Below are 72089 nucleotides of genomic sequence, written 5' to 3' on the forward strand. Positions count from 1 at the left end.
TGAAGGAATGAGATAAAGGCGCAATGAGGATGCAGAGCGGATGAAAGCAGACATGTTGTGGTTGAAAAGTGACACAGAATGGGTGCTTCACTAAAGGGCCAGCAGGTGGCAGTCACACTCCTCTACTCAGTGAGTTATCAGTCCTGCTTTATTACAGTGCATCATGAAGATGCGAGTGCTATCCTGTGGTTGATGATAGTTTGCAGAGGAAAGCTATTGCATCAACCCAACACCTCAACATTTGATTTAAACCCGATTTATTTAGCTTCATGTCAAATAATAGAGTTTAAAGTGTTATGAATGTGAAACAGTGTTGAATGTTTATTATGTTTCCAACAAATGGAAAGTAATCAGCCTTGTGGTTAGAATCACACACACACACACACACACACACACACACACACACACACACACACACACACACACACACACACACACACACACACACACACACACACACACACACACACACACACACACACACACACACAGACACACAGTTTTTAATTAAGTATAATTCAACTGAAAAACCACTACAATTAAATAAATAATCGTTTTAGTTCGATTATGTTGTTTTCATAATCGTTGCAAGCCAACATCGTATTTGCGATTAAAATACAATTAATTGAGCAGCCCTACTGATACGCTGTTCCCCCATGCAGCTGGTGTGTGTGCAGGACTGATGGTTGCAGCAGCAGGTCCGCTGGTGTAGCGCGTCCACACACACACACACACACACACACACACACACACACACACACACACACACACACACACACACACACACACACACACACACACACCACACACACACGCACGCGCACACACATACATATACACACACACACACACACACACAAGTTTTGCTGAAATCTTTGTGTGTGATGACAAACAATCTCCGTGATGCCACATCAATACATCTCGAGTACTCTACAAGCTCAATTAATTTATGACCAAAAGTTGAACAACCACAATCGTAAACACATAATAATGCTGAGAAAACCCTTTCTCTGTCATGTACATTTTTTCAAAAACTATGGTAAACAGTTTAAAGTTTATTTTCCAAATTAAACAAAGGTGAATCAACAGATAACATGGGTTTAGTGTCTATTATTCGTGCTGTATCACAGTCTTGTTTTGAGATGGGATTGTGGGTGCAGACATCTGAACACAGAGGAGAGGCCCATCTGTTTGAGCAGGAAACAGATTGCATCCTGCAGAGAGCTGCACACCTTCCACATGACTCTGCAGCGCTCCTCACCACAGACATGTTTATGAGAAGCATCGCTCCCCAGCACTGCAGGGGCATTAATGGAATCTGATAATGAGTTATTGTTATTAAGTGTGTGTGTGTGTGTGTGTGTGTGTGTGTGTGTGTGTGTGTGTGTGTGTGTGTGTGTGTGTGTGTGTGTGTGCGTGCGTGCGTGCGTGCGTGCGTGCGTGCGTGCGTGTGTGTGTGTGTGTGTGTGTGTGTGTGTGTGTGTGTGTGTGTGTGTGTGTGTGGATTTGTGTGTCACAGAGGTGAAATACGTTTTTGGATGAGCGATAGCAGCAAGTATTAGCTTTCAAATATACTTCAAGTACCAACAGTACTCAGTATGCAGAATGGATGATTGGATCATGATTAGTGATGCATTAATGTTTTCAAAACTCATATGATGTAAACGGGGCGGCCTTTATTCTTCATACTTTATATATAGCTGGCAAGTTTAATCCATAATCCACATGATCCTTTATTCATAATAATTTCTTATTATAAATCTGCAAAGTAACTATAGCTGCCAGATAAATGTAAAAGTATAATATTATCCTCTGAGAAGAAGCAGAAATCGGTAATAGGTAAGTAATTGTAAGTGCAGTACTTTAGTATTTGTTGTACTACTTTCTTTCTTTGTTTTTTCCACTTGTGCTGCACAGTGCATCTTGTATATATTCTTTATATAATTCCATACTCAAAGAACAGATAACATTTTGCCTGCTACTAGCAACATTTAGGCTATAATACATTAGAGAAACAGGGTGCAATTACTGTATGTTTTTGCAACCAGTTTATTGTCAACTTATTTTTCTTTATATGTAACAGTACAAGAGAGATAAAAAGTGCTTTAATACATTAATCATACATATGTAAAAAATAAGCTATATCCGTGTCATTATACACAAGTTTCTTTTATAGTAGTTATTTCTGTTGACTTTTTAGCCCTTAATGCGAAAAACATGATGGATGCTTACAGGAACGCAAAACATCAGCAGCTGCAGTGGGATTGACTGACAGCGCTACGGTCCAATCAGCGCAGAGCCGATTCTCCTGCAGCCAATCGGATGCGAGTGGATGGAACCTTGGAATCTGAACAGCTTGTGAGGAGGCTGCTGCCGCTAAGCTAGCCTAGCTCCGCTTCTGAGCAATGACATGCTTTGATATAGAAATGCTATTCCAACGGGGCACAGCGTCTCATCTGCTAGGCTAGCTTGTTGGAGTGGAAACGGCTACTTCTGAGGATTCTGGATATCGTTTCTAGATATTGAATATTCCCTCTACAGGAGATAAAGAAGAATCCAGGTAAGACTCGGTGTGAATATCAGCCTGAAGCTATCTTTTCTCATTAGCTACATGCTAGCTCCTGCTATCCTTGAATTCACGTTATAAGTCACGTAGGCTAACAGCTATGTGCTAACCCAGACAAAACCAGTCTGTCGCCCTGCCAACATGGCCAACATACTGCTAACCAGCTGGCTATAGCGGTCAGTTTGTCTGTAACCGAGATTTTTGGGGCATTTCGAAGCGATTTGGTGAATTGTCTTAGCTATTTTAAGGTTGTAACGTCAATCCTAAATTATGAGATAAAAAACCTCAGATGAAACTGCTGCAAAACCTCTGATTCTGGCCACACAGTGCTCCACGTAAAAGCTTTTATTGCTGAGATTGGAAATGGAGAAGACGCCTCTGTGGTAGCCACAGTGCAAATAGCATCTTCTAATTTACTGTATTCACTATCGTTTTCCCTTGTATGTTTAATGTCATGTTGTGTTTAAGTTGTTGTGCAGGGATTGGACACAGCTTGGTCATAACTTATCATTCCTTGTTTAAAAGCTGTGATTTTATTCACATACATGGTCACCTTTTGCTTGCCTAGTCATTTCGCTTTTCTTTGATGCATTGGTGTTTTAGACCAGAGGTTGAAGAAATACTCAGAAGTAGAAGTACAACAGTCTGAATACTCTGTTACAAGTAAAAGTCCTGCATTCAAAACAGTACTCAAGTAAAAGTATTGGCATCAAAATATACTTAAAGTACTCATTATGCAGATTGGTCCATATCAGAATATTAAATTATGTGTTTTGATCATAATTATTGATGCATTAAAGTGCTTATTACAGCGGAGAAAACCATTACTTTCATTATCCATTTCCCTATTTAGCATCCAATCTATTTTGTAATACTTTAGAGTCTGTACAGTTGTCTTCAGATATCCTTTTTTGTTTGGAAAAAACCCAAATAAATTCTGATCACAATGATATAAGGCACCGAATATAAGCTAGACACTTTGGGGAAGCTTGGACTAGACACTGATTGGGTTTTTTATTTTACCATCTGGTTTTGACTAGATAAATGACTCATTATCTAGAGCCAGGGCATCCTCAGCTAAGATGCCGTAATAATGCCCAATTTCCAAGAATTGTATTTGTTGCGTTTCGACTACAGTTATGCTAAACATCAATATTAGGCTTTTGTGGTTTACATTTGAGTGTCAACGGGGTCCAGTTACATAATCACAACCTATCCAGGAAGTGAGAGACACTAAACAAGTAAACTAAGGGGGGCCGCGATTTGAAAATCACTTCACCAGGGTAACAATTTGAAGTCCTATTTAAAGACAGAAACGAACAACCGCGTAGGAAAATGTCTGATGACTTTCTGGTAGCGAGGAAGACCGGGAATACGCAGGAAAATGCACTAAGTGAAACCATTTCTGTTTTGTGGCAACATTTGAGATGATTGCTTTCCTCACATGGTGTCTATCAAAGCCAGACTGAATGTCATGCAGCACCAGCACAATGGGCGATAAGACTGTTGCTTTTGTTTGTGTGGCATGATCCAACACTTATACAACAGAATAATCAGCTGCTTCATATTGCCTGGGTGTTGTACCTCACGGAGGATCATTTGGAGATGTGTGGTTAGTTAGATGTTTATGATTCAAGGGGCGAGCATGTGTGTCTTTCCAAGCGCCGTAGGGGGGTTTCTGCAGCTGCTGATGGTATAGTTTCTGTAATTATTGTCGCACTGACAGACCTCTTCACAGCCTCTCATTAAGGTTTCAGGGAGGTGAGGGGGGGGAGACATTTGGTCTGTGTGTTCTCAGTGGGAGTCAGAGCGCCAAAGATGGTGGAGACCTGCCTCACAGCGTGATTTACCCCAAAGCTGATATTATATTCTCTCGAGGCCAATTTGCAAGATGTGAAAATGGCTATTAGGAGACCTGTGAAGAACATGCCAAGTCATGAGCTCACTTTCAAGATCTTGGACTGAAGCATTAACTATTCATGTTGATATTGCAGTCACGTGGCCCAATTTGCTTCATCTGCGTTCTATATATAGCGCCTGTTAACTCGGATACCCTCTAACAACGTCCTTGTGTGAATGTTATGGCGGTTTCATCTCGTGGATATGGACTGATGAGCTCTTTTTCCTGCCTCTTTCTATGAGCGACCAGTGGCCTCAAGCTGCGAAATCTGTCTCACAGCCGAGGGGAAAACACCAACTGTGCATTTTGGTGATGGCCAAAAATGTAATGTGGCTGAAAATGTCCCCGGTCTAATGACGAACCCAGGGACCTCGTGTGTTAAGTGGCTTTCTGTTGAAGTTGAGTAACGCAGGCAGGGGTTTCTTTTCCTCCGTAATTGCGTCATTCCATACACACACTTTATTTATTTCACTTTATTTCGTCTTTTTCTTTCATAATGTCGTATTTTTCCGATCTGTTTTCCTGTGTCCGTCATGTTTAAACAGTCGGTGAGAAACAATGCTTCCCATGTGTTATCCAGTGTCACCTGCTGAAAAACAAACTCGTCCTTTTGTTTGTAACATTTGAAGAAGGATCTTTGTCAGGTACATCTAGGATCAAACGTTAAAAAGCTCTGCTCAGCAATAAGTGGAAGCAAAGTCTTCTTCTTTCGTGTACCGTCAGAGGTCCAACTCGGTGTCGTGTAGCCATGCCCGCATCTCTGGTCCTAGGTCGAAGAGGCTGGCTTCCGAGGGTGGTCTGTATAAGGGGCAGATGGGGATTATATGGACAGCGGTCTGCTCAGGGTCACGCACTGTCCGCCAAGCCCCACGTCTTCATCGATGTCTTAAAGCGACCGACTCCAGTTCGTAGACGGTTCAGAGTGGTACACTGCCGGCGCGGTAGGTCGTCTCCTCCTATGGCGGCATCTCCTGGGTCCCAGATGTAACGGTGGATTCGGGAGGGCCCGGCTGACTCCCACTCCTGTCCTCAGAGGTGGAGTTGAGCATCTCTTGAGCTGCTTTGTTGTAGGGGTGGCGGGACTTGAGTCTGAGTCTGCTTTCGGTGATTGCGTTAGTTGTGAGGACATCTCCCTCCACTTCTGTAAATCTAGTATATTTGCGGTTGTAATATTTGCTTTTATTTCTCATGTGGAGTGAGGGATTCGACTTCCTCATGTCAGAGAGAAGTGTGCAGTTTCAGTGGTGATTTTCTTCATTAGTCCACTATGTTTCGGGGGTTTTCTATCAGTGGTTTTTTAGAGTTAAGATGAGGATGTGTGCACTCACAACTGCAGACAGAAATTCTTGTGTATTGATGTTGTAAGAAATGAATTTTTTTCCATGATCAAATGAATCTCTTACTACCCTTTTTTTATGTGAATTTGACAAACCACAAATAGCTGTAGCCTACCTGTCTACTTTATTTAAGGACTGTAAAGGCCGCGACACACCAACCTGAGTCCAAAGAACACGTACCGAAAGGCGTCCCGACTTTTACGTCCGCTACGTCGCCTGCGCCACGGGAGGCGTGAAAATGTGCCGTAAAGCAACGACGGTGCGGGACACGCCAACCTGAGTAGGGCGCCGCGAATGCCCGACTGCCTCTGACTCCCAACATCGGGTAGGTGTGTCAGGGCCTTTAATCCACGGTCCCATCATTTACATTGGACGTCTCTTTTCAATAGCTCTTTTATAAGATGTTGTTAGAATGAAATCCTCTTAATAGCTATGATTTGTCGAATTCATTGGTCTGCATATTATAATTATACCCTGTTCTTCGTGAGATGCTAAACTCGATTTCTGTGATGAGCGTGGGGTGGGCCCTGTTCAGCAGAAGCATTTTTAAAGCTTCAATTATCTTAATATAATTTTAAATGCATTAATATTATGCAACCACTTAAAGGTGGGGTAGGTAATTCACTTCAGAAACACTTGTTATATTCCATGGAATGCTCTTAACATCCCGATAGCAATGAATATCTGAAGTGCTTTGACAATAAATCCATAAAAACATCATCAGTGGAAGCCGTAGCGCTGTAAAAAGCACGACCAATCATCTGTGCCGGCCCGGCTAAAGTAACTGGATGGCCTACCTGCCTGTCAGCCTTCCATCTGTGCACAAACTCATCTCGTGCCCTCATTGGTCATGTGCACGTTCGTGTGTGTTGGATGAGGGGCTCTGTAAGGAAGTCTGAAGGAAAGCTGCGTACTTTCTAGCACACTCGAGCTGGTTTCTCCACTCTTACCCACCCTACCTTTAACAGGCTTGTCCAGTGACGAGTCCAATACAGTGTAGTCAAACAAGACGGAGAAACACATCTTCAAGCACTGTTAACAAATAAAGAGAAAGGCAGCATTACTTTGTTACACTACAGTTTTAGCCAAGTATTTCTCCCGTAATTAGGTTGCTTTAAAACAAGTTCACTGCCTTTTTATTTAATAAAGGATATTTTGACTTCTTGTGGAACAGTTCAGACTGCAGGACAGCTGATGCCTCGCAACAAATCAGACTCCTAAAACTGACAACAAACTAATGTCGCAGAAATTTGTCCTAGTTCTAAAATTAGACCTGGGCAACGAATTCAATTGGGCAAAATTGGGCTTGATCCCTGCACTGTCTGCCTCGTTAAAGATGCGATCTATTTGCCCTTATGGAACACGGTTCTGGATTTTAAAAGCAATATTTGATTGATTTTTGAAGCCACTCCACTACGTCTCCACTACGTCTCCACTACGTCTCCACTACGGCGCGGAGCCCCGTTTAAGAGGGCTGTGGCGTCAGCGGCCCGCTTTTGGTTGCGTTTCCACTTGGCCTAGTACCGGCTAGCGGGTCCTAATTCACAGTTCTTCGGGCCCCATAACATCGGGGTTCTAGGGCCAGGAACAACCAGGCTGTGACGTCGCTCTCGACTGCTGATTGGACGCGTTGCATATAAATATATATTTTATAAACAGCATTTTTGTTAACAGAGGATCAACAAAAATGGCAAAGAAAAGCACACCGTGGTCCGCTGAGGAAGTTACGACGTTCCTACACTTTATTGCAGATGACAAGATCCAGCGGGAGCTCGGCGGGACAACTCGCAATATGAAAGTCTTTCAGGAGGTCTCTGCCCTGATGTGCGGACGCGGTTACTCGAGGACTGTCTTGCAGTGTAGGGAAAAACTGAAAAAGATGAAGAGTGAGTATCGCGTAGTGAAAGACAACAACGAGCCGATCGCTCCGCCTACACTGCGTTACTATGGATACTACCCCAGTTCCTGAACTGTAATGGAGACACGCCATAAGTGCGCCAGTCCTAACGAGCGAGCCAGGCCTAACGAGCAAGCCAGTCCTAACGAAGTGAGCCAGTCCTAACGAAGTGAGCCAGTCCTAACGAAGTGAGCCAGTCCTAACGAAGTGAGCCAGTCCTAACGAGGTGAGCCAGTCCTAACGAGGTGAGCCAGTCCTTACGAAGTGAGCCAGTCCTTACGAAGTGAGCCAGTCCTAACGAAGTGAGCCAGTCCTAACGAAGTGAGCCAGTCCTAACGAAGTGAGCCAGTCCTAACGAGGTGAGCCAGTCCTTACGAGGTGAGCCAGTCCTTACGAAGTGAGCCAGTCCTTACGAAGTGAGCCAGTCCTAACGAAGTGAGCCAGTCCTAACGAAGTGAGCCAGTCCTAACGAAGTGAGCCAGTCCTAACGAAGTGAGCCAGTCCTAACGAAGTGAGCCAGTCCTAACGAGCGAGGCTGTGTAGTGGAAACGCGCCATTAGTGTACTTAAAAAAAGAATTGTGATTACAGAGTCTTTTAACTTATTTTTTTTTAAAGTTTTTGCATTATGAAAAATATGATCATCCTGGTAAATATTGGTTTTGTCATTGCTTAGCATCCTCGCCGTTCTTTGGGAGGGGTAAATACATGTTGTCGTTTTCTAACCGTCCAAATGGTGTCTTTAAGTAAAAGGCCAATGTTTTAAAAGATATCCCGGTTTTATAAGGCAAAGTCAATCCAAATGCGTAAGATAAGATATACTTTGTTGATCCCAATTTGGGAAATGTTTGTGTTGCAGCAGCATAAAAAGACATGGCATGGTACATAAGACATACGGCACAGAGGTGAGGATGTCAGTGGAAAAAGTTGTTCCTATCAAACATCTTGATTTGTGCAGACCCCAGTTATTTTCTTTTTGTGGCATCACCATGCAACCTGGAATGCCTCCCGCTCTCTGGATGCTCACACACACAAGTCCCAACACGTGGCCCTCCCAGACGAGTGTCCCAAGTGGCTTGTTTAGTCCTATTGTGACAGCGCCCTCGGGCTCATATTTGCCAGGATGTACGAAGACGAAGAGGAAGCCAGAGTATCCATTTCATCTCTCCGTGACACAGGCTGCCTGGGATTATTATCTTGCGGTTTACAAATGATCTGCTATTTTGACTGCAACAAAAGCTTTGTTACAGTTGTACAGCTATAGTTCTTTGTGTGCCTGTGCCTTTTACTGACTCCTTAATGCGCCAAAGTAAAGCCCAACACCACAGAAAACCAAACAAAAAACAGATTTAGTGTACTGTAGTGCTCGATGTTAGGAATCCTCCTGCTTTGTGAACTTGGATTAGTCATTGGGAAATCCCCTGGAGCTCTCCGTAGTTGGTGAGGTAGTGTAAAGGTTTATTTAGCTGTTGCCTTGATCCCAGATTGCATTGGACCTGGTAGCTATACGCAAACTTGCCCCCCTGAACAACAACCAGCTATAGCAGGGCGTGAGCGGACGTGTAGGCCTGAGGAAATAGATCCTTTCTTACATAGCGGTATTATGTCCTCGTGTGTATTAGCTTACACAGAAGTGTTTCTTGCTGATGCTGATTACATTTATTCAGAGGAAATGCTGGCAGATAATAATTAGATGAGTCTGGCTACTAATCCGTTTATATCTGCAAACACTAATGCCGTGGCCTTTTCTTTCTTAATTTAGCCGCTTCTCCAGCAAATTGTTTTAAAGCGCTTTGGTTGCGGTGTGTGATCAGGGCCAACAGCGCTGATGCAGACCACCGATTGACTTACTTGTGAAGATCATGGGGTTTTTTTCTTCCTTTTTTTTTTTAGCCACAATCACAAGAGCCACCGCTTTTGTGTCCTCCCCGTTTTACATAAGCTGGTCTCGTTATTCCAAAATAAAAGGACATTTCATCCAGTTTTCCACTCTTTTTTCCCCCCCACAAAAACAGCAACCAATGGCGCTTTTCCACTGCAGGGCCTCGCACGGCTTAGCACGGTATAGCTAGGCCTTGCTCACTTTATGCTGCGTTTCCATTACAGTTTAGTAGCTGGGGCAGTAACTATAGTAACGCAGTGTAGGCGGAGCCGTGACGTCTTCTTCAATGCGAACCACAAAACCACCATCAGCCGTTAGCTGTTAGCACTCAGAGCTCACAGCTCCTCATATCTGTTCAGAAACTAGACAGAAGTTAAACAAGTACAAACCACAGACTGCCTGTGTCATGGCGAATACAGTCGCTGGTTTCTTTATGTCTGTAGGCCGTTGTTGTGAGTGTGGACGGTCGGAGCATATACTGCGTTAGCTTAGCTGATCTCCATTCAGAAAACACGCATTTTAAAAGGTGTTTCGCCTGCCGTCTGTCTGCAGACTTGTCAAAGCATTAATTCATGGTTTTACTAACCGGTATCAGTATGTTGTTACTTCGGCATCATTTAGAAACGTGTATTACAATTAAATCACGGGCAAATATGTTCATTTTGTTGTAGTTGTAGCCCCCTGGCCAATCAGCAGTCGAGAGTGTTTACGTCACTAGTTTAGCATATTCAGCCCGGTTGTTGGCCCGGTAAGAACCTCGATTTTGGAGGGCCAGGAAAAAGTAGCCCTGAGCCGGAACTACCCCTAGTGGAAACGCAAAAAAAAACGTGCTGCAAGTTTATTTATATAACACTTTTCTGTACGTGACAATTCAAAGTGCTTTACAAAACAAATTAAAATACTTTTTAGGACTAAATACATTAAAAACACATTATACAATTTTACAACAGACATTACAAAGCAAAGATAATAAAAATAAACACCACAGGTAAACAATACATGTTTAGGCATACTGTAGTTCGAATTTGAGCATCTCAATTAAAAGCAGTGCAAAGAGATATGTTTTTAGTCTCGATCCGCGTTTCTGCGGACGTGCATGCTTTGGGTGGTTTGTTCCAGAGTGTCGGGCATAACAGCTAAATGCTGCCTCTCCATGTTTTGTTTTTACTCTCGGAGCCAATAGCAGACCCGTCCCAGAAGACCTGAGGCACCTCGATGGCTCGTAATTATGTAGGAGGTCAACAATATACTTTGGTCCTAAACCATGTAATCATTTAAAAACTAGCAATACTTTAAAATCAATTCTTTGGCCGACTGGAAGCCGATGTAGAGATTTCAGAACCGGACTGATGTGATCCACTCTTTCATAGCTTGTTATATTGTTTAGTAGCGATATCTCTATTTTAATCAAGTGCATGACTTGCAAGTGTCTCTGAATCAGTGCCTAATCCATCAGAAGTGTGTGGTTGATGAATATATTTAAATAATAAAATGAGACTCCTCTTAAAGAGCTCAGTCTGTCAAAGCTTTTGCTCAAGACTTCTCACTTTGAGGCTCAGTTGCTCGACAACATGTGTCACACAGTTGCATCTGGTTACGCTTCCGACTGTTTTTTTCCGGAGCATTAGCGAGCCGTTTGATGTGAAGTTGGCTTCTAAAAAAGCTTGAAACTTTTGGTGTTGGTTGTTGCTATGAGAGTAAATCTCTGGCAATTCTCAGAGGACATGAGCCCCGGTCTATTTTAGGCCATTCCCAACATGCTGAGGGTGATCCCGAGGGGTGATAACCAACTGCTTTCACACAGTCATGAGCCTCTACGCTTATCCCGGGACACTCGAGATCCCTCTGTCCTTTTAATGGACTTTTAATATGATATAATGGAACAATGCCGCTTCTAACGGGGAACATCCTATTGTCTCCCCGTGTTCAGATGGGTCCTAATTGAGGTGAATTACACGCATCAATGCTCCGCTGAGATAAGTTATCATCTACACTCAGAGGTTAAGCATCAGATTGCATCCCTTTCCCACCATCCGGTCACCCTTGTGTCCGCACTTCCTGTCTCACAGTCTCCCATGACCCTTTGCTGCTGCGCTGCTTTGTTTGGAGAGAATTTAGGACAGCTGGGACGAGAGGCAGTCTCTTGAGTTTGATGTGGAAAAAATGTCAGAGGACGCTGGCGTAGACTAGTCATTTTTTACTTTATTATTTTGCCCCGTTTGTTTGTTTGTTTGTTCACTGTGTAAAGCGGCCTTGGGTCTCTTGACAGGCGCTATATATATTTAATCATTATTTAAATTAAAAAAGAGAATCGAGTGTATTGCGAGCAGGGCCGCCTTAATGCTGAAGCCCAGGGGCCTACGGTGATCAGGGGCCTACGGAGATCAGGGGCCTATCATGAGCCAAGAAAAAAAAAAAAAAAACGTTTTTTATTTCGGATGCTTTATTTTTTTTTTTTAAATAAACAAAGTCTTAGCTTTCACAATATGAAACTTTTATTTCCAAAATCACACGATAAATACATTTTTGAAGCTTGTAAAGGGAAGATGACAGCTCTCCCTCGCCACTCTGCTGTCCCCCTCCCTCCGGCTGACATTATGAATGTAGGCGTAGAGTAATCATAGATAACACGGCAGGGTCCGTTACAGTTTGTTTTCATCTGGTTTCAAATAAACAAAGTCTTGGCTTTCAGAATATTAAACTTGTTTCGGCAAATTCAGAAGATAAATACAACTTTGAAGCTTCGGCATAATTACAAGCGGAGAACGGAATAACTTGACGTCACAGCAGGCACAACAACAGCCGGTGTTTCTCGTGAGGGTTTTCCCCGGGAATCAAACACAATACACACAAACGCAAAAATACACAAACACACACACTCGCGAGCTTCCCCCAGACCAGTGATCCAAACGAAAATATCTTCCCTCCATACTATTTTGATCATTTGCTCCGCTAATCAGATCGATGGATTCCAGAGATGACTCCGAAACAGACAGTGGGCACCACTTAACAGCCAATCAGAATGAGAATATGTTTCACATGTGACTTATTCAAATTGCGAGTGATTGAGTGACAGGTGAAGGTTGTTTAGGAGAAAAAGTTTGAGAGTGGCGCTCGGGAAAGGAAATTGTTGAGGGAAAAGGAGTTTCGAGACAAGCAGCTGTTACAAAACATGCCGAAGCTTACAGGTTATTTTAAACCTGTAGGCCGGGATGAGGAGGAAGGACAGGTGAGTTCTGTACCGAGCGGTGCCGGCCGCGGGGCCGCGGAGCCAAGTAGGCCGTCTGGTTCTGATGGCGATGGAGTAGCGGGAGAGGAAAAACAGACAGGAGGGATGTTGGAGGAGATGGAGAGGACGACGAGGACTTGCTACGTGGAGGGTAGCCAACGGCAACCGGACAGATACACGAGGGAGGCCCGATACGTCGCTCATCTGGAGGAGAGGACCAGGCGCGCGTGGAGCAGAGTGGAGAAGTGCGATCACAGAGCCTGCCGAGGCTATAAATGACTTTGATTTGTTGTTTAAATAGGGGGCCTACAAAGCCATCAGCCCCAGCGCCTGATGGCAGGTTAAGGTGGGCTTGATTGCGAGTTGTACACATACAAGGAATTGTTTTTTGCGTATGATGGTAAGAGAAGGGAAAAATATATCGATTATGACTCTCTTTTTTTTTATTTAGCATCAACAAATGATAAAGACAAGTATTTACACAACATTTAGTTAGATGGATAGGTAGGTAGGTAGATGGATAGAGATTGATTGATTGATACTTTATTGATCTGAATTTGGGAAATGTTTGCATTGCATCAGTATAAAAAACTAGCAATGCACTTAAGAGACATTTAGACACTAGAAATAAACAGACCAAAATATCTCTGAAATAAAATAGCATTAAAATATATATATATACACAAAAGAAAAGAAATTACGTAGTACAATGGAAGTATGACAGTGATGGTGCAAACATAAGAAAATAAGTTGTAAGAGAAGGGAAAAATATAACGATTGTGACTTCTTTTTTAATTTAGCATCAAAATATAATAAAGACAAATATTTACACAACATTTAAATGGCCAAAAGAACTAAAAAACGTAGTACAATGCATATTCACGTCCGATCGGGAAGCCAGACCTGCCCCGTGGCCACAATGTGAAGTGTGGTGTAAGTCGGAGGAAGTGCTGGGTGCCAGAGGGCTGAGTGAGCAGAGAGCACACACAGAACATTCCACAAGGCATGGAGGCTGTGGTTTTAGCAGGCTGTCACAGGGATTAGGTTACTCTGTGTGCCTCTGTGAGCTCATGCTGCTGCTCTGTGCCTCAGCGGTCCTGTCCCGCTGCGAGGAGACCAGGGTCCATAGAGGGTCCCTTAGATCACCGGTGTCCAAACTACAGATGACTTTGCAAAGTGTAAACATGACATTTTTCACAATTTATTTTGTGTACATTTTATACATTTACAAGGCAGGGGGATAACTTAAAGGTGCGCTATTATACTGTTTTTCATCAATATATCACAGGTCTCGGATATATCCAGAGCCTGTCACTGATTGGCTGAAACACCAAATGGATCGTTGCATTACCCATAATCCCCTCTGTTTCAGTCCCAGTGCTGATTCTCTGTCTGTTACTTCAGATGAAAATAAGGAGCCCCTCCCCACGCCCCTCTGAGAGACATTTGGTTACAAAGAACTCAATGGTGCTCTAGGAGGAGATTCAGGTGATAAGGGGGGGGGGTTACCTTGGTTACCTTGGTTACCCTGGTTGCTGATTGGCTAATGGTTACACAAGCCAAAACATCGTTGTGACATCATAAAGTGGCCAAAATCTGAACGACACAGATGTGGAAATGAATGTAAAATAATTTCCACATCTTGACGAGTTTGATCATGAAGTAAAATACTATATCGTGACTTAATGTGCCTGTAATGCACATGTGTAAATAATAAACTGAGGCATACATTTCTTAGAATCGCCATTATTTTTCTTCAGAAATGTCAGGTTGTTTATTAAAAGGATATTTCATTGAATGTGAACATTTTCAGAATACACTTTTTTGCACTAAACAAAGGAAACAATTTAGAGTTGTTGTTATGTATAGTTTATTACGCTATGATTTGACTGGTCCGGCCTACTTGAGATCACATTTGAGCTTAAGTTACTTCGACACCCCTGTGTTAGATTATACAGTATCTATTTTTGGGAAAATGTGTCAGTCTGCTCGATAAACTCGCAGCCATCGCTAGAAACCATTAATACTTCTCCTTTTTCTTTTTTCTTTTCTTCTCATGCTTATCTCCAGTATTGTTTCCTCATATCATGAATTACCACATAAGCCACTGGGTGCGCTCTTTGACAAGATCTCCTGTTTGTTTAACACACACACACACTGTGGCGGCAGCTGTAGTCTGCAGGATGTGGTCTCCTCGTGTCGGTGTGTTTCATAGTAACATCGCAGAGCTGCACGCTGCATCTCTGAAGTGCAGTCTTTGTGGCGTGTGGTTAACGGTGTTTCCAACCGTCCTTTATTCCTTTAAAACAGAACAGATAATGCTGATGGGACACGGTGTTGACCGGTGTTGGCGCTCTTGAGAACACGAGTGGTTGTCTGATAAGTGGTTGTCATGTCACTGACCCACAGCGGCTGCTATGGCAGGAGATAAGATTGGTATTCAGTTGTTAACCGTACTGTATTTGCATGCCACAAGTCAAATATAGCAACGTTTTTGGATCAAAATGTATTTGCCCTTCTTGTGGCCTCTTGATCCGTCATAACAAGACACTTTAAATATTAAGTTGCATTTAGAGTTTCCTCATTAGTGGAAATGCTAATTACTAATTCCATATTTTTCTTAAGATATTTAAAATGGCACTGTCGTATACATTTAATTAATCTATTTGATAATATGTAATCAACTTGTGCCCTCTTGATCCGTCATAACAAGACATTTTAAATATTAAAGGGGACCTATCATGCAAAATGCACTTTTTTATGTCTTCTCTCCATCACCATGTGTCCCGGTGTGTCGGGGAACTCACGCAGCGTCAGGAAATAAAACCCCCTCTCTTTTCCTCCGTACCCAAATCTCTAAAAACGGGGAACAACGGTGCTGATCCAGATGTGCGTCCGATATGACGTAATATCTGAAATGTGGACCCACGGGCCAATCAGAACCGTTGCTATGAGAAACAATGCCCGACTGTTTTGGACGTAACATGGTCGGTGTTTTCATTAGCATCGCTAGCACTCAGAGCTAACCTGTGCTGGAGAGCATGTGTGTGAAGAAGCAGGAAGTAAAGGAACTCACCTTGTGGTATAACCGGCAAGAGAGAAAGACTTTGAGCTCCAGACTGTTTCAGATCCTTGATAATCCATGATATGGCGTTTCATCACGGCAGCATTTAGTTTAGACGGTAGCTGCCGGGTCCCGCGTGAGCTCAGACCCCTCCTCTTTAAAGCTTTATACCAGAATCAGCACTTTAGAAACAGGAAGTGAAATAGAGGGATATGAGGCGTGGCTAGAACGATCTGTTTGGTATTTTGAGCAAAACACTTCATAGACATGTTTAATATATATTTTGATATATCTGAAAATGCTATTGCCTAAGAATAGCATGATAGGTGACCTTTAACATATAATGATGCAATGCCTTCTGTGTCTGCTGGTGGACGAGTGGACGCTCTTATTGTGAAGCAGCTCCAGGAAGTGATATCTTAGATGGCTGTCACCGAGCTCAGCACTTCAGTTCTGCGCATTGTGACGGAGGAATAGAAGTACAGTTAGCTGGGGAAACCCTGAAGTCACCGCCTGCACCAGTCCATGTGTTGAGTCCGCCCTTGCCGACAGCCACAAAGCTCCTGCAGACACATGCTGTTGTTGCTTTATGTCTGGTACCCAAGTTATTAAACGATCTTAAAACATCTAATGCGACCAGTCACTCGGTACAAATGTAAAATGCTATTTGACGGGAAGCAGTGACATCATATTCTTTCTTTACCAAATATTGGAATTGGAGATTGCACTCGTCCCGATTGAGAGTTCAATAACATTTCGATCCGTCGTATTTAATATGCAGCGTGTGATGGCTGTTCCCGTCCTGATTGTGCCGGGCACACGGTGTAAACGGAGATCCACTGTGGACATGACACCGTTTGAGCAGTTTGACCCGTCTGACCCCGGGTTTAGTGTTTGGAGTTGCGTGCTCTGCCCAGTCTGCATCTGAACGACTCGCCGAGAGCATCTGTCGCCCGACTTTGTGATCCTCCCTCACATCTGCACCGTCGTAAGTCACTGCGGTGTAAATGTGCACTTAGTGCGCCGCCTGCCCTAAACGTGGGGGGTGATGGCAGTAAACAAAACGGAGTGCAGTGAGCTCTGTGAAAGCGGGAGATAGCTGGGAAAGTGCTCGTCCAATGCACTGGCAGGCCCAAAGTAAGTAAGTAAGGGAGGGAGGGATGGAGGGAGGGAGGGAGGGAGGGATAAATGGAGCACACACAGTTACCCAGCCCAGGGAGTGGAGGGATTGTTGCCTTTGTCTCGAGGAGAGAGGCAGCACTCGACGAGAGTAAATCAGCGCTTTGTTTTTGAGTGCCGCTCCCCAACATGTCTCCCAGTCTTCATTAATTTAATTAGGCATGGAAAGGGGGCAGGCAATAACATGCCGTGAGATAAGAACCGCAGTAGACACCCGAATGCGTTGGTAAACTAAGACGGTAACACCCTACATGTGGGGGGGAATCGTTTAGACCACAAAGTCCCCCTAAAGCTGATTATATTTAATGCAGAGACAGTTTGGGGTTATCTAATATATCATATTCCAATGGCAGACGGTTGGAGGAGCCCGTGACCTAAGATTTCCATCGACGTAACGACGCCGTACGAATCTCCTTGAATCTGGCTTATTCTCTGTGTTCGACTCGCCATGCCTAATCACGCTGAAGCTCGGCTCCGTATGTTTGCCTGATATCAGTTTCTGGATCTCAAGGCCAGCTGCAGCTCTGAAACCCAGACACCACGGCTACAAATATAAGAACTTCTCGATCAATGAGGTCAGTGTCTGGTCCTTGAAGTCAGTCGGGGGGGGGTGAAACTCCATCCACTCATGACATCAGAGCAGCGACTCAACACGGCCTGCCTCCTCCAGCGCTGAAGAATTAACCCCAGCGTAGATTTGCTGATGGCTACCCGGGTCATAAGACCAGTTGTTGTGAATGTCCTCGTTGTTGAGCACCGACAAGTTTTGATCGTGCATCGCAGCACCCTCGAATCGAAATTTTAAAACGCCCTGGGGATCGTTTTAAAGTCCTTGTGATAAGCAGCACTGCAAAACAATGTCGTCTCACTTGTGATGCGGTGCACATAATCATCCCCTCTGTAAATGTGGATACTGAGAGATTGGCTCTCTGGCAGCTGTGAGTGTTGAACGCTGAGAAGAATAGTCAGTCATATCTGTTATTAATATCTAGTTATTTGGATATGACGCGTATACCAATACGACATGAACAAAGGCTAACACAGATTCAAGTTTGAGACATCTTTGAGAATCCATTTCTTATTTCTCTTGTCTCTGTTCTTCTCCTAGGTCGACAGAGAAGTACCTGAGCCCTTGAAGTTCTCAGCTTTGATGCAGTACAGGTACAGCTCGCGAGGTTCAAACACAGTTTCTAAATGTACTTTTGGTGCGTCTCTTTGCAAATCATTGTGCGTGGAGAGACGGCACAGACTGAGAGTGAAGGCTGGGTAGGTGGAGAGGAAGCCAGTCGGTTCTAAATACGTTTTAAATAAAATATCATTTCCTTGTCATTTTGTGTAATTGAAATGCACGTTGACGCATTCCTCACCTCTCCTGGGGAAACCCTGTATAGGTTTACTCTAAACGAAACTCTGCCAACTTCATTCTTGACTTCACGATCACTACTCCTCCTCCAGACACAAAGTACTAATGTGAAATGTAGTAATGTACACTGAACAAAAATATAAACGCAACACTTTTGTTTTTTCTCCCATTTTTTATGAGATGAACTCAAAGATCTAAAACATTTTCTATAAACACAAAATAACCATTTCTCTCAAATATTGTTCACAAATCTGAAAGAATGTGTGATAGTGAGCACTTCTCCTTTGCCGAGATAATCCATCCCACCTCACAGGTGTGGCATATCAAGATGCTGATTAGACAGCATGATTATTGCACAGGTGTGCCTTAGGCTGGCCACCATAAAAGGCCACTCTGAAACGTGCAGTTTTGCTTTATTGGGGGGGTCTGGGGGGGTCTGAAAACCAGGCAGTATCTGGTGTGAGGGGTAGGGGTAGGGTAATGTTGTGAATCGAGTGGCCTGTGTTCGTCGTCCATTACATACGCCTGCCCATACCATAACCCCACCACCACCATGGGCCACTCGATTCACAACATTACCCTACCCCTACCAAGTGTTGCGTTTATATTTTTGTTCAGTGTAGATTCGAGCCATTCTGACATTCACATCTTTCTTCTCCAGTGTACTGGGTGCAAGATGACGGACGAGGTGATTGTCATCGCCAAGTTCGACTACATGGCCCAGCAGGACCAGGAGCTGGACATCAAGAAGAGCGAGCGCCTCTGGCTCCTCGACGACTCCAAGTCCTGGTGGAGGGTCCGAAACGCCACCAACAAAACGGGCTTCGTGCCGTCCAACTATGTGGAGAGAAAAAACAGCGCCAGGAAGGCGTCCATCGTCAAGAACCTCAAGGACACACTCGGTAAAGTCATGCTTTCTTACTTCAATCTGAAAGTGATGTATTCTTTTGATTCCTCTTTTTTGCACTTCTAGAATCGGGTCCGTCTTTTCTCAGAGACCACGTTGTTAACCTGCATACTGTAGCCTCAGAACACTGCTTTGGTTCTTGTTGTCGGCCACATTGTGGTGTGTAATGTACGGCCTCCACAGGAAGAGGGTCGCAGGCTGATTGGTTGAGCTACCTTTTATCACACAGCACATTTAGACTGAAGCTTTAGTGCCGGATCGAGGTGTCTGTGGTGTCGCTACTGAAGCTGATATTTGAAGCTGCAGGTAGGGCAGTCTTTCTCTTCATATGTCTCTTCATCATGGCCAGGATTGTAACGGCACAGGTGTTTTCGGCTCTGTCAACGCGGCAGTAATAGTTCTGGCCTGTGCTCGTTGCTCAGCGCCTCGTGCTGCCAGGAGTGAATGCGACAGTGTATGTAAGCCAAGGTTACAATTTGTCTTCGCTTAATTCTGCTCGATGACAGGTATTCACGATCATGTGGGATACGCACTCTGTGTTCTGCCTTCAGCTCTCAGCCCAGATAGCCTTGGGTTTACTCGACTGCTCTCCGGGATGCTCTGCTCTGCAGGGCGTCAGCGACTCAATACACGAGCAGTGCAGTCCGTACACCAGCCAGAGCCACGGGCACACTTGCTTGATGTTTACAATATTAATACAATAATGCTACATGTTGTTTTGTGACATGAATCATCTTTAACTGACCCTCGGTGTATCGCTTATCCTTAATGTTGCTTCCTTGGTATTCTTGGTGACTTCGAACAAGCAGTGAGTCATCATTTTGTGACTGTAACACTTATCTGTATGACATGTCAACTGTGTCTTCCTGTCAGTGTTGTGTGTGTGTGTGTGTGTGTGTGTGTGTGTGTGTGTGTGTGTGTGTGTGTGTGTGTGTGTGTGTGTGTGTGTGTGTGTGTGTGTGTGTGTGTGTGGTGTGTGTGTGTGTGTGTGTGTGTGTGTGTGTGTGTGTGTGTGTGTGTGTGTGTGTGTGTGTGTGTGTGTGTGTGTGTGTGTGTGTGTGTGTGTGTGTGTGTGTGTGTGTGTGTGTGTGTGTGTGTGTGTGTGTGTGTGTGTGTGTGTGTGTGTGTGTGTGTGTGTGTGTGTGTGCAGCTGTTATTAAGTCCATTGATCAGATAACCCCAGGTGAACAGCTGCATACACACACACACACACACACACTCATAAAAACGTAATGCAGAACTGGGCCTCGTTAAACACTAATGCAATCATAGAAAGCTTGTAAATGCTTCCCCTTCATAAGTAGAAGCAAGACGGTTTCACTGGGCGTGTGGGCGGTTGGTTTGAGAACAATAAGAGAAGCCCGGCCCGGTGACTTTCATATGTTATGTGGGACGAAACATTTCTATCTTCTTTCCTTCTTTTATAAAAAAACAAGCCTGCTGCTGGGTGTGGAGCGGCGGTGTCATCGTTTGAAAGAATGCGTCGGGGTCCGGTCCGTCCGCGGTGCTTCTGCGAGCACTCATGTTTCCTGGGTTTGTTGTAAAGTCATGAGTGTGTCTCTGCAAACAACTGCAGTCACGTGACACGGAGCACTCGCTGACTCACTCGGCCGTTGCAGCGTTTCCGAGTGGATTTAATCGGATCACAACAAAAACATTTCAAAATGCTGCTTAATGTGGATGAAACGGCTGCTTCCCTTTCCCTATATCCCCTTTCTTTTATCTCCTTTTCTTTCTGAGTCTGAGCTCCAACCCCCCTCCCTTCCCACGTCTTCCCCTTTCCATGAGGCCTCTGTACTCTGCCTTCCAGAGCTAGACCGGAGGCCTCTCTGTCCCGCTCTCTGATTGGCTGAGCCGCACCACATGGTCACAGAGTGGGCTGCCCTGCTCCGCTATCCGCCCAGCTTTCTGGGTGTTCACATGGAATAACTCTACAGCTGCAGTGGGAAGAGAGCAGGGGCCGGGAAAAAGCCAGGGAGAGACGGCGAGCCCAAAATGGACATGGCTAACCTATTCAAACATTTCTTTCGTGAGTTTTTTTAACTTTAAGCCGCTTGTTTGTTGTTTCTACTTGATGTGGAGAGCTTTTAAGTGGAGTTTGAGAGCTTCTGTCTACTCTCTGTCTTGCTGTGCAGGAGCGGTTGTCAGGTTTCTTCTCCTTTCATGTTCCCTTTCTGGTTTTTCACTTTGATTTCTCGTCACTTTCAGCGTCAGGTCAGCGAGGGAATGTGTCATAATTAGAGCAGGACGGAAGATGTCTGTGCGAACATGCAGTGCTGGCAGAGAGGGGTTGTCTGAGCAGCGCTTTGAGGCCGTGTCTGTGCAGCAGCGACTGGGTGGATATGCTTTTTGAAAAGGCTTCGGCTGAGCCCAAGCCTGTAATTGCCTCAGCAATCCTTCTCTGTCTCTTTCTTTTAAACACACACACAGTAATCCTACTCCCTTTTCCCAAGCATTTGTCCCAGTGAGTGGGCTGCAACTCCCTGGATTACATTATCATGCTTGAAGACCCCCCTATCCACAATGTTAAGTGGAATATCTCAAGACATGGCCACAGTCTGTTGTCTTGTATGCTACCCTGAGGGCGAGCTGGCTGTTTCTGGGAGGGTCGCTCCACTCCTCCAGCCCACCGCTAGTCATGAGCTACGGTGGCGGGGTGCTATCGTTGAACACTGTAGGCATTGTGCTGCGAGGGACCGGGGGTCTGTGCTGATTGATGGGAAACCGGGCTCCCGTCTCCCGCACCTCGCTCTGTTATCAGAGGAATGTCACTGCCCGGCGTGGATACTTTACAACCTAAGCTGACACGCTTTTTCAAAAGGCCGCGGCGCACAGCCATGCTGTAATCTCACCTTGTAACTGTTGAGTGGTATCTCCTGCCTCCTGCCCTACTTGCGGCTTGTGAAGAATCCAGAGGGTGTAAAGGGCCGAGAGGAACGTGGAGACGAGCTAACAAACCTTCTGCTTGTGTAAACCGAGAGCCGTTAGCCTCCTGTTTCCCCTCCCTTTCGTTTTCCTGTTGCTCAGCCTCCCCAGCGAGCGGAAACTCTAATTTGAGCCACATTTCTCCCCGAGCATTAGAGAGAGAGGAAGTGAGAAGTCAGAAAGGAAGTTGAATCATTGAGCGGTGGTCTGTCCGTTTGACATTCTGGCAGTCGCTGTCCCTCGTTGCTTCGTTTCCAAATTGTCTTCTCGTAACCGCGCGTCACTGCTTCCACACCAGAAAAAGCAAAAAGACATCATAATTAAGAGAGTGGCCTCGACGTCAAGATGTTTTTCTCTTGTTAAGCCGGCGTCCACTCATCTTTGTTTTCCCGTGACTTAAGACTTGCTCAACAGGAAGTGAGCAGTGGTTTGGAAATGTTGAACACTAGCAAGTGTTGTAAACTAATTGTCAGAGAACTGTGAAAACACCCCTCTTCTTTTGGTGTCTTTTATAAGCAAAATGGCAAATATTTGCTACATATTTTAATGTCAGTGTTTGTTGTTTTTCTTGCCACATGTTACAGTAAACTGATTTCAGAATATTTTAAGACATTTGAAGAAGTGACAGCTACAGTTTTGTGACTTTTTATTGACAAAACTATCAAGAAAGATAGAAGAACATGATTTATACGTCAATTTAAAAAGACGATTCCAAGGCAAGGCAAGTTTATTTATATAGCACCAGGCAATTCAAGGTGCTTTACAAAAATGAAAGACAGTCAGACAAAGGCATTTAAAAACAGTAAAAGAAACATTAAAAGAAAAACAAAAAATGAAAGACATTAAGAAAATGGCATTTAAAATCAGTCGTTAAAAGAAAAGCTAATAAAATAAACATTAAAAGTTACAGTGCAGTCTAAGATATGAATAGTTCAATTATTTCGGTTCTTGATTTTTTTATTTATTCTCAGAACCTCCGTTTGGAAATCCGAACATTTCCGTCCCGATTGTTAATTTAGATTTTCACCATGTTCTGCTCGCATGACATCCACGACCGGACCCTCAGGAGGGTGTACTAGCCCCCTACCCTGCTTTGCGTTCCATAACAAAGTCTTTAAGTGTTACCAAAACACTTTCAGGAATTTCAGCCAGAAAATCAGTTAGTGTCTGTTTTGATATCAAAGTGTAGGCGTCTGTAAGATATAATGTCCTTTGTATCAGGGTCACTGGCATTGAGGTGAGGAAACATATTAAGAAAAAGTTGGACAATTATTTTTAAAAGACATTTTCACAGATAGAAAGGCAACCACGTTGTTTCTCTGTCAGGGAAGGGTTCTGATTGGTCCCTGACGGAAAACGCTGCACTGTCCAGAGCAGTAAAAGCCAAATGGAGCTCCGTGCCTCCATCCCTCCCCCCCTCCATCCCTCCCTCCCTCCCTCCCTCCCTCCCATCACAGAGACCCATGGCTGTGTTTGAAGTCTCTCAGCTGAAGTTCAAAGAGCTCTGGATGTTTCCTGTGCAGCTTTCAGTCAGCCACTTTGATTGAAGCTGTCGTCTTAAAAGGTGTCCAAAGACTCCTTCCCCAAGTGAGGGAAAATGCCCTCGCATTCCCTTTAGTTACTTTGCCTCGCTCTTTCTGACTGCGCACACGCTGTCATTAGCTTTAATGTGCGAGTCTCGTGCTAAACCGTATGGCTGCGGGCTGCGGTGTGGCGTCACGCGTCTGGTGACACACGTCCAGTGACACATTGTTGTCAGAGTTTAAATTGCTGTCATTCTCCATGTCTCTTCCACATCAACATGTGTCCCCTCTTCTTCATGTCTCTAATACATCAACATGTGTCCCCTCTTCTTCATGTCTCTCCTACATCAACATGTGTCCCCTCTTCTTCATGTCTCTAATACATCAACATGTGTCCCCTCTTCTTCATGTCTCTTCTACATCAACATGTGTCCCCTCTTCTCCATGTCTCTTCCACATCAACATGTGTCCCCTCTTCTCCATGTCTCTTCCACATCAACATGTGTCCCCTCTTCTTCATGTCTCTAATACATCAACATGTGTCCCCTCTTCTTCATGTCTCTCCTACATCAACATGTGTCCCCTCTTCTTCATGTCTCTAATACATCAACATGTGTCCCCTCTTCTCCATGTCTCTAATACATCAACATGTGTCCCCTCTTCTCCATGTCTCTTCTACATCAACATGTGTCCCCTCTTCTCCATGTCTCGTCTACATCAACATGTGTCCCCTCTTCTCCATGTCTCTTCTACATCAACATGTGTCCCCTCTTCTCCATGTCTCTTCTACATCAACATGTGTCCCCTCTTCTCCATGTCTCTTCCACATCAACATGTGTCCCCTCTTCTTCATGTCTCTTCTACATCAACATGTGTCCCCTCTTCTTCATGTCTCTCCTACATCAACATGTGTCCCCTCTTCTTCATGTCTCTAATACATCAACATGTGTCCCCTCTTCTTCATGTCTCTAATACATCAACATGTGTCCCCTCTTCTCCATGTCTCTAATACATCAACATGTGTCCCCTCTTCTCCATGTCTCTTCTACATCAACATGTGTCCCCTCTTCTCCATGTCTCGTCTACATCAACATGTGTCCCCCTCTTCTCCATGTCTCTTCTACATCAACATGTGTCCCCTCTTCTCCATGTCTCTTCTACATCAACATGTGTCCCCTCTTCTCCATGTCTCTTCCACATCAACATGTGTCCCCTCTTCTTCATGTCTCTTCTACATCAACATGTGTCCCCTCTTCTTCATGTCTCTCCTACATCAACATGTGTCCCCTCTTCTTCATGTCTCTAATACATCAACATGTGTCCCCTCTTCTCCATGTCTCTAATACATCAACATGTGTCCCCTCTTCTCCATGTCTCTTCTACATCAACATGTGTCCCCTCTTCTCCATGTCTCGTCTACATCAACATGTGTCCCCTCTTCTTCATGTCTCTTCCACATCAACATGTGTCCCCTCTTCTTCATGTCTCTAATACATCAACATGTGTCCCCTCTTCTTCATGTCTCTCCTACATCAACATGTGTCCCCTCTTCTTCATGTCTCTAATACATCAACATGTGTCCCCTCTTCTCCATGTCTCTAATACATCAACATGTGTCCCCTCTTCTCCATGTCTCTTCTACATCAACATGTGTCCCCTCTTCTCCATGTCTCGTCTACATCAACATGTGTCCCCTCTTCTTCATGTCTCTTCCACATCAACATGTGTCCCCTCTTCTTCATGTCTCTAATACATCAACATGTGTCCCCTCTTCTCCATGTCTCGTCTACATCAACATGTGTCCCCTCTTCTCCATGTCTCTTCTACATCAACATGTGTCCCCTCTTCTCCATGTCTCTTCTACATCAACATGTGTCCCCTCTTCTTCATGTCTCTTCTACATCAACATGTGTCCCCTCTTCTCCATGTCTCTTCCACATCAACATGTGTCCCCTCTTCTCCATGTCTCTTCCACATCAACATGTGTCCCCTCTTCTTCATGTCTCTTCTACATCAACATGTGTCCCCTCTTCTTCATGTCTCTTCTACATCAACATGTGTCCCCTCTTCTTCATGTCTCTTCTTCATCAACACGTGTCCCCTCTTCTTCATGTCTCTTCTACATCAACATGTGTCCCCTCTTCTTCATGTCTCTTCTACATCAACACGTGTCCCCTCTTCTTCATGTCTCTTCTACATCAACATGTGTCCCCTCTTCTTCATATCTCTTCTACATCAACATGTGTCCCCTCTTCTCCATGTCTCTTCTACATCAACATGTGTCCCCTCTTCTCCATGTCTCTTCTACATCAACATGTGTCCCCTCTTCTTCATGTCTCTTCTACATCAACATGTGTCCCCTCTGTGGAAAGAGACTCTGAAAGTTTCAGGAACAAAGATTCTCTCTCTTTTTGATCCATTTCTATAAAACCCCCCCCCCCCCCCCCCCACCTTATCACCTGAATCTCCTCTAGAGCTCCATTGAGTTCTTTGTAACCAAACCTCTCTCAGAGGGGCGTGGGGAGGGGCTCCTTATTTTCATCTAAAGTAACAGACAGAGAATCAGCACTTTGGAAACAGGGCTGAAACAGAGGGGATTCTGGGTAATGCTGCAATGATCTGTTTGGTGTTTCAGCCAATCAAAGACAGGCTCGGTATATATCTGAGACCTGGGATATATTGATGAAACACAGTATAATAAGGGACCTTTTTAAGGTTTCCTTTCAGCAGCTGTGTCCCAGCGGTCGTGGTGTGTTCAAGTGCAGGGATGTTCAGCCGCTGTCAGACAGCCTGACGCGGGGTGTTGTCGTCCACAGAGGAAGAGCCCTGAAAAGGAGGGAAGCCGAGAGGTCGAAAGGGCTCCGGCAGACAATGGACAGCCAGCCAGCGTAGGGAGGCCAGAGTCAAAAAACAAAACTACTTCCTGTCCGTCAGTGGTTGCCAACCCCCCCCCCCCTCCCGGCACTTTCTTCTCCTCCCGCCGAGGCACCTCATCTGTAAACAAAAAGTGAAGTTTTCAGAGTGGTTTAACATAAATGTTGTCATTGTTTGCTGTGATGTACTGCCATCTCACGCAGCACCACTTCCTTCCTCCGCATCCTCCCCTCGAGAAATGCACAGGAAAAAGCATCTGACGTCGACTCGGCGCAAAGTCCTGGAAACGTCTTATCTGTGTCGGAGACATTTCCCAGGTAGCAGCAGATAAGATTCAGGGAAGCTGCAACATCTGTGTAAAGACATGCCAAGTTCACGCAGTTTGTTCAGGTGGAGAAATCGAGGCTTGAATTCTGAAGATTTTCTTTATCCGTAGAAACTTGAATCGACAGCAAACATGTTTTTCTTTCTTTTAAAATAGATATTCCATTGCATGTTCACGTTCATGTTGAAGCACCAGGGATATCTGTCTCCAGCCCACACCAGTCTTTCTTTGTTTTCTCAGCATCATGTGAATAGTTTGTCTGGGGAAACATCGGTCAAATGAAACGCATCATCCGGTAACTGGTGGCCAATCGATTGTTCCATATCTACTGTGAAGGCCTACTTTCACTTTGAATCAATTATACTTGGCAGGTCTGGACAGTAATGTGGCCGGCTGCTCTCCCATACTTAAAGGAGATGCTATATTTGAATAATATATTGTAGGGCCATACCTATATAAGGTTTATTTACACGTTTTCTTTTTCAAAATACCAAACGGATCATGCATTTTAGCCATGCCTCATTTTGCTCTCCTCCAACCCTGTCTTTGCAAGCGCTGCAGCTGACCACGCCCCCTGCAAAGGAGGGGGCCGAGTGAGCGCCATGCTGTTGCCATGCTGTTACCATGCTGTTACCATGCTGTTGCCATGCTGTTACCATGCTGTTGCCATGCTGTTGCCATGCCACGGCAACCTCTCATTCCCCTGATTGGTGGAGACTGGAGAGTTGGCCATATAGGCGGAGCTCCTCGTCACTGACGTCAGACTATTTTCAAATCTGTATCAGATCCGTTGCAGCCCCGTTTTTAGAGATTTGGGTTCGGTGGAAAAGAGAGGGTTGAGTTCCCCGACACACCGGGGACACATATTCACGTATAAAAGACGTACAAAAGTCCATTTTTCATGATGGGTCCCCTTTAAAGATGTCCCGCGTCCTGATAACAAACAGTCCGTCACAACAGCTGTCTGAAGAGCTTGACCTCAAATTGCCCAGTCATTGCGTAACTTTAAACCCAGGGTCTGGGTTTGGGTTGGCCTAAGGTAACACTAATATCAGCTGGTTCTTTGTATCAATATAAAGGATAAAAGGAAGAAGTTATGGCAGTTAATGCTTAGTACTCTTTGCATCGTACCAGAAGGCCCTCTGTACTTGTTTTACTGAAGGGAAAATATTTGACGGTCCTAATGTTGTCCCCTAGTGTCAGCTCCATTGAACCTGGCATAAAAACATGGCAGAAGATCAGAAGGCAGCTGTGTCCACCATTGAAGCTTTGCTCTTAGTGTGGTAAGATAAGACCCTCTGATACATCGTAAAAATGAAGCACAGACTCCCAGTTATTCTTTGCAGCATCGGCATTACATTCTCATCAGTTAACCCACGGTGTCAGTACAGCAGATGCCCTCAGTAACACCTTATCTCCTCTCATCACTAAAGGCAAATCCCAACTGCCCTTCATTGCCTCGGCTTAGATGGAGCATCTAGTGAAATGCTGTGGGTCTGGGCTTTGTGCTTTTCTAATGCAAAGTGCTTGTGTGCGTGTAGCAGGAAGCAACACGTGAAATCACTGACATCCTGATAAGAGCTGTTCAGAGAGATAACAAAATGTAAGCTTCGAGTCGACTCTGCTGGAGCTGAAATATTATTTATTTATGCAGGTTTGACCTTTAACCCTTGTTTCCAGCTAACTAGGTCATTTCCAACTGTGCACTAAACGTCCTGGGGCTTGCACATGCACGGACATGTTATTCTTCCTCAACTCCTCACTTTGCTGCTTTAGCTGGATGGGACTTTTTTCGTGGTCAGTTATTTCTTTGATTAGTTGTTCGCTCTCAGAAAATAGTTTCCTCAAATGTCCTATTTTTTGTTGTTGCTGCAAAACCTCTTTTCACCCTCTGTCTGAAACCAGAGCCCAGTCTGCTCTGATTGGTTAGCTGGTCGGCTCTGTTGTGATTAGTCAACCTCTTAGAGATGTCCCGCCCCTTAGCCTATCACGTACAATGTGTTGGAGCGCTAGCCAATAGAGTGCCACAGTGCGCGTCCTAAAACCAGGAAGTAAACTCCTTCAACTGAAACGCAATGCAATCTCTCCATAGGGTTTTTGAAAATAGCTGGAAATCAGGTCTGTGGTTGACAAACATTTAACAAACGGATCACGTTTTTGTTCAGCCGGATAATCTCCACATGTCTACCCTACTTTTATCATTTTCTAATCATAAATCTAGTCGCCAGAAGCAAAATGCTAACGCTATGCTATAAAGGAACTACAGCCGGGTCGCTGCTTCAACGTCACGCCGACTTCAGATCCATATTCAACCGTACAGATTGTAAATGGAACGAGTTGAACCGTCGCTTTTCAGACACGTCAACTCTTCAGAAATCACCAGCGGCGTCACTGCTGATGGATTTAATGTCGTAGAACAAAACGTGATCCGTCTCTTGACTTTGTCTCAACCACAGACCTGATTTCCAGATATCTTCCAAAACCCTTTGGAGAAATCTCATTGCATTTTTGTCGAAGGAACCGGACGTGGTAAAATGCTATCTTACGTCCGGGTTTTAGGACGCGGCACTCGATAGAAGCAAGACTCTTACATAGGGATGTCACCATGTTCAGAAAAGTAAACAAAAGACTCCAATTGAGTTGTTTCAGGCGGTGTGGACGAGGCATGGGTCAACATATCCAGTTTACCTATTTTATGAATGTGCAAAGTATAAATATACTTTAGTTTTGTATTTCTCTTTTGTGGTGCTCCCTTTTGATATTGCATGGAGGCCTGAGTCGACGGCACCTCCACCTCTACAGACGTCTCCTAACACCCTGTCTGCAGGCTGTAGTTATCTGCAGTGGTGTGACTAATAACAGGGTCTACCTGGAAGCAATTTGACGTTGGACTCTCAGCACTACCATGACATGTGTCTGCTGTCCTCGAGTCACCGGCATGTTCCAGGACTGCTGTATCTGTGGTGGCGTTGTGACAAATTAGTCATGTCCCTCGCTGGTGACAACACCCTGTTTTCCTATATAATTGCACACCTTTGACTTTTGATTATGTAAGCAATCGCCGTGCCAACGTAATCAGAAAGAGTCACTGCTTTGCTCACTGCGTCTGGTATCAATGTCTGCTGTGACGATAACAGTTACTTTATGTAAGCTTTGCAAGAACTAACGACGTGGTGGATGGTTGTTTACACAAGTAATGCAAATGCAGATCAAGCCGTGAAGCTGTGACGTCTCCACTGCTGTCCTCGTGTGTTTCAGACAACTGTTAGCATGCTGCCAAGTGGACATTCTTGACACGGCTCTGCCAAAGCCTCCAGGACCAGGCGAAAGGGCTCGGTAATCCCCCCTTCTGTTAGCTAAAGAGCTGCCAATGAGTTGACCGATCGAATTCCCCCAGTCCCTGCGTGACATTTCCCCCGCAAACCCAAAAGGAAAATCTTGTTTCCACTCGGCCACAGTTTGAATCGGCTCGGAGCGTGATGAGGTTAAGAGGCATTGGATTTGTTTGGAAGCAAGAGGGAGGAAGCAGAGCATTGTGGGACAGATAGTTGTATCCAGCTGCTGTGAAGAGAATGGCCGCAGGTGTAAGGGTGATTAGCACGATGTGATTAGCAGCAATGAAATGTGACTTCGAGTTCAAGAGTTCACTTAAAGGTGGGGTGGGTAAGTCTGAGAAACCGGCTCGAGATACGATATGTTGTTATATTCCATGGAATGCTCTTAACATCCAGATAGCAATGAATATCTGAAAGTGCTTTGACAAAAAATCCATAATACATCATCTGTGGAAGCCGTGGCGCTGTAAAAAGCACGACCAATCAGCTGAGCCGGCTAAAGTAACTGGATGGCCTACCTGCCTGTCAGCCTTCCATCTGGGCCCTCATTGGTCATGTGTGCGTTCCTGTGTGTTGGAGGAGGGGCTCTGTGAGGAAGTGGTACATTTTGTCCGGCTGCGTATTTTCAAATTCCAGCGCACTCGAGCTGGTTTCTCCGAAATGACCGACCCCACCTTTAAATGTCAGGAAGCAGTACTTGGATAAACTACATTTGTACATGTACACTCTGGATATTTCTTTTGTAGCCCACACCACTTTATTTTGTTTCCTCAGCATCTCCGACTAATCCCCAAGAATGTTTCTGGGTCTGGAGTGTGGGGGGGTTAGGCCACTGTAAATATGGACAAGGAATGATTTCAGCCCTGCTTACCCACCCTCCCTGTACTTCAGCACAGCCCTTAATGCTTATTATCGCCGCCTGGTCTGGGAGCTTTTTATTCCTCCCTTCAATTTTCAGAGCTTTCTTTTATTTAAACCGTGTGTGAGACTCGTCCCACATCAGTGGAGGAGTTTAAACTGTGTATTAGAGGGCTGCTTTCTAGGAAATTATGACTTTAAGAGTATCGAAGAGTACGGTCAGTCCTGCACAACCCTCTGAATATTTTGCACATTTGTTTATAAAAATACCTCCTTTAGTATCTGCACAGCTTCCACTTTCATAACAATACTGCAGTTATTTTATTATTCAGATTATTTTGTCATTTTAGACGTTTTTTAGTATATCTATGTTTCATGTAAATATTTCTGGGGGCAACATCTAGCAAGAAGCAGGGTCTGAGGGCTTCTTAACATTTAAAGGTGACATGTCATGCTCTTCCGGTTATCGCCCGTCCCCTTGTGTTATGAAGGTTTGTATGCATGTAAACGGTCTGCAGAGTCAAAACCCTCAAAGTGCACCCTGTAGCGAGTAAAACTCTAACACAGAAAATACCTCCCCAAAACGCCTCGTTGGAGACACGTCACTGTCCATTTGATTCTTCCGGGTACATCATGATGTCATGTCGTACCCGGAACGAAATGGACCAATCCGCGGAGCCGTTACGTTAAGCCCCCGCTGATTGGTCCAAATTGACCAATCCACGGACTTCCTCACACACTCAGTGCAGGCAGCTCTGCTGATCTCTCCTCCCTGGCTGCAGGCTCATAACAGACAGTTGGGATCGCGGCGACATTCTCTCTGCAGACGCATTCTCACAGCGTTTATCAACCTTTTTCTTACTCAGTATCAAGCCACACTTATTGTTTTTACTTCGGCTGTGACTTTGTGTGTGCTCAGGGTGAGTTTGGCTGTGTTTCGCTGTGTATCGCTAAACAAGGAAACAACACCTCCACGGAGCTCAGCGCGATTCACAACGTCCCGACTGGTCTCGACCAATCGGAGGGGGGGGGGGGTGGGGGGCAAGAGCTGCAGCGAGCCGTTTAGTGGAGAGAGTGAATACACATACTTTACAGAGATGTTGTGAGAAACCAATGTGAGTTTGGAACATTGCACAGTATAAATCTATTTTAGTCGACCTCAACAATGGAATTATGATCAGTGGAAATGGCCATGACACGGGACCTTTAACAACCTATGAATGCGTCATACCCACTTAACGGGAAGAAACTCAGCTTTCAGACAATATTAACAATTGTTAGCAAAACGAAACATAAAGGTAATAACAAAGGCTCTGAATTAGCCCCGAGTGAAAAAATGCTAACACACTTGGCACAGAACTCAAGGTAAAATACCCTTATTACTTATCGGATCTGCACAAACAAGATATGGATTAGCAAGCTGAGATTCCACGGATTCCAGACATATAAGTATCATCACTGAGCGATCAGAACTCGCGGCGAAACGACAACAACAATTAGCTTTACGGGACCAAAGTCTTACCGTTGCTGTTTCTGATCAAAGGTTGTGTTCAATGGCATCAAAACGATAAACACGCAGCTGAAGGTTAATCCATAGGTTAATCCAATGTGTCTGTCACTTTGAGATGATTCCTGATAATCCATAATTCAATTTTTATGTCAATAACGGAGTTTTCATATTAGCTGCTACGATAGCTACTAGAGTGTATGACAGCTTCCTGTTCCGGGGCATTCTGGCATCACTCATTCACCAATGGGTAATGTTGGATTTTAGGAACTTCCCCTCGATTCTATTGGCTCTAGCGGTTAAACAGAGGTGTCAATCATCAAAATCGACCGAGGGGGTTCCAGAGATATGGAAAATGCACCCAAATGATCCCAGAAGTGGGTTTTTTCTTCTAAATCTCTATAAAAAGGTCAAACTTCACTTGTTTTGCATCAATCTTGATACAGGGTACTTCTTATATGTTATAGTTTGGATTCCTAAAGCTTTTAGTCTACCATCCCATCATTCAAGGGTGGTTTTCACTATAAGTAATGTTTACAGACCTATGATGTTTTCTAAACTCTTCCACTTTCATTTCTCTCCTCCTTCTAGGGATTGGGAAGGTGAAGAGCAGGAAGGGCGGGATGAGGGACACGGCCTCCAACGCGGACGCAGACGGGTACGATAACGGCGAGCGCCTGTACGACCTCAACCTGCCTGCGCTGGTGAAGTTCAGCTACACGGCGGAGCGCGAGGACGAGCTGTCTCTGGTGAAGGGCACGCGGGTGGTGGTGATGGAGAAGTGCAGCGACGGATGGTGGCGCGGCAGCTACAGCGGGCGCTCCGGGTGGTTCCCCTCCAACTACGTGACGGAGGACATGGACGGCACGGCGGGGGGCGGGCTGGGAGACCCCGCCGGATCGCTGACGGAGAAGCTGGCGGCCGTGGTGAACAGCACGGCCAACGGGAACCGCGTGCTGCACACGGTCCAGGCGCTCTACCCCTTCGGCTCCGGGAACGACGAGGAGCTGAACTTTGAGAAGGGCGAGGTGATGGAGGTGGTGGAGAAGCCGGAGAACGACCCCGAGTGGTGGAAGTGTCGCAAAGCGGACGGACAGCTGGGCTTGGTGCCTAAAAACTACGTCACGGTGCTGGACTCCGGTTCGTTTAAACCCGGAGCGGGACCCGCGGGGCCGCCCACGCCCGACTGCGACTACATCACGCCCTCCACCGTGGGGCGCTTCGCGGGGAAGGAGTGGTACTACGGGAAGGTGACGCGCCACCAGGCGGAGGTCGCGCTCAACCAGAGGGGCGTCGAGGGGGACTTCCTCATCCGGGACAGCGAGTCATCGGTCAGTAGCAGTGTTCATTTTGGCAGCTATTTTTTATTTAGTCTTTAGACGAAAATGATTATTAGTTTTAGTCACATTTTAGTCCTTTTTGTCCTTCATAGTTTTAGTCAAAATGTTTTCTGTCTTTAAACTAATTCAGTTACAAACACAGGTATCTGAAATTGGAATCAATGTGACCGCATCAAGAGTTGGAATTCCTAAAGCAACATTTCACTCTCTTAACACTTTACTTGTGTAATATCTAGGGATGGGTATCGTTAAGGTTTTTAACGGTACTACTACTCTTAAAAATCTGTGTGCGCACCGCTGCAGCGTGTCTGTTAGGCCCCGCCCCCCACACACAGACAGACAGACAGAGAGAGAGATAGTTAGGCCCCGCCCCCCGCACACAGAGACACAGGGAGAGATAGTTAGGCCCCGCCCCCCACACAGACAGAGAGAGATAGTTAGGCCCCGCTCCCCACACAGAGAGAGATAGTTAGGCCCCGCCCCCCGCACACAGAGAGACACAGGGAGAGATAGTTAGGCCCCGCCCCCCACACAGACAGAGAGAGAGATAGTTAGGCCCCGCCCCCCACACACAGAGAGAGAGAGAGAGATAGTTAGGCCCCGCCCCCCGCACACAGAGAGACACAGGGAGATCGCTCTTCTGGAGTGCAGAGAGCGGAAATAATGATATTGCAAGTTAGAAACGTGAGATGCATTTTGACAGACGAGACGGACACTTGGGGGAAAATACCCTGCATTTTGAATATCCGATAGTCCACCATTAACACCTTAGTCTCGTCAACGAAAACTAAATATACATTTCGTCATAGTTTTTATTTAGAAAGTAGAAAGAAAGTGCGGTCACTTTGTCTGCTAAAAAGTGAGCAGTGATTGAGAGTCAGAGCTAAACATTACAGATGTGCGTATCTCACACGGCACTGTCACTTTTATTCATGTCTCTTTGCTTTTAAATGAGTGTTTTTAAATGTCATTTCATGATATTGTAGCGACCCGGTATAGGGTGCTGTGTGGGTCACTCAAGCATCCCCCGTCTCTCTGCCAATCACAGAGCGGCGGGCTGGAGAGTGGTGACGTTGACCCTGCTGTGTGTGTGTGTGAGTTATGGAGTGGAGTACTGAGTGATGTTGAAGCTGTGACCTATGAACCTGTATGCTATCAAAGGGGTTATTAAACCTAATAACTTGAGGCCTGTTTCCGACTCCTATCGTGGAACGTTACAACATGTTTCTTCATGTCTTTCATTTCTGTAAAGCGCTTTGAATTGCCTTGTGTTGAAAGGTGCTATATAAATAAACTTGCCTTGCCTCCGAAGGTTACAGCAGCGAGGGCCCTGGATACTATGATTTTGATTGATGAACGTTTTCAATAATGTGGATAAGGTGTTTGTTGTCAGTCCAAAAAGTGTAGGGCGATATTTGAGCACTTTAAAGCCGGTCTCTCTCCCTCCCACATCCATCCGATATATCTGCACTGCGTTCTAGGGCTGTCCCGAATACCATTTTTCGGGCTCCGGATATTCGGTAATAATCAGCAGCGAATATTCGGCCCGCGAGGGGGGAGGCGTAGTAATCAGCAGCGAACCGCTTCAACACGTGTATTTAATTTTGTTATTCTACAGTATTGTTGTTTTATAGTTTTTTGTTAATGTATCCCAATGTGTGTTCTTTGAAATTGAAAAGGATACGGCATTTTGTTTGTTACTTTCGATGCAGTTGTATGTGTCTCCTATGTATGGACATGCTTTTATTTTGAAGGAGAGGTAGCGCTGTTGACAGGAAGTTGTTGTTGCTATGGAAACAACGTCGCGGAGAAAAGTCATATCTACATATAAAGACGGAGAAAGTAAACGATAACGGTTAAGTGTTGGCACCCCCCGAAGAGGCACAAGCTCTTACGTTGATATTGGAGATTTCAATAAATTCAATTTGAAAAACAAACAAAACGAATATTCGAAATTGAAACCCGAATAGTACTCCAACGAACGAATATTCGGATATTCGGGTACAGCCCTATTTGCTACGTTCCACATCTCTCTTAGCTTTTACATCTCAATAAACAAATAAAAGGTCATGTTCTTATGCCTATTGTCCAAACCCTTGCAAGGCGACTGCAGCAGTAGATGCTACGAGCAGTTGTGCCACTGTCCTCAGGAGGTAGGACTCTGTCCGTCTGATTATGTAACGTCGCATTTCTCTTTCTTTCCGCAGCCAAACGACTTCTCCATCTCCCTGAAGGCGCAGAGCAAGAACAAGCATTTCAAGGTGCAGCTGAAGGAAACCCTTTACTGCATCGGACAGCGCAAGTTCAACTCCATGGAGGAGCTTGTGGAACACTACAAAAAGGCTCCCATCTTCACCAGCGAGCAGGGAGACAAACTGTACCTGATCAAGGCCCTGGCCGCCTCCTGATCCCTCTCACACACAGGAACACACACATTTTACATTAACTGCATCCATATATACACAGATATCCTACGGCACACTAACATGTCAACTCCAAGCCTGAGGACTCGACACATCGTCAGGACTGCAATGCCCGATTTGTGAGCATTCCAAGAGGAGGTATGGGAAGAGCATGGGAGAGACACGGAGGAAAAGGGGGAGACAAAGAGACGATATGGACTCCTGAGAGTTGACTACAGACCTCTTGGTCGCCTATTTTAAATTATCCAGATGTGTTAGGTCATAGGCAATGCCATGTATTTCCACCTTGATATCTATTAGAGTTGCATTTAGTTTCTTTTGTTTTGTTTTTGTTGATAATATATAATCTTTTAACAGTTTTCTTTTTTTTTTTTAAATGTGATTTTTTTTTTTTTTAACTATCCAACACACATCCACCCGACCCGTATTTTTTAAGCAAACTATCCGGCAGAGCTCCTTTTTGTGTCGTCTGTCTTTATTCGTTCTTTTATGATTGTGGACACACTAATCCACGACTTCTGCTAATCATGAATACAAAAAAAAGTGACCAAAATATATTTATTGATACCTGTTGGGCGGCGGCGGCGGCGAGTCACAGATCTGCTCTTCTCGTGCAAACTAGTTGTCTTTGCGTGTCTCACATATTGCTGTATCCATATCATGTGAAAGCCGAGGCATCGCAGTGTGTGTGTGTGTGTGTGGGGGGGGGTGACGCTGCATGGTGCATGCAAACAGAAAAGTGTCCTCACCCCCGCTCTGTTATCTCCGAAAACAGTGTGTCCATAGAGGTCACGGAAGAGTGCACATGGAGTGTGAGGGACAGCTGATGCGTCCTGTAAAGTTGCCAAAGGGGACGTGTCTGTGCACATGTTGAGGGCGGGGGGGATCGAGCGAAGGATGATGTCACCGCTCCTGAATTAGTGATCACTGGAGGAGTTAGGGGTTCACCCAGGGGTCGAGTTAGTGCGGTCGCAACGAATATACATCAAGCTGGGAGAGGAGACGCCCTCCCCCTCTTCCTCTTCCTCTTCCTCCCCCTCCTCCTCCTCCTCTGAGGGTTTCAGGAGGTGAAGGAGATGCTTGATGGTTATCTGGGCATTTCATTTCAAAATGTCTTAAGAAGTCTCCTAGCTGTGTGCAGATCAGAGAGTCCCGTTGTGAACGTGGAGATGTTTGGTACGGGGCCCCAGGACATAGAAACTGCCGATGCTACCTTGCAATTTGTACAATTAGCAGTTTTAAAATGACTTGGTCGATTTGAACCATTTCCAGTGGTTTTGGAGGATGTTGGAAAATCAACAATGGCCGTTCTAACCAGAACGTTGCCATGTTTTGAACTCTGTGTGAATTTTGAGTCGATTTTAAAGTTTTAGGGGACTCAAAACTGCCATTTTTTTCAATCCTAAACATGTCAGAAATGTTTCAACATCCTCAATAACCTTAAAAAACAAATTGTCCAAATCGGCAAAAGCCATTGTTTACCTATTGTCTGCATGTGCTATTTAATGCAACGTATGCTATTTGTGCAAATTCCCCAGCATCCGGTAGTTTCCATGTGCTGGGGACCCATACGATAACGCAAAACGTTGGGGTACTCAACATTTCCGTGTCTTCACAGCTGGTAGATTATTCGGGGGGGGGGGGGGGGGATCCAGCTCGTTTCAAACCCAGCCCCTGGTTTGTATTCACAGTGAGTCGTGGAGTGAAAATGGACCAAGTATTTGTTTGAATGTCGAGGGGCAGCTAGCAGATGATGATGCTCGGGGCGATGAGTTCTCCAGCTGTTGGAGCCGAGCTCGGAGAGAGATGGAGGAGGAGGGATATCATAGAGGAGCAGTGGAAAAATAGACCCTAAAAAAAAGAAAAGCAGCGACCTGGGAGAGTGTGTTTCCACGGAGGGTCTGGATTAGAGATTCCCAGGCGCTGACGGGCGGGGAAGCGAACTGAGGCCAAAGCTGATGTGTCATAGTTTGAGGATAAAACATGTTGGAGGGGTTTGTAACTTCTAATTAATCCAAGCATGAGAAAGTCAGTCATGCCACAAAGAACACGACACGCGGGGGTGAAGCTCGAGCGGCGCTTTCTCTCTGTTTTGGAGCCGTACGAGATGGACGCTGCAAACCATTACCTTTCACTTTGATTCACGGCGAGTTCTAATTATGCACCTGCAGTGGGTTTAAGTTCGCATTAAGCGGGACGAAAACAACATTCCAGGAATTTAAAAAAAGCTCCCGTCTGGACTCGAACGAGCTCTTGTTCGACGCGATGAAGAATTGTTTATTTTGGGTCCAAAATCTGTAAAAAAAGTCATGATGTTTTGGTTGTTTTGCCTCCTTCTGTTTTGCAGAGCAGTATTTTGGTTACAGAAGCCCAGTTGTTTGTCTCTAATGTCTTGCTTTCCCCGCTCTGATACTTCGTGTTAACCGAACGCTATCATTTGTGAAATCCCCTCCCTCAGATTGAAAGCATCTGCAACATTTCGCAGCAACCGCCAACGCGACAGTTTGAAGGATTTAGGAGATTTGAATGTGCCTTCCCAGCTTTCTGTCAACCAAAGGTTAACATCTTATTATTTGTATCTTTTCCTCCCACTTCTTGTCGTGTTATTTGGTTAAAGCTTTGCATGTGCGTCAGTCTGCGGTGTGTTGGGGGGGCGCCATCCTTATCGAGAAGGGGCGTTTCCTCCTAACGACGTGTCTTTTTGTCACGCATAAAATGCCCATTTGGTGTGTGTAGTTTCAAGTGACCTTACCTTTGCTGATCTCATCAAGTATAACTTCTTAAACGCCTACATGTACATATGTGCGACCTGAATCTCATGTCCCGGCGTCCTCCATGTTTCCAAGGAAATAGTCTGTATGCGTTTCATATAAGACATTCACTTTTAGCCACTTAAATATGTACAAAGAAAATCCTCGATGTATTCGAATACAGAGCCGCAGTATCTCCTTGCTATTGTTACACATTGGGATTTTACTTTTCATTTTACACCAATGGAGGCCGCATGAGCAGAGCCTTGTAGCTGTACAGAAATGGTTTTGCTTGTGAAGACAGAGGTCAGTTGTCACGGATACTATCGTTGATCAAATCAAGACACTACGGAGCAGCTGGAAACGTATTTCTTGTCTGCTAACCAAGCCTGAGATAATCTTGACTGATTTCTCGATGATATCCAGAACAATCGAGCCGTGTATTTGAAACTGTCGGTGCTTCGTGTGCTGCTTTCTTGGTGTTCTCTGTCCCACAAAGCTTTTTTTTTTTTCCCTGTATGAGAGAGTGAAGCCAAAACAGATCCATGCTGTGGAATGATAAAGGCAGTGCTGTGAAATTTAATGTCATGCCTCTTAATACTGTTTTTATGGCGGGGGGGGGGGGGGGGAGATCGTCTTCAGGTGTAATAATTTAGAAGAGTTTATTAGAGTGTTCGAAAGACGTAATAAACGGCATAAAAATGATGTCTTGTTTTGATCTGTTGTTAAATGTTGGTATATCCACTTTTCCTTAAAGGGGCCCTATTCTGCTTTTTCCTTAAATGTAGTGTGTTTTTATAAGTGTATGTAAATGGTCTGCTGAGGCTCAAGTGATAACATGTCACATCAGGGGCAAAAACAAACATGTGAATCTGAAAACGAGCAGAATAGGGCCCCGAAAGTGTCAAATGTCGGTACTTTAACTTCCCTTCTTTCCTAAAGGTGTGTTTATTGGATACAAACTAAAATTGTTGTGCAAACTAGTCGAACTTTCTGAACACTGCGTGGGTTTCCTTTGTTCCCGTCGCTATGATGTGATAATATTGCAGTTTAAACAGGGACTTTTCACAGCTGTGGTTTTGTGCGTTGCATGTGCGCCATCTGGTGGCCACGTGTGTCATTACACCTCCCAACACCACCCAGGCCAATTTAAAAAAAAAAACTTTTACCCATCATGTTAGTCCCCTATTCCAAATCACTCTTTAGAAGACCATGACACCATTTCAAGATAAAATCCTCTTCATCATCATCATTCACATTGGAGGCTCAGACTTTTTCATTATGATAAACGTTGCCCATTAATCTCATAAATCCCCCTTTCTGTCCCAGGATCTCAGGCCTATTTGAGACAAAGCAGGCCTGTGTTGTTATGTAACTTTGGGCTGATTCGAGCCAAGGCCCCCCCCCCCCCCCCCCACCCCCCCCCCCCCACCCCACCGTCTTACAGTATCTGACCCCAAAACACAACAGCGCCTTCAGCTTCACTCCCCCATTTCAGAGAAAAAAGCAAAAACATTACAAAGTGTGAATATATGTGGGGAACAAACAATCTTGTTTTTAAAGTAGTACTACATGATTACAAGTGTACCACTTATAGTATACTGTATGTACCTGCGCTATCGAAATCAGTCACTTTGACCCCATGTTGAGTTCTATACACTGTGGGAAAAAGAAGTATTTCACATAACATGATACTGTTGAGACACAATTATGAGAAAAAGGCCCTTTAACGTTTTTCTGACATTTTTAGCCAGTTATTTTCAGACCGTTCAACATTTCCCTGAAGCCTGACACATGTATTTAACGTCTGAATATGGCGACAAAAGTGAGCGAAACACGACTTGTTGACAAATCTGTTTAATTTGGATCTCATTTGATAGAGCGTATACTTTGATACATAAAGTTATAAGTCTTGTTAAAGGTCACCTATTGTGCAAAGTCCCCTTCCTCATGTCTCTTCTACATCAACATGTGTCCCCTCTTCCCTTTAAGGCTTGATCAGTGAATGTTTAAAGTCTAGCTTCTAGAAGTACAGGAAGTCGGACATGGCGGCCGGCAGATGTGTCATCAGCTGGACTCTGATCCACCAGTGCGGCTCCATCGGATGGTACCGAGTGTACGGCGCGTTTGGACATAATGGCGTCAGTGATGTCCTCCAGAACCGGAGGACATGTCCTTCTGACCGCAGTTTGCTGTTCGAAGCGCATGTGAAGCCATGAGCATATCAAATCGAGCTTTCCCATAATCCTCCTGGACGTGCGCCGGCGCCCTCGCTCCACAGCTTGTTGGCCGTGTTGGCCATGCTCTCTCGGCTCATGATGCCCGTGGTCGATATGAAGTTCCCGGCTCCACGATGGACACTTTTCACCCCCCAGGTCTTCATCTCGTAGCGGAAGGCAATCGGAAAGGCCTCCACGCCGTATTTGGAAATGCAGTACGAAGAACTCAAGATGCACCCCCTCTCCCCTCATGCTGGAGATGTTCACCACTCGACCTGGGGGCAGAGAAACAGTCAGGATTTGAAAAAAGCAAAACATTACAAATATCAGGGGGAAGTGTATACATGTGGGGAACTAACAATCTTGTTTTTAAAGTGACCGGACAGCGAGCAAAAGTCACTACATAAGTATTTACTATGTATGTGTTTAAGTAGTTACCACTATATCAAAATCAGTCACTTTGATGCCATGTTGAGTTCTATACACTGGGAAAATAAGTATTTAACATAACGTGATACTGTTGAGACACAATTACGAGAAAAAGGAGATACCGAAACACTCAGGATTTCTTTCTGGATGTTTCTCTGAACGCAGCACCACCAGTAATAAGATTATGTAAAATAGTGCATCTTCAAACCTTGTAGCTTGTTAAGCATTCAGTTCAAAAGTTCAACTGCCATAAGACATTTTTAACAACATGTCCTGGGACTATGCTCTACTTTAATACATCACTGGTTCCTTACGGATTAAAGTCTTACACATTCAAAACACAGAAGACGAGCATTCATTGGTTTCTACATATAATATTGGAGTTCTTCTCATTCACGGTTTTATCCAGTTAATGTTCTATGTTGTTTGTATTACTGTCTTTTGTGTTGGAATAGAATAGAATCCTTTATTGTCCTTATGCGGGTTCAATGAGATGAGTAGAGCCTTTTTTTTTTTTAAAAACGAGACGTACAACATTCAGGAGAAGAAATTGATATATAAAGTTATACACCCCAAACTAAAAATAAAGCCTGGGGGTTGAGGCATAACAACTCATGTAGATTCACAATGGAAGGTCTGATAGGTTTCAAACTTGGCATACCTGAGGTCAGGACATCCCTCTGCATTATCGAAAAGGCTGAATGTCAATATCTTAATGTAAATTGGAGATAGTCATTTGAAACACATACCTACAATAGGCGGAAATATATCTATGTAGATTAGAATGATGTCTTTGTAGTGACCCTGACAAGGATTGCCATAGCAACACACACAAGGGCTTGTTGAAAAGCTGTGGTCCTACTGAATCCAGCAATACCATGTGTAAAGGTAGCTTACATACTCATCGAGTTATGTCACTAAACGTTTATGGTGTCTTTACACACTGGTATGCCCAACTGCAGCCAAAACGTGCCAGGGACGAGAAGGTGAGACACGGAAACAGGTTTTTGGATTAACAAACTTTAGTATTCAAATTAAATGTTCTTATCTAAACTTAAGTAAACCTAAGCTAGTGGGAGCCATGCATAAACACATCTCTATCACTCATCCACATTGTCATCAAAAACAACATGGCTCACATTTGGGCAGTCAGAGCGAGAGCAAAACGCTGTGCAGGTCAAGCCCACTGAAAGACATTGGCTGCCATCATTGCACTTTCCGTCCTTACAGTATAGGTGGGTGATGTCTCGGACTTCTTTCGGTGCAGGTTCTTTGACGAACATCACTGGTTCAATAGACCCATCTTCTCTGAGCCTCCACCAACTGGGTTCCAGAGATGAGGCGTGGCCACATGGCTGTCACACCACACTGCGGTCTGGTACATGGCTCTTAATACAAGGCGGTGCAAGGACGGCCATCCCCCCCTTTTCTTTTGGCCACAGAGAAGGAGGGCATACTTTGTTGCCACGGGAATAGCCTCCTCCAGACTTCCAGAAAGTCCAAAACTGGGCCATCTCATTTAATTCACTCATGGTTTAAGTCTTGTAAACACCGTAGCCTTCCCAATTCTGTACACGCTGCTTGTGGCATCACAACCTGTGAGGGCGCGGCATGCAGGTAGACATGTCACACAATGCTGCACCAAGCGTCTTTGCGATGGGAACAGACTGGGACCAAAGCTCTCCCTTGGGCCATGTCCAAACATTCCTTTGCCGGAATACTTCACAAGCCAAACCAGGTAGCGTCGGTATCATCACATCTGATGACGATTATAAAGCATCCTTGTCCCACTGACTCCTGAGGTATTTCCTGTAGTTAGTAACTTTGGCTTCGCCGGTGATGACATGCGTAGAGCTTGCTTGCTTGGATGGTGCCTCTTCTTTGCCTCAAAATGGCAAGTCCCCATGGTGATAACAAAAAGGTCATAAACATTGTTTTGGTACATAAGTTGCTGCAATGTAGACGTGATAGTCGAATCACTGCTCGATGTAGCATTTGCCTGTCAGAGACCTTGACTTTGCTGTTGTGTCTCACAGTCCTGCTGTCGAAGCCGTCGTCTCTTCTGGCTTGTCTTCGAGTTGTTCAGCTCTCATTGCCAATCCCATGGGCAACACTTTCAGAGCAAATCATCTTTCCAGCTCGTTCTACAATACAGCCTGTGCTTGTAATGCAGTACGAGCTTTTCCTTCAGTTTCCAGAGCTGTATTTAGTGAGTTGGACCGTCTCGTCTTCTTCCCCGGACCTCAGTGTCTTCAGTCTTGTCATCAAACCTCCCAGCCAATCAGTGAGGGTCGGCACTTTCATTTCTTTGAGAAAAACAGTTTTGTCAATGAGTTCAGTGAGCTTAGTCGTAGATACTGGTCTGCTGTTCCGATTCTTTTTTGCGTCTGCTATATTTAGTTTAGAAGAGATAGTGTTTAAGGCAGCTTCGATGATGTTTGGCATCATATGCAAAGAGATCCGGATATGAGGCGCAGGTCTGCCCAGGTCTTGCTCGTCTCAAACAAGCCTAGTGAGAGATAGTTAGGCCCCGCCCCCCGCACACAGAGACACAGGGAGAGATAGTTAGGCCCCGCCCCCCACACAGACAGAGAGAGATAGTAGGCCCCGCTCCCCACACAGAGAGAGAGAGTTAGGCCCCGCCCCCCGCACACAGAGAGACACAGGGAGAGATAGTTAGGCCCCGCCCCCCACACAGACAGAGAGAGAGAGAGTTAGGCCCCGCCCCCCACACACAGAGAGAGAGAGAGAGATAGTTAGGCCCCGCCCCCCGCACACAGAGAGACACAGGGAGATCGCTCTTCTGGAGTGCAGAGAGCGGAAATAATGATATTGCAAGTTAGAAACGTGAGATGCATTTTGACAGACGAGACGGACACTTGGGGGAAAATACCCTGCATTTTGAATACCGATAGTCCACCATTAACACCTTAGTCTCGTCAACGAAAACTAAATATACATTTCGTCATAGTTTTTATTTAGAAAGTAGAAAGAAAGTGCGGTCACTTTGTCTGCTAAAAAGTGAGCAGTGATTGAGAGTCAGAGCTAAACATTACAGATGTGCGTATCTCACACGGCACTGTCACTTTTATTCATGTCTCTGCTTTTAAATGAGTGTTTTAAATGTCATTTCATGATATTGTAGCGACCCGGTATAGGGTGCTGTGTGGTCACTCAAGCATCCCCGTCTCTCTGCCAATCACAGAGCGGCGGGCTGGAGAGTGGTGACGTTGACTGCTGTGTGTGTGTGTGTGAGTTATGGAGTGGAGTACTGAGTGATGTTGAAGCTGTGACCTATGAACCTGTATGCTATCAAAGGGGTTATTAAACCTAATAACTTGAGGCCTGTTTCCGACTCCTATCGTGGAACGTTACAACATGTTTCTTCATGTCTTTCATTTCTGTAAAGCGCTTTGAATTGCCTTGTGTTGAAAGGTGCTATATAAATAAACTTGCCTTGCCTCCGAAGGTTACAGCAGCGAGGGCCCTGGATACTATGATTTTGATTGATGAACGTTTTCAATAATGTGGATAAGGTGTTTGTTGTCAGTCCAAAAAGTGTAGGGCGATATTTGAGCACTTTAAAGCCGGTCTCTCTCCCTCCCACATCCATCCGATATATCTGCACTGCGTTCTAGGGCTGTCCCGAATACCATTTTTCGGGCTCCGGATATTCGGTAATAATCAGCAGCGAATATTCGGCCCGCGAGGGGGAGGCGTAGTAATCAGCAGCGAACCGCTTCAACACGTGTATTTAATTTTGTTATTCTACAGTATTGTTGTTTTATAGTTTTTTTTAATGTATCCCAATGTGTGTTCTTTGAAATTGAAAAGGATACGGCATTTTGTTTGTTACTTTCGATGCAGTTGTATGTGTCTCCTATGTATGGACATGCTTTTATTTTGAAGGAGAGGTAGCGCTGTTGACAGGAAGTTGTTGTTGCTATGGAAACAACGTCGCGGAGAAAAGTCATATCTACATATAAAGACGGAGAAGTAAACGATAACGGTTAAGTGTTGGCACCCCCCGAAGAGGCACAAGCTCTTACGTTGATATTGGAGATTTCAATAAATTCAATTTGAAAAACAAACAAAACGAATATTCGAAATTGAAACCCGAATAGTACTCCAACGAACGAATATTGGATATTCGGGTACAGCCCTATTTGCTACGTTCCACATCTCTCTTAGCTTTTACATCTCAATAAACAAATAAAAGGTCATGTTCTTATGCCTATTGTCCAAACCCTTGCAAGGCGACTGCAGCAGTAGATGCTACGAGCAGTTGTGCCACTGTCCTCAGGAGGTAGGACTCTGTCCGTCTGATTATGTAACGTCGCATTTCTCTTTCTTTCCGCAGCCAAACGACTTCTCCATCTCCCTGAAGGCGCAGAGCAAGAACAAGCATTTCAAGGTGCAGCTGAAGGAAACCCTTTACTGCATCGGACAGCGCAAGTTCAACTCCATGGAGGAGCTTGTGGAACACTACAAAAAGGCTCCCATCTTCACCAGCGAGCAGGGAGACAAACTGTACCTGATCAAGGCCCTGGCCGCCTCCTGATCCCTCTCACACACAGGAACACACACATTTTACATTAACTGCATCCATATATACACAGATATCCTACGGCACACTAACATGTCAACTCCAAGCCTGAGGACTCGACACATCGTCAGGACTGCAATGCCCGATTTGTGAGCATTCCAAGAGGAGGTATGGGAAGAGCATGGGAGAGACACGGAGGAAAAGGGGGAGACAAAGAGACGATATGGACTCCTGAGAGTTGACTACAGACCTCTTGGTCGCCTATTTTAAATTATCCAGATGTGTTAGGTCATAGGCAATGCCATGTATTTCCACCTTGATATCTATTAGAGTTGCATTTAGTTTCTTTTGTTTGTTTTTGTTGATAATATATAATCTTTTAACAGTTTTCTTTTTTTTTTTTAAATGTGATTTTTTTTTTTTAACTATCCAACACACATCCACCCGACCCGTATTTTTTAAGCAAACTATCCGGCAGAGCTCCTTTTTGTGTCGTCTGTCTTTATTCGTTCTTTTATGATTGTGGACACACTAATCCACGACTTCTGCTAATCATGAATACAAAAAAAAGTGACCAAAATATATTTATTGATACCTGTTGGGCGGCGGCGGCGGCGAGTCACAGATCTGCTCTTCTCGTGCAAACTAGTTGTCTTTGCGTGTCTCACATATTGCTGTATCCATATCATGTGAAAGCCGAGGCATCGCAGTGTGTGTGTGTGTGTGTGTGGGGGGGTGACGCTGCATGGTGCATGCAAACAGAAAAGTGTCCTCACCCCCGCTCTGTTATCTCCGAAAACAGTGTGTCCATAGAGGTCACGGAAGAGTGCACATGGAGTGTGAGGGACAGCTGATGCGTCCTGTAAAGTTGCCAAAGGGGACGTGTCTGTGCACATGTTGAGGGCGGGGGGATCGAGCGAAGGATGATGTCACCGCTCCTGAATTAGTGATCACTGGAGGAGTTAGGGGTTCACCCAGGGGTCGAGTTAGTGCGGTCGCAACGAATATACAATCAAGCTGGAGAGGAGACCGCCCTCCCCCTCTTCCTCTTCCTCTTCCTCCCCCTCCTCCTCCTCCTCTGAGGGTTTCAGGAGGTGAAGGAGATGCTTGATGGTTATCTGGGCATTTCATTTCAAAATGTCTTAAGAAGTCTCCTAGCTGTGTGCAGATCAGAGAGTCCCGTTGTGAACGTGGAGATGTTTGGTACGGGGCCCCAGGACATAGAAACTGCCGATGCTACCTTGCAATTTGTACAATTAGCAGTTTTAAAATGACTTGGTCGATTTGAACCATTTCCAGTGGTTTTTGGAGGATGTTGGAAAATCAACAATGGCCGTTCTAACCAGAACGTTGCCATGTTTTGAACTCTGTGTGAATTTTGAGTCGATTTTAAAGTTTTAGGGGACTCAAAACTGCCATTTTTTTCAATCCTAAACATGTCAGAAATGTTTCAACATCCTCAATAACCTTAAAAAACAAATTGTCCAAATCGGCAAAAGCCATTGTTTACCTATTGTCTGCAACGTATGCCATTTGTGCAAATTCCCCAGCATCCGGTAGTTTCCATGTGCTGGGGACCCATACGATACGCAAAACGTTGGGGGTACTCAACATTTCCGTGTCTTCACAGCTGGTAGATTAGTCGGGGGGGGGGGGGGATCCAGCTCGTTTCAAACCCAGCCCCTGGTTTGTATTCACAGTGAGTCGTGGAGTGAAAATGGACCAAGTATTTGTTTGAATGTCGAGGGGCAGCTAGCAGATGATGATGCTCGGGGCGATGAGTTCTCCAGCTGTTGGAGCCGAGCTCGGAGAGAGATGGAGGAGGAGGGATATCATAGAGGAGGCAGTGGAAAAATAGACCCTAAAAAAAGAAAAGCAGCGACCTGGGAGAGTGTGTTTCCACGGAGGGTCCTGGATTAGAGATTCCCAGGCGCTGACGGGGCGGGGAAGCGAACTGAGGCCAAAGCTGATGTGTCATAGTTTGAGGATAAAACATGTTGGAGGGGTTTGTAACTTCTAATTAATCCAAGCATGAGAAAGTCAGTCATGCCACAAAGAACACGACACGCGGGGTGAAGCTCGAGCGGCGCTTTCTCTCTGTTTTGGAGCCGTACGAGATGGACGCTGCAAACCATTACCTTTCACTTGATTCACGGCGAGTTCTAATTATGCACCTGCAGTGGGTTTAAGTTCGCATTAAGCGGGACGAAAACAACATTCCAGGAATTTAAAAAAAGCTCCCGTCTGGACTCGAACGAGCTCTTGTTCGACGCGATGAAGAATTGTTTATTTTGGGTCCAAAATCTGTAAAAAAAGTCATGATGTTTTGGTTGTTTTGCCTCCTTCTGTTTTGCAGAGCAGTATTTTGGTTACAGAAGCCCAGTTGTTTGTCTCTAATGTCTTGCTTTCCCCGCTCTGATACTTCGTGTTAACCGAACGCTATCATTTGTGAAATCCCCCTCCCTCAGATTGAAAGCATCTGCAACATTTCGCAGCAACCGCCAACGCGACAGTTTGAAGGATTTAGGAGATTTGAATGTGCCTTCCCAGCTTTCTGTCAACCAAAGGTTAACATCTTATTATTTGTATCTTTTCCTCCCACTTCTTGTCGTGTTATTTGGTTAAAGCTTTGCATGTGCGTCAGTCTGCGGTGTGTTGGGGGGCGCCATCCTTATCGAGAAGGGGCGTTTCTTCCTAACGACGTGTCTTTTTGTCACGCATAAAATGCCCATTTGGTGTGTGTAGTTTCAAGTGACCTTACCTTTGCTGATCTCATCAAGTATAACTTCTTAAACGCCTACATGTACATATGTGCGACCTGAATCTCATGTCCCGGCGTCCTCCATGTTTCCAAGGAAATAGTCTGTATGCGTTTCATATAAGACATTCACTTTTAGCCACTTAAATATGTACAAAGAAAATCCTCGATGTATTCGAATACAGAGCCGCAGTATCTCCTTGCTATTGTTACACATTGGGATTTTACTTTTCATTTTACACCAATGGAGGCCGCATGAGCAGAGCCTTGTAGCTGTACAGAAATGGTTTTGCTTGTGAAGACAGAGGTCAGTTGTCACGGATACTATCGTTGATCAAATCAAGACACTACGGAGCAGCTGGAAACGTATTTCTTGTCTGCTAACCAAGCCTGAGATAATCTTGACTGATTTCTCGATGATATCCAGAACAATCGAGCCGTGTATTTGAAACTGTCGGTGCTTCGTGTGCTGCTTTCTTGGTGTTCTCTGTCCCACAAAGCTTTTTTTTTTTCCCTGTATGAGAGAGTGAAGCAAAACAGATCCATGCTGTGGAATGATAAAGGCAGTGCTGTGAAATTTAATGTCATGCTCTTAATACTGTTTTTATGGCGGGGGAGGGGGGGGGAGATCGTCTTCAGGTGTAATAATTTAGAAGAGTTTATTAGAGTGTTCGAAAGACGTAATAAACGGCATAAAAATGATGTCTTGTTTTGATCTGTTGTTAAATGTTGGTATATCCACTTTTCCTTAAAGGGGCCCTATTCTGCTTTTTCCTTAAATGTAGTGTGTTTTTATAAGTGTATGTAAATGGTCTGCTGAGGCTCAAGTGATAACATGTCACATCAGGGGCAAAAACAAACATGTGAATCTGAAAACGAGCAGAATAGGGCCCCGAAAGTGTCAAATGTCGGTACTTTAACTTCCCTTCTTTCCTAAAGGTGTGTTTATTGGATACAAACTAAAATTGTTGTGCAAACTAGTCGAACTTTCTGAACACTGCGTGGGTTTCCTTTGTTCCCGTCGCTATGATGTGATAATATTGCAGTTTAAACGGGGACTTTTCACAGCTGTGGTTTTGTGCGTTGCATGTGCGCCATCTGGTGGCCACGTGTGTCATTACACCTCCCAACACCACCCAGGCCAATTTAAAAAAAAAAACTTTTACCCATCATGTTAGTCCCCTATTCCAAATCACTCTTTAGAAGACCATGACACAATTTCAAGATAAAATCCTCTTCATCATCATCATTCACATTGGAGGCTCAGACTTTTTCATTATGATAAACGTTGCCCATTAATCTCATAAATCCCCCTTTCTGTCCCAGGATCTCAGGCCTATTTGAGACAAAGCAGGCCTGTGTTGTTATGTAACTTTGGGCTGATTCGAGCCAAGGCCCCCCCCCCCGTCTTACAGTATCTGACCCCAAACACAACAGCGCCTTCAGCTTCACTCCCCATTTCAGAGAAAAAAGCAAAAACATTACAAAGTGTGAATATATGTGGGGAACAAACAATCTTGTTTTTAAAGTAGTACTACATGATTACAAGTGTACCACTTATAGTATACTGTATGTACCTGCGCTATCGAAATCAGTCACTTTGACCCCATGTTGAGTTCTATACACTGTGGGAAAAAGAAGTATTTCACATAACATGATACTGTTGAGACACAATTATGAGAAAAAGGCCTTTAACGTTTTCTGACATTTTTAGCCAGTTATTTTCAGACCGTTCACATTTTCCCTGAAGCCTGACACATGTATTTAACGTCTGAATATGGCGACAAAAGTGAGCGAAACACGACTTGTTGACAAATCTGTTTAATTTGGATCTCATTTGATAGAGCGTATACTTTGATACATAAAGTTATAAGTCTTGTTAAAGGTCACCTATTGTGCAAAGTCCCCTTCCTCATGTCTCTTCTACATCAACATGTGTCCCCTCTTCCCTTTAAGGCTTGATCAGTGAATGTTTAAAGTCTAGCTTCTAGAAGTACAGGAAGTCGGACATGGCGGCCGGCAGATGTGTCATCAGCTGGACTCTGATCCACCAGTGCGGCTCCATCGGATGGTACCGAGTGTACGGGCGTTTGGACATAATGGCGTCAGTGATGTCCTCCAGAACCGGAGACATGTCCTTCTGACCGCAGTTGCTGTTCGAGCGCATGTGAGCCATGAGCATATCAAATCGAGCTTTCCCATAATCCTCCTGGACGTGCGCCGGCGCCTCGCTCCACAGCTTGTTGGCCGTGTTGGCCATGCTCTCTCGGCTCATGATGCCCGTGGTCGATATGAAGTTCCCCGGCTCCACGATGGACACTTTCACCCCCCAGGTCTTCATCTCGTAGCGAAGGCAATCGGAAAAGGCCTCCACGCCGTATTTGGAAATGCAGTACGAAGAACTCAAGATGCACCCCATCCTCCCCATCATGCTGGAGATGTTCACCACTCGACCTGGAGAGAAACAGTCAGGATTTGAAAAAAGCAAAACATTACAAATATCAGGGGGAAGTGTATACATGTGGGGAACTAACAATCTTGTTTTTAAAGTGACCGGACAGCGAGCAAAAGTACTACATAAGTATTTACTATGTATGTGTTTAAGTAGTTACCACTATATCAAAATCAGTCACTTTGATGCCATGTTGAGTTCTATACACTGGGAAAATAAGTATTTAACATAACGTGATACTGTTGAGACACAATTACGAGAAAAAGGAGATACCGAAACACTCAGGATTTCTTTCTGGATGTTTCTCTGAACGCAGCACCACCAGTAATAAGATTATGTAAAATAGTGCATCTTCAAACCTTGTAGCTTGTTAAGCATTCAGTTCAAAAGTTCAACTGCCATAAGACATTTTTAACAACATGTCCTGGGACTATGCTCTACTTTAATACATCACTGGTTCCTTACGGATTAAAGTCTTACACATTCAAAACACAGAAGACGAGCATTCATTGGTTTCTACATTATAATATTGGAGTTCTTCTCATTCACGGTTTTATCCAGTTAATGTTCTATGTGTTTGTATTACTGTCTTTTGTGTTGGAATAGAATAGAATCCTTTATTGTCCTTATGCGGGTTCAATGAGATGAGTAGAGCCTTTTTTTTTTTTAAAAACGAGACGTACAACATTCAGGAGAAGAAATTGATATATAAAGTTATACACCCCAAACTAAAAATAAAGCCTGGGGGTTGAGGCATAACAACTCATGTAGATTCACAATGGCAGGTCTGATAGGTTTCAAACTTGGCATACCTGAGGTCAGGACATCCCTCTGCATTATCGAAAAGGCTGAATGTCAATATCTTAATGTAAATTGGAGATAGTCATTTGAACACATACCTACAATAGGCGGAAATATATCTATGTAGATTAGAATGATGTCTTTGTAGTGACCCTGACAAGGATTGCCATAGCAACACACACAAGGGCTTGTTGAAAAGCTGTGGTCCTACTGAATCCAGCAATACCATGTGTAAAGGTAGCTTACATACTCATCGAGTTATGTCACTAAACGTTTATGGTGTCTTTACACACTGGTATGCCCAACTGCAGCCAAAACGTGCCAGGGACGAGAAGGTGAGACACGGAGACAAGGAAACAGGTTTTTGGATTAACAAACTTTAGTATTCAAATTAAATGTTCTTATCTAAACTTAAGTAAACCTAAGCTAGTGGGAGCCATGCATAAACACATCTCTATCACTCATCCACATTGTCATCAAAAACAACATGGCTCACATTTGGGCAGTCAGAGCGAGAGCAAAACGCTGTGCAGGTCAAGCCCACTGAAAGACATTGGCTGCCATCATTGCACTTTCCGTCCTTACAGTATAGGTGGGTGATGTCTCGGACTTCTTTCGGTGCAGGTTCTTTGACGAACATCACTGGTTCAATAGACCCATCTTCTCTGAGCCTCCACCAACTGGGTTCCAGAGATGAGGCGTGGCCACATGGCTGTCACACCACACTGCGGTCTGGTACATGGCTCTTAATACAAGGCGGTGCAAGGACGGCCATCCCCCCCTTTTCTTTTGGCCACAGAGAAGGAGGGCATACTTTGTTGCCACGGGAATAGCCTCCTCCAGACTTCCAGAAAGTCCAAAACTGGCCATCTCATTTAAGTCACTCATGGGTCTTAAGTCTTGTAAACACCGTAGCCTTCCCAATTCTGTACACGCTGCTTGTGGCATCACAACCTGTGAGGGCGCGGCATGCAGGTAGACATGCACACAATGCTGCACCAAGCGTCTTTGCGATGGGACAGACTGGGACAAAGCTCTCCCTTGGGCCATGTCCAAACATTCCTTTGCCGGAATAATTCACAAGCCAAACCAGTACGTCGGTATCATCACATCTGATGACGATTAATAAAGCATCCTTGTTCCCACTGACCTTGAGGTATTTCCTGTAGTTAGTAACTTTGGCTTCGCCGGTGATGACATGCGTAGAGCTGCTTGCTTGGATGGTGCCTCTTCTTTGCCTCAAAATGGCAAGTCCCAGTGTGATAACAAAAAGTCATAAACATTGTTTGGTACATAGTTGCTGCAATGTAGACGTGATAGTCGATCACTGCTCGATGTAGCATTTGCCTGTCAGAGACCTTGACTTTGCTGTTGTGTCTCACAGTCTGCTGTCGAAGCCGTCGTCTCTTCTGGCTTGTCTTCGAGTTGTTCAGCTCTCATTGCCAATCCCATGGGCACACTTTCAGAGCAAATCAGACTTTCCAGCTCGTTCTACAAATACCAGCCTGTGCTTGTAATGCAGTACGAGCTTTTCCTTCAGTTTCCAGGAGCTGTATTTAGTGAGTTGGACCGTCTCGTCTTCTTCCCCGGACCTCAGTGTCTTCAGTCTGTCATCAAACCTCCCAGCCAATCAGTTGAGGGTCGGCACTTTCATTTCTTTTGAGAAAACAGTTTTGTCAATGAGTTCAGTGAGCTTAGTCGTAGATACTGGTCTGCTGTTCCGATTCTTTTTTTCGTCTGCTATATTTAGTTTAGAGAGATAGTGTTTAAGGCAGCTTCGATGATGTTTGGCATCATATGCAAAGAGATCCGGATATGAGAGCAGCCGAAGATGTACAACTTCATCAAGCCTTTCTGATGCTGCATGAAGGACCTCGTCTCGGGTACTCTTACCTGTAGTCATAATGGCTGTCAGAGGTTCTGGTCTTGATCCTCCCACAAGTGAAACAATCTCTTCGTATGTCAAACGATAATGTATCGACCCTACTCAGTCGTCTTGAAGAGACTGATGCCGGTATGCTCTCACTTTCAACTTTTGCAACTTGTTGCTCACTGATATTGGTCTTACTGAGTAGTTTGCTCGACATGATATCTTTATTTTAAACGAAAGTATATCATCTGTATATGGAGAGAGAGTTTTATGAACATCATCTCTCTGTTGAGCAACATTTAGTATACGCTGGAGGCCTTCTGCTGTGGGATCTCTGACATATGGATCTTGTTTCTTCCCTTTTTCAAAATGTTTACCACAGATGATACAACGATTTGGATCCACTGTTTGTACATCACTCTCCATTCTGGTCAAATTGAGAAAAAAGATACACTTCAGAATTTGTACCAGTGATACTAATGAAGCCAGGAGAAACAGACTATTGTGAATATAGGCTACTGGACAGGCTCTGTTACATTAATGAAACATTACGCGAGGTCACTTTCCAGTTAGCTAATTAGCCATTTTATTTGACAAGGTCCCATCTTTTCACAGTCCAAACATATTTGCAATGATTTACCTGTCAGTTTGTGAAGAAACCCACGAAGGCAATGAGATGCAGATAAAGCAGGTGGAGTCAAAGACTGTAGTATAACTTCTTGATTCTCTACAGAGCTGAATGACTTGCTGTTATGAGGAGCAGAAGCTTGAGTTGCTGGGCCGTCGATAAACACATATTGCCCTCTTGAAGGTCATCCTACGTGAAGAAGACACCTCCAACGCCGACCTCAGAGACAGCGTCAACTCCACTCTGCATTTTATCGACGGCATGACGTGGTTTTGCGCGTGTACTGCGAGAGCGACCGGGAGTCCCATCACGTTCTGCCCCATCAGGAAGTGGATGAGTATCCTTATGGTCCTCTCGAGAGTAAAATCAAGGTGTTGCAGTTCTCAGTTTCTGACCACCAACATCGCCCGCGACGAGCTGATGTCCAACTACTACTTCGTTAGTAGTTCTATTGCATTTTCTCTGCACTAATGTTGAAGTTGCAATATTTTACTTAAAAAAAAATAACAATTATGGGTTATTATTATTATTATTATTAACAATTCTCAAGTTGTCATACCTTTTAGGGACTTCTACTCAAGATAATTTGTTAATATTTCCCACCCCTGATAAGTGAAGTCAAAATAAAACTAATTGGTGATACTATAGATTTAATGGACTATTTCATATTTTCCCCATTTGGGACACCTTATACGTTTAGTGACATTTACACAATTATTATTGCTGATTCAGTAGAACCACACCTTTCCAACAAGCCCTCATATGTGTTGCTATGGCAATCCATGTCAGAGTCACTACAAAGTAAAGAGAACATTCTACAGAGATTTACATTTCCGCCTATTGTAGGTATGTGTTCAAATGACTATCTCCAATTTACAGTAAGATATTGATATTCTCTCTTTTCTGTCTACCGGGCCATTTTGGTTCCTACCCTCACCTATGGTCATGAAGGATGGGTCATGACCGAAAGAACGAGATCGCGGATACAAGCGGTCGAGATGGGTTTCCTCCGCAGGGTGGCTGGCGTCTCCCTTAGGGATAAGGTGAGAAGTTCGGTCATCAGGGAGGGACTCGGAGTTGAGCCGCTCCTCCTTCGCGTCGAAAGAAGCCAGTTGAGGTGGTTCGGGCACCTAGTTAGGATGCTACCTGGGCGCCTCCCTAGGGAGGTGTTCCAGGCACGTCCAGCTGGGAGGAGACCGAGGGGTAGCCCTAGGACCAGGTGGAGGGATTATATCTCTTCGCTGGCCTGGGAGCGCCTTGGGACCCCCCAGTCAGAGCTGGTTGATGTCGCCAGGGAAAATAAAGTTTGGGGCTCTCTGCTGGAACTGCTACCCCGCGACCCGACCACGGATAAGCGGGAGAAGATGGATGGAAGGACTCTTTTCTATAATGCAGAGGGATGTCCTGACCTCAGGTCTGCCAAGTTTTAAACCCATCAGACCTTCCATTGTGAATCTACATGAGTTGTTATGCCAGACGGCCAGGCTTTATTTTTAGTTTGGGGTGTATAACTTTATATTTGACCACTTTTGCAGTAAAATATTTGTACACAGCAATCCATGTCATGTATGGGAGGCCTTGGAGATGAGGACAAAGTAAGTTGTGTTTTGTCCTAACTCCGGGAGGGGTATCTCGAACACTAAAGCCCTTTTTGGCTGTTTGTCACAGGCCTATAAGGGGCGGGACTTCTCCAAGCAGAACATATTTAACATTTTGTTTTCCATCTCAGGCTTAGATTTCTCACGGGACACAACTTACGCTCCGTTTACTTTCCAAGGGGAATTCTAAGAATGCTTATAATCCTTCAGAGAGAAAATGGCTTGGTTGGCTGCAAAACAAACATTTTGGACAGTTTAATGCGCCATACAGTCGGTGTACTCTGGTGTGGTTTCCCCTGACCTTTGGCCTTGCGGATCAGCGGCAGAACAGCCTTGGTGACCCTGATGGAGCCCCACAGGTTGACCTCTGACACCTTCCTGTAGCCGTCCATGGAGGTGAACTCGATTTCTCCAAATGTTGACACACCAGCGTTGTTGACCACAGCCCACAGACCTGGATCAGGAGACAGGGCGTTAGAGGATTTCACGTCTCTTCTACATCAACATGTGTCCCCTCTTCTCCATGTCTCTTCTACATCAACATGTGTCCCCTCTTCTTCACGTCTCTTCTACATCAACATGTGTCCCCTCTTCTTCATGTCTCTTCTACATCAACATGTGTCCCCTCTTCTCCATGTCTCTTCTACATCAACATGTGTCCCCTCTTCTCCATGTCTCTTCTACATCAACATGTGTCCCCTCTTCTTCACGTCTCTTCTACATCAACATGTGTCCCCTCTTCTTCATGTCTCTTCTACATCAACACGTTTCCCCTCTTCTTCATGTCTCTTCTACATCAACATGTGTCCCCTCTTCTCCATGTCTCCTCTACATCAACATGTGTCCCCTCTTCTTCATGTCTCTTCTACATCAACAAGTGTCCCCTCTTCTTCATGTCTCTTCGACATCAACATGTGTCCCCTCTTCTTCATGTCTCTTCTACATCAACATGTGTCCCCTCTTCTCCATGTCTCTTCTACATCAACATGTGTCCCCTCTTCTTCACGTCTCTTCTACATCAACATGTGTCCCCTCTTCTTCACGTCTCTTCTACATCAACATGTGTCCCCTCTTCTTCATGTCTCTTCTACATCAACATGTGTCCCCTCTTCTTCATGTCTCTTCTACATCAACATGTGTCCCCTCTTCTCCATGTCTCTTCTACATCAACATGTGTCCCCTCTTCTCCATGTCTCTTCTACATCAACATGTGTCCCCTCTTCTCCATGTCTCTTCTACATCAACATGTGTCCCCTCTTCTTCACGTCTCTTCTACATCAACATGTGTCCCCTCTTCTTCATGTCTCTTCTACATCAACACGTTTCCCCTCTTCTTCATGTCTCTTCTACATCAACATGTGTCCCCTCTTCTCCATGTCTCCTCTACATCAACATGTGTCCCCTCTTCTTCATGTCTCTTCTACATCAACAAGTGTCCCCTCTTCTTCATGTCTCTTCGACATCAACATGTGTCCCCTCTTCTTCATGTCTCTTCTACATCAACATGTGTCCCCTCTTCTCCATGTCTCTTCTACATCAACATGTGTCCCCTCTTCTTCACGTCTCTTCTACATCAACATGTGTCCCCTCTTCTTCACGTCTCTTCTACATCAACATGTGTCCCCTCTTCTTCATGTCTCTTCTACATCAACATGTGTCCCCTCTTCTTCATGTCTCTTCTACATCAACATGTGTCCCCTCTTCTCCATGTCTCTTCTACATCAACATGTGTCCCCTCTTCTCCATGTCTCTTCTACATCAACATGTGTCCCCTCTTCTTCACGTCTCTTCTACATCAACATGTGTCCCCTCTTCTCCATGTCTCTTCTACATCAACATGTGTCCCCTCTTCTCCATGTCTCTTCTACATCAACATGTGTCCCCTCTTCTTCATGTCTCTTCTACATCAACATGTGTCCCCTCTTCTCCATGTCTCTTCTACATCAACATGTGTCCCCTCTTCTCCATGTCTCTTCTACATCAACATGTGTCCCCTCTTCTTCACGTCTCTTCTACATCAACATGTGTCCCCTCTTCTTCATGTCTCTTCTACATCAACACGTTTCCCCTCTTCTTCATGTCTCTTCTACATCAACATGTGTCCCCTCTTCTCCATGTCTCCTCTACATCAACATGTGTCCCCTCTTCTTCATGTCTCTTCTACATCAACAAGTGTCCCCTCTTCTTCATGTCTCTTCGACATCAACATGTGTCCCCTCTTCTTCATGTCTCTTCTACATCAACATGTGTCCCCTCTTCTCCATGTCTCTTCTACATCAACATGTGTCCCCTCTTCTTCACATCTCTTCTACATCAACATGTGTCCCCTCTTCTTCACGTCTCTTCTACATCAACATGTGTCCCCTCTTCTTCACGTCTCTTCTACATCAACATGTGTCCCCTCTTCTTCATGTCTCTTCTACATCAACATGTGTCCCCTCTTCTTCATGTCTCTTCTACATCAACATGTGTCCCCTCTTCTCCATGTCTCTTCTACATCAACATGTGTCCCCTCTTCTCCATGTCTCCTCTACATCAACATGTGTCCCCTCTTCTTCATGTCTCTTCTACATCAACAAGTGTCCCCTCTTCTTCATGTCTCTTCGACATCAACATGTGTCCCCTCTTCTTCATGTCTCTTCTACATCAACATGTGTCCCCTCTTCTCCATGTCTCTTCTACATCAACATGTGTCCCCTCTTCTTCACGTCTCTTCTACATCAACATGTGTCCCCTCTTCTTCACGTCTCTTCTACATCAACATGTGTCCCCTCTTCTTCATGTCTCTTCTACATCAACATGTGTCCCCTCTTCTCCATGTCTCTTCTACATCAACATGTGTCCCCTCTTCTTCACGTCTCTTCTACATCAACATGTGTCCCCTCTTCTCCATGTCTCTTCTACATCAACATGTGTCCCCTCTTCTTCACGTCTCTTCTACATCAACATGTGTCCCCTCTTCTTCACGTCTCTTCTACATCAACATGTGTCCCCTCTTCTTCACGTCTCTTCTACATCAACATGTGTCCCCTCTTCTTCACGTCTCTTCTACATCAACATGTGTCCCCTCTTCTTCACGTCTCTTCTACATCAACATGTGTCCCCTCTTCTCCACGTCTCTTCTACATCAACATGTGTCCCCTCTTCTTCATGTCTCTCCTACATCAACATGTGTCCCCTCTTCTCCATGTCTCTTCTACATCAACATGTGTCCCCTCTTCTCCGTGTCTCTTCTACATCAACATGTGTCCACTCTTCTCCGTGTCTGTTCTACATCAACACGTGTCCCCTCTTCTTCATGTCTCTTCTACATCAACACGTGTCCCCTCTTCTTCATGTCTCTTCTACATCAACACGTGTCCCCTCTTCTTCATGTCTCTTCTACATCAACATGTGTCCCCTCTTCTTCATGTCTCTTCTACATCAATACGTGTCCCCTCTTCTTCGTGTCTCTTCTACATCAACATGTGTCCCCTCTTCTTCACGTCTCTTCTACATCAACATGTGTCCCCTCTTCTTCATGTCTCTTCTACATCAACATGTGTCCCCTCTTCTCCATGTCTCTTCTACATCAACATGTGTCCCCTCTTCTTCATGTCTCTTCTACATCAACATGTGTCCCCTCTTCTCCATGTCTCTTCTTCATCAACATGTGTCCCCTCTGTGGAAAGAGACTCTGAAAGTTTCAGGAACAAAGATTCTCTCTCTTTTTGATCCATTTCTATAAAAACCTGTCTGAAAATGAGCTGATCAGATTTTGGCCACTTTGTGATGTCATAACGATGTTTTGGCTTCAGTAACCATTAGCCAATCAGCAACCAAGGTACCCTTCATCTAAAGTAACAGACAGAGAATCAGCACTTTGGAAACAGGGCTGAAACAGAGGGGATTATGGGATGCTGGTGTTTCAGCCAATCAGAGACAGGTTCTGGATGGGACCTGAGGAAAAAAAAGTGTCTTCATATTTCCTTTTTTTGTGATTTCCTACCTATTTAGGGTTAAAAAAACATCTTGCAATTTAGACTTTTTTTATTTTATTTTAAAATGTTACAGTAGTCACGTGTCACTGTAGAGGACGTCGGGACCATATTAGTTTGAAAAGACAGCCAAAATTAACAGATGGACTATGTAACGTATTATGGTTATAGAGCAGGGGTGGGGAACCTTTTTCCTCTCAAGGGCCATTTACATTTTTTCAACATCCTCCGAGGGCCGTACAAATGATTGACCTCTGCTTAAAAATACTAAAATCACAGCCCATTCATTTGGCCTTTCTTTCATGCTGTGCAAAGAAAAAGCAACCTCTTAATCCAGATATCTCACCATGACTTTCCTATCAATGTAGACATGATTTAAGTGAGTGGGGGGGGGTGCACCAATCTGGTGCACTTTGAGAGCAACATTAAGAGATCTATGGATACATCTCTCAACACCCAGATGAAACAGAACTGGAAGCAGATTTCTTTTTCTTTATGGATATTTTACAAATCACTCCCCTTTCAAACTGTATTCTTGTTCATTTATAACAACTTTTTTTTACTGTCATATAGGATTTTATACCTGTTTTTCCTTTAGTCTCTTATTTTTTTAGAACTATAATGATCATATAAAGATGTGCCTTTACCTCACTGGTTGTAGGAAAAGCTTCTTATATTCGTTAGCATAGCTAGCTAACCAGATGCTAATAACAACAAAGTGATTGACTGTAGCCCGGCCCGGAGCCGTGTTCTGGTGCTCTCCGTCAGAACTGCATCCCTGTCAGACGAGACATATACCACGTGATGACACGTTATGCTCGTGTTGTGTTCAAGGACCCTGACCGTGGCCTTAATTTGTTTGCGGTCTAGATTTCTTTAATTTTGTTCTTTTTTGCGTGTGTTTATAAATGACCTCGAGGGCCGTACCAAAAGGTCTCGCGGGCCGTATACGGCCCGGGGGCCGGAGGTTCCCCACCCCTGTTATAGAGTGATATTAATACAATAATACATTCACCTTTATTTAAATAAGTAATTGATCCGAACATTGCTGTTTATTTGGTCAAAACAAAACTAGCTTGTTTTTTGGTGAATCTTTCCAGATCTTCAAAGACTTTGTAGTCGATGTAGTGGGAAAGTACCTCACTGACTCCAGTCGGCACGGGCTGTAGGGTCACCGTGTTATGGATGTGGTCTCCATTTGACCTGCTCATAGAAACAAACTTGCATTCCTGAGGCAACTCTCATTTTTCGTGGCTCCACTTAAAATAAAAAACAACAATAAGACATACGTGCTACTCTTGCCCCACAGAGGGCCATGTCTTTCCAGCTCGTCCCTATCTGTCTCTCTGTGCGCTCATGGAGCCTCCTGCATCTTCCCCCCCCCCCCCTTCTTCTTGACCCTCTTCTATCCCAGGTGTGAAAGCCTCACCTCTCTCATCATCTGAGAGCTCAACATCTTAATCTCCCTGAACTATCTGGTGCAGAAAATGTCTGCTTCAGTTCCGTGTCCTGCAACGATATTGAGTCATAAAGTCCATGAAGACGGTCGAGACGTCCACTAGAGTGGACATTTATAAAAGGGCTGTTATTTGAAAACTTGAATTATTTAATTGCTTTCAGAACTAATTATATAGTTCCTCACATGTTAATAAACAAGAACATACATCAGGGATGCAAACTCATCAGGTATGAAAAAGGTGACAAGGATCCGATCCCCCGACCCCACAGAATATCGGCTTTAAAATGAGGAACAACAGGATGTTAGCCGTCAGAACAACTAAAGCAGCAGTTGATAATAACAGAAACATTAAAGAGTCACATCTATTAGAAATATATAAAAGCATTTATTTTAATTGTGTAGCAGTCAGTTTATCATTTTGGCAGCACTGTTGAGCATTTTGAAAATGTATTTCCATGCCTCTGCAAGGCTGAGTCTTTCTATCTTTATAGCCAGTGGTGTAAAGTAGCTAAATTCATCAACTCAACAATTTTGAGATACTTCAATGTTTTTCTACTTTGTTATTCTTCTCCTCTACAGTTCAGAGGTACATGGTGTACTTTTCCTCCACTACGGTTCAGAGGTACATGGTGTACTTTTCCTCCACTACGGTTCAGAGGTACATGGTGTGCTTTTCCTCCACTACAGTTCAGAGGTACATGAGTATCTTAGTAACACAAGAAAAGAGAAAAAAGCCTTGATGTCAACAAAACTGTATTTTTCCACTGAAATAGCGTTAAAATAAAAAAAAGTGCCTTTAAAGAAAATGTATTCAGACAAAGTATTTTATTTTCAAAAAAGAAAAAAAGTTTAAGGTTTTGCATACATAAAAAGTGTATCTTACAGTTCCTTTGTGAGAGAATTACACACAAATCTGCCAAGTGTCAGGGAAAATTGTTAAAATCACAAACTTACCTTTTAGAGAAACAGTCTTTAAGAAAAAATCTAATCAGACTGTACTTCATTTTCTAGTTTTAAGGTTTTGCATCCCTCAAAGTGTGTCTAAAAGTATCTTGGCAAGAGAAAAAAGCCAAAATCTGCCGTTAAAAGAATCCGAATTCCTTATAAAGTACTTTATATTCACCCAGTTTCAGTTTTCAGACACCAAACTGTATCTAAAAGTATCTTGGTAACACAAGAAAAAGAGTAAGTGTAATTTCTTCGGTAATGTTACAGAATGTTTCTGAAAAATGAAGATTCCGGGACCACTTTAAATGTTTCGTTTACAATACTATTACATATAGAGGAGAGCTCTTCTTCGGGAACATCCTCTCCCCTACTTTGTACCATCCAGTCATTAAGCCCATATCCATTATCCTGGTGATAATAAGGGTAGGCTACATCAGACTTGGTTTTTCTCAGATCCATGGCTAGTTTTCAACGGTCGTCTTGATGGGGTCCTTCGTTTTAGATGATTTGCTGAGTGGGGTGGGACTTATTGCGTTGAGTGGGGGGAGTCAGTGTAGAATTGAGAATGAAGAAGCATAAACATAACTTGTTTGTAAAACGGACAGCACATCAGTTTCAAGAAAGATGACACCGTGTTTATGCATGACATGCAACATATCTTGAAGTCCTACAAAAAAAAAAAAAAGGTACAAGTATATTGTGTTGAAAATATCGCCAAAAGTCGTAATATTGTATAATGTATTAGTTGCATGTTGTATTTTTGCTAGCAATCACTATGTAGTTTTTTCCAAAAATATAATGGAAAAAAAAAGCGAGAAAGACAAAAACAAAATACGTTGACAAGTGGATGAGTATGTCTGTCTCTCGGGGGTTGGTTAGTTAAGAGTCACAGTCTTAAAGAAAATCTGCTCAGAAAAAGTACTTAACTTTCTACCAGTTGTAGAGTTGTCATACATAAAAAACACTATCATAGGTCCAGGAGTGTTTTTAGCTGTAAAATACCTCCACATTTTAGTTTTCAGCGTACGGTTAAATCTTTCTACCATACATGCCTTTATGTCAATGGCGGTTATATATAATGTTGTATACCGTTTTTCTTCAACAAGTTTTGAAAAACTTTATTAAACTTTATTAAAGAATTCTTTCCCCTCAGCTGTTTGTAACTTTTTAGGGATCTCGCTGTGTGTTAAAACTGTATCAAAAAGCTTTGGTAACCTTACCCTTCTTTTTCTTTTTAATGTTTGAGCACAGGTTTTTCTAAATACATTTATGACTGTTAACAAATAATTAAAGCCATCATTATATTCGGACAGCGACTGCATATCGCAGAGATCTGCTTGAAATTGTTGCAGCGGTCTGAGTACGAAAACTCTGTTTTCTTAACAAAATGCACCCGTGTCGACTTGTACAAATGTATATGCGTTATCCTCTGATAAATATTCTCTGACTTTCTATATATATTTAAGTATATTACCTACCTCCCCTCTGTTTACAACATGCTCGTCTCCATAGGGGGTTTATGACTTCTCCATAGGGGGTTTGGGGTTTTCCCCCTCCCTTATCCTTTAGCAAAAAAGGCTGACTTTTTAAAATATCTGTTTTTTTATATGCTTTACTTTGATTTGGAGCACCCAACGGATGGCTGTAAGTTGTCACCGGTGTCTCGCTGATTAAATTCATATCAAGACGTCTCTTGGCCATTTTCTCTCGACTTGAAAAATATTTAAGAGTGACGCTGGCTTTTTATTTAGACAGAGGGAGAGGGTGAGAGGCGGGGAAAGTGTGTCACCATATGTTTTCTCCCCTCATGTCCTGTCATGTCCTGTTTGCAAAAACAGAGAGGTTTAAATATGTGTTTTTTAGATGCTTTTACTTTTGATTAATTTCATGTTATTTGTAATAGCCATATAGTTGAATATATAACCCCAAACATCGCCATTTTTTTTTAGAATCCATTCTTCGTGAAGTTCTTCGGCTGTAGGCGTCTGAACCCGGCATACAAACTGCATTCGTTTCTTGATTGGAGCACCCAACGGATGGCTGTAAGTTGTCACCGGTGTCTCGCTGATTAAATTCATATCAAGACGTCTCTTGGCCATTTTCTCTCGACTTGAAAAATATTTAAGAGTGACTAAAGACGATGGCTTTTTATTTAGACAGAGGGAGAGGGTGAGGGGCGGGGAAAGTGTGTGTGTGTGTGTGTGTGTGTGTGTGTGTTCCCCCTCCTCCACCATATGTTCTCTCCCCTCATGTCCTGTCATGTCCTGTTTGCAAAAACAGAGAGGTTTAAATATATGTTTTTAAGATGCCTTACTTTTGATTAATTTCATGTTATTTGCAAGTATTTGTAAGTTACATTCGATACTGTATACAGGATTAACCACACAGGAAGTGGTAAGGAGGCGGGACATATATCCTAGGCATATTAATTGATTGAAAACAACGGCATTTTATTTCTCATTTTAATTTATTTTTTATTTTTATTTTGAAAACCGGAAGCGGGGGCGGGACATCCGCCGGAAGCGGGACATCCGGTCGAACGAGGCGGGACTTCCGGTCGAACGAGGCGGGACTTCCGGTTTCAAAATAAAAATAAAAAGGCAGGACTTCCGGTCAAATAAGGCGGGACTTCCGGTCGAAAAGGGGCGGGGCGACCTGTCACTTTTTCTGCATACTAATGAGATTGAAGTGGCATTTGTATTACTACTTACATGGTGTACTTTTCCTCCACTACGGTTCAGATGTACATGGTGTGCTTTTCCTCCACTACAGTTCAGATGTACATGGTGTGCTTTTCCTCCACTACAGTTCAGAGGTACATGGTGTACTTTTCCTCCACTACGGTTCAGATGTACATGGTGTGCTTTTCCTCCACTACAGTTCAGATGTACATGGTGTGCTTTTCCTCCACTACAGTTCAGAGGTACATGGTGTACTTTTCCTCCACGTATTTAATCCCTTTAGTTACTTCACATATCTCATCAAGTGTTGAATCAGACTGTAGTTCCACCTGGAGTAAATCCACCAGCTACCCTGCAGTCTACAAAGTACTTCAGACTAGCTGCACCTTCACCAGCTTTGAGAACACTTTCATGATCAATCATTATAAAACATATCAGATATATTATTCTGAAATGGACCAATCTGCACAACGACTACTTTTACTGTCGCTACGTTCACTATATTTTGATGATAATACTTTTCTACTTTTAATTGAGGAACATTTTGAATGCAGGACTTTTACTGTAACAGAGTATTCCTACACTCTGGTACTTCTACTTTTACTCAAGTACAAGATCTGAGTACTTCTACTTTTACTCAAGTACTTCTACTTTTACTCAAGTACAAGACCTGAGTACTTCTACTTTTACTCAAGGACAAGATTTTAGTACTTCTACTTTTAATCTAGTACAAGATCTGTGTGCTTCTACTTTTACTCAAGTACAAGACCTGAGTACTTCTACTTTTACTCAAGTACTTCTACTTTTACTTTTACTCAAGTACTTCTACTTTTACTCAAGTACAAGACCTGAGTACTTCTACTTTTACTCAAGGACAAGATTTTAGTACTTCTACTTTTAATCTAGTACAAGATCTGTGTGCTTCTACTTTTACTCTAGTACAAGACCCGAGTACTTCTACTTTTACTCAAGTACAAGATCTTAGTACTTCTACTTTTACTCTATACAAGACCTGAGTACTTCTACTTTTACTCTAGTACAAGATCCGAGTGCTTCTATTACTCAATATCTATACTTATACCACCTCTGTTTATAGCCTATGAAAAAAACGATTAGAAAACTAAGGCTAAAGCTAACGTTAGCAGATAGTGACAATGTATGCTAGTTAGCTAGCTAGCTCAACGATCCCTTAAATAATATTGCGACAGAAAAACTTTTCAGTGCACATCACGCTCTGCGCTCCGACAGGGAGCTCTGCTCTGAACACCTGAACGGCCCGTTCTAACAGCTGTTCACCAGCGGTCCAGTCTGTGCCACAGTGACTCCGGACCACACAGTTAATATTAACAAACGCACCCGTAGGTAATGTAGCTGCTGAAGCTAGACCCTCATCGCGGAGCAGCAGAGCCTTATAATCAGGGGTGCACATCACTTTTTTGCCCTGGTTCTCAAAAGAGCACCTGGAGATGTTGCTTGGTGCTCATCCTTAAAATGAAAAACCGTAACTTTTGAGGGGGTCTTGACTTTATTTGCCAGACACACGGCACTAACACACATGCAGAGGTGAACACAAGACAACATTAGCACGACCAGTAATCCTACAAGCTGTCATCACTACCCTCCTGACTGTCAGACATGGTAGCTGATGATGGAGGCCTACTTCTTTCTCTCTGGTTGAGTCTGCGATTAGCTGCTGGTTTTGGGTCTAAAGTCTCTGTTGATGGTGGATCAACAGTGGATGTAATCAAATAAGTATGTGAACATAACCAATAACCTACCATAGCCAATAACAAATGAATGTAACTTTATTTGTGTTCATTCATATCTTATTTTACATTTATTTATGCATTTTTTTTTTATCTCTCCAGTTTTAAAGGATATTTTTGGTTACTGTCCTATAGTATACATTGGAATGATTTAAAACCTGTTTATCCCAATAATTATAAAGGAGTGCCTTGGAAATACGCGTTTACATACATTGTGACCAAACCGTTTGAACTTAGACTAAGAGTCCTTTACCTCACTGTCACTGAGCTGTAGTTAACTTATCTGACTGGAGAGGACTCTCCCTCCACATTATTGTAGAAACATCTTCTTCTTAAATCCGTTAGAGCAGCTAGCACGGCACCAGATTCTAATAACAACAGCGCTGGTACCGGTGCACCCTCCCTCCCTCTCTCCCTCGCTCACTCACTCGCATTTTGGCTGTGAGCTACGGGCGCCAGATAAGCCAACATCCCCCATTTTCATCACTTCCAGCGCCCATCGTACAGGGCAAATGAAACGTGTAACATTTACTTAATTATGAATATTGTTACATCAAGGACCAAAATTAGGATGAGCACCAACGGTCCAAATGTTTGTTTCCCTCCCAGAACTGCCAGCGCAGCGCCTCCACAGATCTGGCGCCCTAGGCGAACATCTTGCCCGTGCTACGGGCCGACCCCGAGTTCATATGCAACTTGCAAATATAGCAAATGTAAAAAAAATCTCTCTCTCACACCAGTTATGTGTAGCCCTGCTTATAATACATCCATGAGCAGAGCCGACAGGCAGGAAGACTCGAGCACATAGTTCGCGCTTCATTATAATTAGTGCTGTCAAAATGATCGAGTTAACGGCGGTAATTAATTTTTGAATTAATTGCGTTAAAATATGTAACGCATTTAACGCATGTGTAGAATGGCCCGCCCCATACATGACACCAGTGGCAGTGCCAGGGTATGGCTGGGGTAGGCAGGGCCGCCTTAATGCACGGGCTGACCTGGGCTGAAGCCCAGGGGCCTACGGAGATCAGGGGCCTATCATGAGCCAATAAAAAGTTTTTTTTTTTAAATGTAATTAAAAAAAAAAGGTTTTTTATTTCGGATGTTTTTAAAAAACATTTAAATAAACAAAGTCTTGGCTTTCAGAATATGAAACTTTTATTTCCAAAATCACACGATAAATACATTTTTGAAGCTTGTAAAGGGAAGATGACAGCTCTCACTCACTCCTCCTCCCTCCGGCTGACATTATGAATGTAGGCGTAGAGTGATCATAGATAACACGGCAGGGTCCGTTACAGTTTGTTTTCATCTGGTTTCAAATAAACAAAGTCTTGGCTTTCAGAATATTAAAATTGTTTCGGCAAATTCAGATGATAAATACAACTTTGAAGCTTCGGCATAATTACAAGCGGAGAACGGAGTAACTTGACGTCACAGCAGGCGCAAAAACAGCCGGTGTTTCTCGTGAGTGTTTTCCCCGGGAAACAAACACAATACACACAAACGCAAAAACACACAAACACACACACTCGCGAGCTTCCCCCAGACCAGTAATCCAAACGAAAATATCTTCCCTCCGTATTTTGATCATTTGCTCCGCTAATCAATCAGATCGATGGATTCCAGATGGAACAGTCAGTGGGCACCACTTAACAGCCAATCAGAATGAGAAATGTTTCACATGTGACTTATTCAAATTGCGAGTGATTGAGTGACAGATAAAGGTTGTTTAGGAGAAAAAATTTGAGAGTGGCGCTCGGGAAATGAAATTGTTGAGGGAAAAGGAGTTTCGAGACAAGCAGCTATTACAAAAAAATGCCGAAGCTTACAGGTTATTTTAAACCTGTAGGCCAGGATGAGGAGGAAGGACAGATTAGTTCTGTACCGAGCGGCAGCAGTGCCGGCCGCGGGGCCTCGGAGCCAAGTAGGCCGTCTGGTTCTGATAGCGATGGAGTAGCGGGAGAGGAAAAACCGACAGGAGGGACATTATCTGTTGGAGGAGATGGGAAGACGACGAGGACTTGCTACGTGGAGGGGAGCCAACGGCAACTGGACAAATACATGTCATGAGGCAGTGGCGGCAAATATTTTTGGTGGGGCTATTGATAGAGTGAGTAAAACAAATCTTTTTGGGAGAAATGACCCCTTAAATTAGGACTTCTGGTGATGTAATGGCGCGTTTCCAGTGCAGCGCGGAGCTCGCTTTAATGCTGCGTTCAGACCGGACGCGATGCGAATATTCGCTTCGCTCTAAACGCTCGAGTTTCACCGCAGCTGCCAGCTGTGTTTACTCGCATCATTCAAACAAGACGCGCTGGCTCGGGAGCTACAACTACAACAACATGAACATATTTTACCGTGATTAAATTGTAATACACGTTTCTAAATGATGCCGACGTAACAACATACTGATACCGGTTAGTAAAAACCATGAATTAATGCTTTGACAAGTCTGCAGACAGACGGCAGGCGAAGAACCTTTTAAAATGCTTGTTCCCTGAATGGAGCTTGGCTAAGCTAACGTTATATATGCTCCGACCGTCCACACTCACAACAACGGCCTACAGACATAAATAAACCAGCGACTGTATTCTCCATGACACAGGCAGTCTGTGGTTTGTACTTGTTTAACTTTTGTCTAGTTTCTGAACAGATCGTATCTGTCCCCGGCTGTTTGAAGAGCAAGCGTGTGAAACAAAAGATAGCATTTACCTGTTTGCATCCAGCTAGCCATGTGAGAAGCCTTGTTGATACGTTTTGTCTTTTTCACGAGCCTGCTGTGATATATACAAATCGGGTTGGTCCGGTCCAAGGTCTTTAAGTATCAATTTATCTCCCAAACTTCTCCTTTCAAAAGGATTGGAGAGTAGCTCTTGGGCGGGGACCGAGGTTCCGGCGACTCCACCTGCACACCATTCTCATCCAAATACTGTGTCACCTTGGTCACTCACGAGTCTAAAAAACAACTCACGTCAACGCACGTAAGCAACGTGGGCGTCAACGTGAGCGCCCTCGTGACCAAAATATTTGACGGCGCTGATTGGCTGAAATTATGTTTCGGCGGCACAGTTTACTATTGAGACTTTTGCAACCTGCTGGTTGCTGCTGTTTCGCTCGGGGGCTCTGCCCGGTACTGATAAACTAATGCCATGGGCAAGGCCAGGCAGGAAACAGGTGACTTATCAGTAACTTTAGACATCGTAACACAATTTTAAACGAGATTGTATTGTAGATTATACATTTTTGTGATACCAATTGTATGATATTTACCTTGTTCATTAAAAAAAAAAATTTGGAGGAGAGGACCAGGCGCGCGTAGAGCAGAGTGGAGAAGTGTGATCACAGAGCCTGCCGAGGCTATAAATTACTTTGATTTGTTGTTTAAATAGGGGGCCTACAAAACCTATCAGCCCCAGGCCTGATGGCAGGTTAAGGTGGACCTGGGGGTAGGCTACACCCATACCAAGAAATGGCTTAGCCCCACCATGAAAAATGATGTTAAAGTAAGCAAAATAAAGTCCGCCAACTCGCGCGGAGTAAATTGCACAGACAGCAGTTAGTAAGATTGATTTCAGTAGCCACGGGTTTGAAAACTTTTGTCATGTAGTGATCGTCTTCTCAATAGAACATCTTTGATCATGTCTTCTGGCCAATCAGAATCAAGATAGCGGCGTGGTGTTGTTGCAGGAAGTCCCGACGGAGAACACTTTTGCTGTAGTACAGGGGTGCACATAACTGGTACGCAGGTTATGTGCTTAATCTGAAATGCGTACCGTCACTTGTGTCACAAAGCGCATTTGCGTACCGACGTACTTGTGAAGCTTTTCCAGAAGGCGGTTAGATCACCGGACGACAGAGTCGGTCTCCGTGTGCACAGACAGGGCTGCTGTTAACGTCGGTCTGTACAACGGAACTGTGCCAAAACTACGCCAACCGGCTGCGGAGGGAGACTCCCCCCTTCACTGGAGAACTGCGCTAAAACAGCTGATCACAACGTTCACACTCTGTGGTCACGAAGTACTCCACTAGCGCGCCCCCCATTTATATACATAAATAAATGGCATATTTTGGACATAGCTCGAATGGTGATTAATCAGGATTAATTAATTTTTAAACTGCGATTAATCTGATTAAAAAAATGTAATCGTTTGACAGCCCTAATTATAATATATAAAAAAAGAACACCATGCGTGAATGATGGCACACAACAGCTCGCGGCCGCAGATTACTCCGGTGTAATCAGTGACATATCACTGGAAAGCCCAGGATGTCCTCTGTGCAGTACATCAGGGATAGAGTAGCTCAAAAGAGTTATGGGCTGGGTCCCAGGAGGGTATTGATGAACAGTATAAAGAGGGCTTATTGAATGATTTCCAGTACCTCTGTCGGCGTCTTCCAGGTTCTCTCGGATGTATTCCACGGCCTGGTTCACCTGCTCCTCGCTGCAGACATCCAGCTGGACCACCTTCATGCGATCAGAATGAAACTCCTCCAGTTCCTTTGCACCCTCTCCTCCTTTGTCCTGCAGAGAAACAATGGTACCTCAGTGCAACCCTTTCGTTGTTTGAGTACTCACTGAATGTTTTATTTTGTATGTTATTTGTTACAACCACTGCGCCGGTGAAGATGGCCGCCTTGTCTTTTGGCTCCTCTCCAACTGCGCATTTCCCCCTATTCTTTTTAGTGTTTATTAACTTTTGAGGAACTTCTTCACATCAGAAACTTTGTGGACAACAGCCCACCGACGGACGATAGAGAACCACGCTATCTGT

The 72089-nt window shown here is 44.2% G+C and overlaps 2 protein-coding genes across 4 annotated transcripts in view; one reads left to right on the forward strand and one right to left on the reverse strand.

The window, feature by feature from the left end:
- The first annotated feature begins 2358 nt into the window (after positions 1-2358).
- nck1b (NCK adaptor protein 1b) lies at positions 2359-40171 on the forward strand. Of its 3 annotated transcripts, XM_034108396.2 has the most exons (5): positions 2359-2560; positions 18161-18213; positions 19077-19317; positions 33261-34000; positions 36217-40171. In XM_034108396.2, exons 3-5 carry the CDS (start codon positions 19092-19094, stop codon positions 36415-36417), a joined length of 1167 nt encoding a protein of 388 aa, XP_033964287.1. In that variant the 5' UTR covers positions 2359-2560; positions 18161-18213; positions 19077-19091; the 3' UTR covers positions 36418-40171. The 3 variants fall into 3 exon arrangements, with proteins under 3 accessions (XP_033964287.1, XP_071062984.1, XP_033964289.1); XM_071206883.1 differs by lacking the exons at positions 2359-2560; positions 18161-18213 and having other exon boundaries at positions 18585-19317; XM_034108398.2 differs by lacking the exons at positions 2359-2560; positions 18161-18213; positions 19077-19317 and adding an exon at positions 21234-21351.
- A 10768-nt stretch (positions 40172-50939) lies between these two features.
- bdh1 (3-hydroxybutyrate dehydrogenase, type 1) overlaps positions 50940-72089 on the reverse strand; it is a 23596-nt gene continuing 2446 nt past the window's right edge. The window contains exons 3-5 of the mRNA XM_034108913.2: positions 71698-71839; positions 56785-56937; positions 50940-51588 (exon numbers count right to left, since the gene is read on the reverse strand). Coding sequence (XP_033964804.1) covers positions 51122-51588; positions 56785-56937; positions 71698-71839 — 762 coding nt within the window. The 3' untranslated portion in view covers positions 50940-51121. The remainder of the gene's footprint in view (positions 51589-56784; positions 56938-71697; positions 71840-72089) is intronic.

The sequence above is a fragment of the Pseudochaenichthys georgianus genome, chromosome 20, assembly GCF_902827115.2.
Source record: "Pseudochaenichthys georgianus chromosome 20, fPseGeo1.2, whole genome shotgun sequence".
Lineage (NCBI taxonomy): Eukaryota > Metazoa > Chordata > Actinopteri > Perciformes > Channichthyidae > Pseudochaenichthys > Pseudochaenichthys georgianus.

What these genes read in the sequence shown, in the direction of transcription:
- nck1b (XM_071206883.1), top strand. Translation starts at nt 18,969, where the DNA reads ATGGGCCACTCGATTCACAACATTACCCTACCCCTACCAAGTGTTGCG. An exon ending in GAACCTCAAGGACACACTCG is followed by an intron (nt 19,318 to 33,260) that starts GTAAAGTCATGC and finishes TCCTCCTTCTAG; the next exon opens with GGATTGGGAAGGTGAAGAGC. An exon ending in TCCGGGACAGCGAGTCATCG is followed by an intron (nt 34,001 to 36,216) that starts GTCAGTAGCAGT and finishes TTCTTTCCGCAG; the next exon opens with CCAAACGACTTCTCCATCTC.